This window comes from Anomaloglossus baeobatrachus, chromosome 2, assembly GCF_048569485.1.
Source record: "Anomaloglossus baeobatrachus isolate aAnoBae1 chromosome 2, aAnoBae1.hap1, whole genome shotgun sequence".
NCBI lineage: Eukaryota > Metazoa > Chordata > Amphibia > Anura > Aromobatidae > Anomaloglossus > Anomaloglossus baeobatrachus.
The window spans coordinates 355,360,072-355,421,019 of record NC_134354.1 but is presented as its reverse complement, the minus strand read 5'-3'; the positions used below and the strand labels follow the sequence as shown (position 1 = coordinate 355,421,019).

General features: G+C 43.6%; 8 non-coding genes across 8 annotated transcripts; all 8 read left to right on the top strand.

The window, feature by feature from the left end:
• The first annotated feature begins 2,046 nt into the window (after nt 1-2,046).
• TRNAV-UAC (transfer RNA valine (anticodon UAC)) lies at nt 2,047-2,119 on the top strand. Its single transcript has one exon. It is a non-coding gene; the product is annotated as a tRNA-Val (tRNA).
• A 9,301-nt stretch (nt 2,120-11,420) lies between these two features.
• On the top strand, nt 11,421-11,493 carry TRNAV-AAC (transfer RNA valine (anticodon AAC)). Its single transcript has one exon. It is a non-coding gene; the product is annotated as a tRNA-Val (tRNA).
• Nucleotides 11,494-12,411: 918 nt separating this feature from the next.
• Nucleotides 12,412-12,484, top strand: TRNAV-UAC (transfer RNA valine (anticodon UAC)). The gene has a single exon. It is a non-coding gene; the product is annotated as a tRNA-Val (tRNA).
• A 1,657-nt stretch (nt 12,485-14,141) lies between these two features.
• On the top strand, nt 14,142-14,214 carry TRNAV-UAC (transfer RNA valine (anticodon UAC)). The gene has a single exon. It is a non-coding gene; the product is annotated as a tRNA-Val (tRNA).
• A 175-nt stretch (nt 14,215-14,389) lies between these two features.
• Nucleotides 14,390-14,462, top strand: TRNAV-CAC (transfer RNA valine (anticodon CAC)). Its single transcript has one exon. It is a non-coding gene; the product is annotated as a tRNA-Val (tRNA).
• A 2,885-nt stretch (nt 14,463-17,347) lies between these two features.
• Nucleotides 17,348-17,420, top strand: TRNAV-UAC (transfer RNA valine (anticodon UAC)). Its single transcript has one exon. It is a non-coding gene; the product is annotated as a tRNA-Val (tRNA).
• Nucleotides 17,421-22,192: 4,772 nt separating this feature from the next.
• On the top strand, nt 22,193-22,265 carry TRNAV-CAC (transfer RNA valine (anticodon CAC)). The gene has a single exon. It is a non-coding gene; the product is annotated as a tRNA-Val (tRNA).
• A 3,681-nt stretch (nt 22,266-25,946) lies between these two features.
• Nucleotides 25,947-26,019, top strand: TRNAV-CAC (transfer RNA valine (anticodon CAC)). The gene has a single exon. It is a non-coding gene; the product is annotated as a tRNA-Val (tRNA).
• The last annotated feature ends 34,929 nt before the right edge of the window (nt 26,020-60,948 follow it).

Here is a 60,948-nt window from a genome sequence, read left to right as displayed (position 1 = left end):
GAACGTTCGACGAACCGAACTCGAACGGGAGGTCCGTTCGGCGAACCAACCTCGAGCCGAACCGCGACCGGTTCGCTCATCTCTAGTCATCACGTCTGCTTAACACGCAGAAGGTCCTGCGTTCAATCCCTAGTAAAACCAATCTGTTCTTGGTGTTGAAATAATACTCAATTAAACTACAATATATGAAGTTCTTGGCTTTGTTGCCGAATGATGAGATGTTTTGGCTTCCATCCCCAACAGAGCTACGAATTTGTTTGTTTTTTCCCTGGTGGTCACAACTCGTCTCTAATTGCCATTACTTTGAAGCCTTTTAGAGGTTTCATAGTGTAGTGGAAATCACGTCTGCCTTTACACGCTGAAGGTCCTGGGTTCAATCCCCAGTGAAACCCATGTGTTCTTGGTGTTGAAATAATCCCCTATCAACCTGCAGTATATAAAGTTCTTGGCTTTGTTGACGAATAACGGGATGTTTTAGCTTCCATCACCAACAGAGCTACGAATTTGTTTTTTTTCCCCTGGCGGTCAAAACTCGTCTCTATTTGCCATTACTTTGCAGAATTTCAAAGGTTTCATAGTGTAGTGGTCATCACGTCTGCTTCACACGCAAAAGGTCCTGGGTTCAATCCCCAGTGAAACCAATCTGTTTTTGGTGTTGAAGTAATTTCCTATCGACTTATAATATGTGAAATTCTTGGTTTCGTTGCCAAATGACAATACATTTTGGCTTCCATCACAAAGAGAACTACGATTTTGGGTTTCTTTTTTATTGACCATTTTAGCAGAAAACATAATCCCATATTATAAAAATCCTATTTGTTTCAAAATATATAGTTCCCATAAATACAAAAGCAAAAGACCAAACTATGGAGAAAAAAGTAACACATTCAATATAAACTTCAATTTAAGCAAAATCCCTTTGTAGGAATAAAACTGGTAAAATATGTAATAATAATTGTAAATGTTTCATTAACCAAAAATACTTTCCTTCAGCAATAAAAAGGCCCCGTCAGGCACAATTCTGCTCTGCTAGCCAATACACAGTAACTTATTGTCAGGTTTCATAGTGTAGTGGTCATCCTTTCAGCTTAACGCGCAGAAGGTCCTGGGTTCAATCCCCAGTGAAACCAATCTGTTCTTAGTGTTGAAATAATACGCTATCCAACTCCAATATATGAAGTTCTCGGCTTTGTTGCCGAATGACGGGATGTTTTGGCTTCCATCACAAACAGAACTACAAATTATTTTTTTTTTCCCCTGGCGGTCAAAACTCGTCTCTAAATGCCATTACTTTGCAGGATTTCATAGGTTTCATAGTGGAGTCGTCATCACGTCTACTTCACACGCAGAAGGTCCTGGGTTCAATCCCCAGTAAAATCAAGCCGTTTTCACTGTTGAAGTAATTTGCTATCAACCTGTAACATATGAAATTCTTTGTTTTGTTGCCAACTGATAATATATTTTGGCTTCCATCAGCAAGAGAACTACGATTTTGGGTTTCTTTTTTATTGACCATTTTAGCAGAAAACATAATCCCATATTATAAAAATCCTGTTTGTTTCAAAATATATAGTTCCTTTAAATGCAAAAGCAAACGACTAAACTATGTGGAAAAAAGTAACACATTCAATGTAAACTTCCTTTTAAGCAAAATCCCTTTGTAGGAATAAAACTGGTAAAATATGTAATAAAAATTGTAAATGTTTCATTAACCAAAAATACTTTCCTTCAGCAATAAAAAGGCCCCATCAGTCACAATTCTGCTCTGCTAGCCAATACACAGTAACTTTCCATCAGGTTTCATAGAGTAGTGGTTAACACGTCTGCTTAACACGCAGAAGGTCCTGCGTTCAATCCCGAGTAAAACCAATCTGTTCTTGGTGTTGAAATAATGCTCAATTAAACTACAATATATGAAGTTCTTGGCTTTGTTGCTGAATGATGGGATGTTTTGGCTTCCATCCCCAACAGAGCTACGAATTTGGTTTTTTTTTCCCTGGCGGTCAAAACTCGTCTCTAATTGCCATTACTTTGCAGGCTTTCAAAGGTTTCATAGTGTAGTGGAAATCACGTCTGCTTTACACGCAGAAGGTCCTGGGTTCAATCCCCAGTGAAACCCATGTGTTCTTGGTGTTGAAAAAATACGCTATACAACTCCAATATATGAAGTTCTCGGCTTTGTTGCCGAATGACAGGATGTTTTGGCTTCCATCACAAAAAGAACTACAAATTATTTTTTTTTTCCCCTGGCGGTCAAAACTCGTCTCTAAATGCCATTACTTTGCAGGATTTCACAGGTTTCATAGTGGAGTCGTCATCACGTCTACTTCACAAGCAGAAGGTCCTGGGTAGAGTTGAGCGCGGTTCGTGGTTCGTGGTTATCCAGTTCGCGGCTCGAGTGATTTTTGGGCTGTTCGAGATCGAACTAGAACTCGAGCTTTTTGCTAAAAGCTCGATAGTTCTAGATACGTTCGAGAACGGTTCTAGCAGCAAAAAGCAGGGCTTTTTACAGCTACAGTGAGCAGGAGCCATCGCTGGCAGCCTGCCACAAGCTGGTAACCAAGATAAACATCGGGTATCCAAGCAAAGCGCTTTGGTTAGTAACCCGATGTTTATCTTAGTTACGTGCAGGAAGCCCACACTTTCCCGCTCAGCTCGCTCCACCCCCTCCTGCCCGCGGCATGTACACATACATACACACACACACACACACATCCACATCCCCCCCCCCCCCCGCCCGCCCGCCCGCTCGCTCGCTCGCTCGCTCGGCTTACCTGCGGTGATGAAGTCCCGCCATCCCGACCTCAGCGCTGTCACTGTCCTCCATGGCCGCCGCTTGTCACATCACCTATCGCTTCCGACCCGAGACTGACTAGCGGTGACGTCACGGACCTCTCGCGATACTTGGTGTGAAGGCGCCGGGCGGTCATTGAGCTCAGTGACAGGGGCTGTCAGTGTGCTGGAGATCAGCGCAGGTAATGTACCTCACTGACAGCAGCACTTGTCACCCCCCTGCAGTGACCTGGGCTGACCCATTGATGTTAGCTCAGGTCACTGCACTGCTCTCCCAGCCAATGGGGAACATCCTGCTCTTCATTGACTGGGACAGTGTGCATCGTCATGGCAACCCCTTGGATTACACCAGACCTGGATTTGTTTTTCAATCTAATAAATTGGTTAAAGAGGGAATGTTTTGGGGAGTGTTTTTTCAAATAAAAATGTGTTTGTCGTGTATTTTTTTTTTATTACTGACTGGGTTGGTGATGTCGGGTATCTGATAGACGCCTGACCTCACCAACCCCAGGGCTTGATGCCAGGTGACATTACACATCTGGTATTAACCCCAAATATTACCCCGTTTGCCACCGCACCAGGGCGCGGGATGAGCTGGGGCGAAGCACCAGGATTGGCGCATCTAATGGATGCGCCACTTCTGGGGCGGCTGCGGCCTGCTATTTTTAGGCTGGGGAGATTCCAATAACCATGGACCTCCCTAGTCTGAGAATATCAGAACCCAGCTGTCTGCTTTACCTTGGCTGGTGATCCAATTTTGGGGGACCCCTACGTGTTTTTTTTTTCAATTATTTATTTAATTTAAAATAACAGCGTGGGGTGCCCTCAGTTTTGGATTACCAGCCAAGGTGAGGTTGCCAGCTGTGGTCTGCAGGCTGCAGCCGTCTGCTTTACCCTAGCTGGCTACAAAACTAGGGGGAACCCTATGTCATTTTTTTTTTCATTTTTTTGGTTAAATACAAAGCTAAGCACCCCTTAGTGCCACATGAAAGGTACCAAAGGGTGTTCCACTTTTTCTCCATTTTTTTCTCCACTTTCTCTCCACTTTTTCTCCACTTTTTCTCCATTTTTTCTCCTCTTATGCTCCACTTTTTCTCCACTTTTTCTCCACTTTTTCTCCACTTTTTCTCCACTTTTTCTCCACTTTTTTCTCCACTTTTTCTCCTCCTATGCTCCACTTTTTCTCCACTTTCTCTCCACTTTTTCTCCACTTTTTCTCCATTTTTTTCTCCACTTTCTCCACTTTTTATCCACTTTTTTCTCCACTTTTTCTCCTCTTATGCTCCACTTTTTCTCCTCTTAATCTCCACTTTTTCTCCACTTTTTCTCCACTTTTTCTCCACTTTTTTCTCCACTTTTTCTCCTCTTATGCTCCACTTTTTCTCCACTTTTTCTCCACTTTTTCTCCACTTTTTCTCCACTTTTTCTCTACTTTTTCTGTTCTTAATCTCCACTTTTTCTCCTCTTATGCTCCACTTTTTCTCCACTTTTTCTCCACTTTTTCTCCACGTTTTCTCCACTTTTTTCTCCACTTTTTCTCCTCCTATGCTCCACTTTTTCTCCACTTTTTCTCCACTTTTTCTCCACTTTTTCTCCACTTTTTTCTCCACTTTTTCTCCACTTTTTCTCCTCTTATGCTCCACTTTTTCTCCACTTTTTCTCCACTTTTTCTCCACTTTTTCTCCTATTATGCTCCACTTTTTCTCCACTTTTTCTCCACTTTTTCTCCACTTTTTCTCCACTTTTTTCTCCACTTTTTCTCCACTTTTTCTCCTCTTATGCTCCACTTTTTCTCCACTTTTTCTCCACTTTTTCTCCACGTTTTCTCCACGTTTTCTCCACTTTTTTCTCCACTTTTTCTCCTCTTATGCTCCACTTTTTCTCCACTTTTTCTCCACTTTTTCTCCTCTTAATCTCCACTTTTTCTCCACTTTTTCTCCACTTTTTCTCCACTTTTTCTCCACTTTTTTCTCCACTTTTTCTCCACTTTTTCTCCTCTTATGCTCCACTTTTTCTCCACTTTTTCTCCACTTTTTCTCCTCTTATGCTCCACTTTTTCTCCACTTTTTCTCCACTTTTTCTCCTCTTATGCTCCACTTTTTCTCCACTTTTTCTCCACTTTTTTCTCCACTTTTTCTCCTCTTATGCTCCACTTTTTCTCCACTTTTTCTCCACTTTTTCTCCACTTTTTCTCCTCTTATGCTCCACTTTTTCTCCACTTTTTCTCCATTTTTTTCTCCACTTATTCTCCACTTTTTCTCCTCTTATTCTCCACTTTTTCTCCACTTTTTCTCCACTTTTTCTCCTCTTATTCTCCACTTTTTCTCCACTTTTTCTCCACTTTTTCTCCATTTTTTTCTCCACTTTCTCCACTTTTTCTCCACTTTTTTCTCCACTTTTTCTCCTCTTATGCTCCACTTTTTCTCCTCTTAATCTCCACTTTTTCTCCACTTTTTCTCCACTTTTTCTCCACTTTTTTCTCCCCTTTTTCTCCTCTTATGCTCCACTTTTTCTCCACTTTTTCTCCACTTTTTCTCCACTTTTTCTCCTCTTAATCTCCACTTTTTCTCCTCTTATGCTCCACTTTTTCTCCACTTTTTCTCCACTTTTTCTCCACTTTTTCTCCACTTTTTCTCCTCTTATGCTCCACTTTTTCTCCACTTTTTCTCCTCTTAATCTCCACTTTTTCTCCTCTTATGCTCCACTTTTTCTCCACTTTTTCTCCACTTTTTCTCTACTTTTTCTATGGTCGGTCTACCCATTAGCTCTGCCATGCATAGTGTAGCTCTACACCTACTGCACATGTTACTTTATGATTGACATCTCTTTCGTACCAGAGCTGTCTAAGTCTACTCTGACCCCATATTTGTCATTACTATATTGTCCTTGTACTGTATTATGACATTTGTATCATGTGTTTCATTTCTTGCTGTGTTGCAATTTTTTTGCTGCATCCCAATTGTACCTCTACATTGTTCGAGTTTATGTTATTGTTCTCTCACTCTTATGTGATACTGATTATTGTCATTTTTCATGATTACATGCAGATAAGTCCAATCTGACGAAGGCTCAGGCCGAAACGTCATTTGTAACTTGTTTTGGACAAAAACATATATGCTTATGAAAAAAAAAATTTCTTAATACGGACCAATAAAGAGTGATTTTGCATTACTATCCGTTGTGACTTACTGACTTAGTCTGGGAGATATAGAGTGCCGAGGTTACTCACTAATTTTATCTATTATTACCTCTGAGCACCTATATACCAGTGAGCAGAGCTTCCTCTACAGTAGTTCTCCTGATTAGGCATGCCCTTACCTCATGAGCAGGGCATTGCAGCTTTGGTAGCAACCATTACGACATGGACTCTGCTGCTGTGGACCCGGGGAGAGTGAGTGCAGATTCATTGCACCCACACTCCTCACATGAAGGGTCCGCACTCCTAGAAAATGGGGGATACGTTCCCTGAGTGTCTCCCCCCCATATTCTAGACGGTCCAGAGTCGTCGTGGGACCCCTTTATTTTTTTTCTTACAATAAATTGGTGAAAGAGGAAATGTTTTGGGGACTGTTTTTTCAAATAAATTTCTTTTGTCGATTTTTTGTTTTTGTTAGTACTGACAGTTTATGATGTTGGGTATCTAATAGACGCCATGACATCACAAACTGCTGGGCTTGATCTCAGGTGACTTTACAGCTAGTATCAACCCGATTTATTACCCCGTTTGCCACTGCACCAGGGCACGGGATGAGCTGGGGTGAAGCGCCAGGATTGGCGCATCTAGTGGATGCGCCACGTCTGGGGTGCCTGCGGCCTGCTATTTTTAGGCTGTGAAGGCCCAATAACTATGGACCTTCCCACCCTGAGAATACCAGACCACAGCTGTCCGCTTTACCTTGGCTGGTGATCCAATTTGGGGGGTCCCCTACTTTTATTGTGTAATTATTAATATTTATAAAATAATTATAAAAAAGAGCCTGAGGGGACCTCCACATTGGATCCCCAACCACGGTAAAGCTGCCAGCTGTGGTTTTCAGGCTACAGCCGTCTGCTTTACCCTAGCTGGCTATCAAAAATGGGGGGACCCAACGTAATTTTTTTTTTTAACTATTTTTTAAATAGAAAAAATTAATGGGCTTCCCTGTATTTTGATTGCCAACCAAGGTAACGGCAGGCAGATGGGGGTGGCAACCCATAGCTGTCTGCTTTATCTGCGCTGAGAATCAAAAATACCGCGGAGCGCTACGTCATTTTTTTAAAGATTTATTTTTACAGCACTGTGATGTCCAGCAATCAAAATACAGGGAAGCCCATTTTATTTTTAGTTATTTAAATAAATAATTAAAAAAAATATATGTTAGCTCCCACTGCATTTTTTGTATTGCTAGCTAAGGGTAATCCAAGCAGCTACTGGCTGCTAACCCCCACTGCTTGGTGTTACCTTCACTGGCAATGGAAAATCCAGGGAAGCATTTTTTTTTTTTTGCCAAAAAGCTACAAAAAAAGGACGTGAGCTTCGCCATATTTTTGTATGCTAGCCAGGTATAGCAGGCAGGTGCTGGAAGAGTTGGATACAGCGCCAGAAGATGGCGCTTCTATGAAAATGCCATTTTCTGAGGTGGCTGCAGACTGCAATTCGCAGCAGTGGGGCCCAGAAAGCTCAGGCCAACCGGTGGTGCGGATTCCAATCCCAGCTGCCTAGTTGTACCTGGCTGGACACAAAAATGGGGCAAAGCCTACGTCATTTGTTTTCTAATTATTTCATGAAATTCATGAAATAATAAAAAAAGGGCTTCCCTTTATTTTTGGTTCCCAGCCGGGTACAAATAGGCAACTGGGGGTTGGGGGCAGCCGTACCTGCCTGCTGTACCTGGCTAGCATACAAAAATATGGCGAAGCCACATAATTTTTTCAGGGGGCAAAAAACTTCTGCATACAGTCCTGGATGGAGTATGCTGAGCCTTGTAGTTCTGCAGCTGCTGTCTGTCTGTATGGAGAAGAGCAGACAGCAGCTGCAGAACTACAAGGCTCAGCATACTCCATCCAGGACTGCATGCAGAAGTTTTTTGCCCACCAAAAAAATGACGTGGGCTTCGCCATATTTTTGTATGCTAGCCAGGTACAGCTGGCAGCCACGGGCTGCCTCCAACCCCCAGTTGCCTATTTGTACCCGGCTGGGAACCAAAAATATAGGGAAGCCCGTTTTTTTTAATTATTTCACTTATTTCATGAAATAATTAAAAAACAAATGACGTGGGCTTCGCCCTATTTTTGTGTCCAGCCGGGTACAACTAGGCAGCTGGGGATTGGAATCCGCAGCACAGGTTAGCCCGAGGTTTGTGGGCGCCTCTGCTGCGGATTTCAGTCCGCAGCCGTCCCAGAAAATGGCGCTCTCATAGAAGCGCCATCATCTGGCGCTGTATCCAACTCTTCCAACAGCCCTGGAGCCGGGTGGCTTGTTGGGTAATCATGAGTTAATACTGGCTTTGTTTTACCAGCCAGTATTAAGCCAGAGATTCTTAATGTCAGGCACGTTTGACCCGGCCATTAAGAATCTCCAATAAAGGGTTAAAAAAAGACACCACACAGAGAAAAAATACTTTAATAGAAATAAATACACAGACACATTAGAGACTCCATCTTTATTACCCCCTGTCAGCCCTCCACGATCCTGCTCTTCTGTCTTCTTTCTTTCTAGTGTAGTAGTAGTGACGATTGTAGTGAGGGGCATCACTTGGGTCTGGGGAACCTCCATCCTAACTACAATGCTCACTACAATCGGGAAGCAGCGTGCAGCCTTCACTCCGTGAGTGATCACTGCTGGCTGCTAGCGGTAACAGCGATAACGCTGACAGACGCGTTACCATAGCAACGGTGCTCCCGGAGCCGCGGTTAGCGGTGACGTCACCGCTAACTGCGTTGCTATGGCAACGGTGATCTCCGTTAATGACCGGCTGTGTCAGCCGGTCCCTAACGGAACGGGGAGTCGACCGTGTGCTAGAGCATGTCGCCGGTACACGGCGATACACATATGTGCACCGTGTACCGGAGAGATGCACTCGCAGGTCCTACATGACGTGTCATAGTCATGTGACCAGTCTGTAGCCAATGAGATAATAGCCACGTGACTGGTCACATGGCTATTTTGACGTCACGATAGGTCCTGCTTCTCTGCTGGCAGTGCAGGTCACCGGGAGGATTCAGCGATCATCGGATGGAATAGCGGCAGGAGACAGAGTGCAGAAGGGATCGCGAGGACCGGTAAGTGTTATGGCAATGTTTATTAACTGTTTGTGTACATTTATAATGCATTTTTATGTGTTTGTGATTGCCTCCCATTATAGCCTATTGGTTCTAGTTCGGTTCGTCGAACGTTCGACGAACCGAACTTGAACGGGACCCCCGTTCGGCGAACCGGCCTCGAGCCGAACCGGGACCGGTTCGCTCATCTCTAGTCCTGGGTTCAATCACCAGTAAAAACAAGCCGTTTTCGCTGTTGAAGTAATTTGCTATCAACCTGTAACATATGAAGTTCTTTGTTTTGTTGCCAACTGAAAATATATTTTGGCTTTTATCACCAAGAGAAATACGATTTTGGGTTTCTTTTTTATTGACCATATTAGCAGAAAACATAATCCCATATTATAAAAATCTTGTTTGTTTCAAAATATATAGTTCCTTTAAATACAAAAGCAAACAACTAAACTATGTGGAAAAAAGTAACACATTCAATGTAAACTTCCTTTTAAGCAAAATCCCTTTGTAGGAATAAAACTGGTAAAATATGTAATAATAATTGTAAATGTTTCATTAACCAAAAATACTTTCATTCAGCAATAAAAAGGCCCCGTCAGTCACAATTCTGCTTTGCTAGCCAATACACAGTAACTTATCGTCAGGTTTCATAATGTAGTGGTCATCACATCTGCTTTACACGCAGAAGGTCCTGAGTTCAATCCCTAGTGAAACAAATCTGTTCTTAGTGTTGAAATAATACGCTATCCAACTACAATATATGAAGTTCTCGGCTTTGTTGCCGAATGACGGGATGTTTTGGCTTCCATCACAAACAGAACTACAAATTATTTTTTTTTTTCCCCTGGCGGTCAAAACTCGTCTCTAAATGCCATTACTTTGCAGGATTTCACAGGTTTCATAGTGGAGTCGTCATCACATCTACTTCACACGCAGAAGGTCCTTGGTTCAATCCCCAGTAAAAACTAGCCGTTTTCGCTGTTGAAGTAATTTGCTATCAACCTGTAACATATGAAATTCTTTGCTTTGTTGCCAACTGATAATATATTTTGGCTTCCATCACCAAGAGAACTACGATTTTGGGTTTCTTTTTTATTGACCATTTTAGCAGAAAACATAATCCCATATTATAAAAATCCTGTTTGTTTCAAAATTTATAGTTCCTTTAAATACAAAAGCAAACAACTAAACTATGTGGAAAAAAGTAACACATTCAATGTAAACTTCCTTTTAAGCAAAATCCCTTTGTAGGAATAAAACTGGTAAAATATGTAATAAAAATTGTAAATGTTTCATTAACCAAAAATACTTTCCTTCAGCAATAAAAAGGCCCCGTCAGTCACAATTCTGCTCTGCTAGCCAATACACAGTAACTTTCCATCAGGTTTCATAGAGTAGTGGTCATCACGTCTGCTTAACATGCAGAAGGTCCTGCGTTCAATCCCCAGTAAAACCAATCTGTTCTTGGTGTTGAAATAATACTCAATTAAACTACAATATACGTAGTTCTCGGCTTTGTTGCTGAATGATGGGATGTTTTGGCTTCCATCCCCAACAGAGCTACGAATTTGTTTTTTTTTCCCTGGCGGTCAAAACTCGTCTCTAATTGCCATTACTTTGCAGACTTTCAAAGGTTTCATATTGTAGAGGAAATCACGTCTGCTTTACACGCAGAAGGTCCTGGGTTCAATCCCCAGTGAAACCCATGTGTTCTTGGTGTTGAAATAATACGCTATCCAACTCCAATATATGAAGTTCTCGGCTTTGTTGCCGAATGACGGGATGTTTTGGCTTCCATCACAAACAGAACTACAAATTATTTTTTTTTTTCCCCTGGCGGTCAAAACTCGTCTCTAAATGCCATTACTTTGCAGGATTTCACAAGTTTCATAGTGGAGTCGTCATCACGTCTACTTCACACGCAGAAGGTCCTTGGTTCAATCCCCAGTAAAAACAAGCCGTTTTCGCTGTTGAAGTAATTTGCTATCAACCTGTAACATATGAAATTCTTTGTTTTGTTGCCAACTGATAATATATTTTGGCTTCCATCACCAAGAGAACTACGATTTTGGGTTTCTTTGTTATTGACCATTTTAGCAGAAAACATAATCCCATATTATAAAAATCCTATTTGTTTCAAAATATATAGTTCCCATAAATACAAAAGCAAAAGACCAAACTATGGAGAAAAAAGTAACACATTCAATATAAACTTCAATTTAAGCAAAATCCCTTTGTAGGAATAAAACTGGTAAAATATGTAATAATAATTGTAAATGTTTCATTAACCAAAAATACTTTCCTTCAGCAATAAAAAGGCCCCGTCAGTCACAATTATGCTCTGCTAGCCAATACACAGTAACTTTTCATCAGGTTTCATAGTGTAGTGGTCATCACGTCTGCTTAACACGCAGAAGGTCCTGGGTTCAATCCCCAGTGAAACCAATCTGTTCTTAGTGTTGAAATAATACGCTATCCAACTACAATATATGAAGTTCCCGGCTATGTTGCCGAATGACGGGATGTTTTGGCTTCCATCACAAACAGAACTACAAATTATTTTTTTTTTTTTCCTGGCGGTCAAAACTCATCTCTAAATGCCATTACTTTGCAGGATTTCACAGGTTTCATAGTGGAGTCGTCATCACGTCTACTTCACACGCAGAAGGTCCTGGGTTCAATCCCCAGTAAAATCAAGCCGTTTTCGCTGTTGAAGTAATTTGCTATCAACATGTAACGTATGAAATTCTTTGTTTTGTTGCCAACTGATAATATATTTTGGCTTCCATCACCAAGAGAACTACGATTTTGGGGGTTTTTTTTATTGACCATTTTAGCAGAAAACCTAATCCCATATTTTAAAAATCCTGTTTGTTTCAAAATATATAGTTCCTTTAAATACAAAAGCAAACAACTAAACTATGTGGAAAAAAGTAACACATTCAATGTAAACTTCCTTTTAAGCAAAATCCCTTTGTAGGAATAAAACTGGTAAAATATGTAATAAAAATTGAAAATGTTTCATTAACCAAAAATACTTTCCTTCAGCAATAAAAAGGCCCCGTCAGTCACAATTCTGCTCTGCTAGCCAAAACACAGTAACTTTCCATCAGGTTTCATAGAGTAGTGGTCATCACGTCTGCTTAACACGCAGAAGGTCCTGCGTTTAATCCCCAGTAAAACCAATCTGTTCTTGGTGTTGAAAAAATACTCAATTAAACTACAATATATGAAGTTCTTGGCTTTGTTGCCGAATGATGGGTTGTTTTGGCTTCCATCCCCAACAGAGCTACGAATTTGTTTTTTTTTTTCCCTGGCGGTCAAAACTCGTCTCTAATTGCCATTACTTTGCAGGCTTTTAAAGGTTTCATAGTGTAGTGGAAATCACGTCTGCTTTACAAGCAGAAGGTCCTGGGTTCAATCCCCAGTGAAACCCATGTGTTCTTGGTGTTGAAATAATCCCGTATCAACCTGCAGTATATAAAGTTCTTGGCTTTGTTGCCGAATAACGGGATGTTTTAGCTTCCATCACCAACAGAGCTACGAATTTGTTTTTTTTCCCCTGGCGGTCAAAACTCGTCTCTAATTGCCATTACTTTGCAGGATTTCAAAGGTTTCATAGTGTAGTGGTCATCACGTCTGCTTCACACGCAGAAGGTCCTGGGTTCAATCCCCAGTGAATCCAATCTGTTTTTGGTGTTGAAGTAATTTTCTATCGACTTGTAATATGTGAAATTCTTGGTTTCGTTGCCAAATGACAATACATTTTGGCTTCCATCACAAAGAGAACTACGATTTTGGGTTTCTTTTTTATTGACCATTTTAGCAGAAAACATAATCCCATATTATAAAAATCCTATTTGTTTCAAAAAATATAGTTCCCATAAATACAAAAGCAAAAGACCAAACTATGGAGAAAAAAGTAACACATTCAATATAAACTTCAATTTAAGCAAAATCCCTTTGTAGTAATAAAACTGGTAAAATACGTAATAATAATTGTAAATGTTTCATTAACCAAAAATACTTTCCTTCAGCAATAAAAAGGCCCCGTCAGTCACAATTCTGCTCTGCTAGCCAATACACAGTAACTTTTCGTCAGGTGTCATAGTGTAGTGGTCATCACGTCTGCATAACACGCAGAAGGTCCTGGGTTCAATTCCCAGTGAAACCAATCTGTTCTTAGTGTTGAAATAATACGCTATCCAACTACAATATATGAAGTTCTCGGCTTTGTTGCCGTATGACGGGATGTTTTGGCTTCCATCACAAACAGAACTACAAATTATTATTTTTTTTTTCCCCTGGCGGTCAAAACTCGTCTCTAAATGCCATTACTGTGCAGGGTTTCACAGGTTTCATAGTGGAGTGGTCATCACGTCTACTTCACACGCAGAAGGACCTGGGTTCAATCCCCAATAAAAACAAGCTGTTTTCGCTGTTGAAGTAATTTGCTATCAACCTGTAATATATGAAATTCTTGGTTTTGTTGCCAACTGATAATATATTTTGGCTTCCCTCACCAAGAGAACTACGATTTTGGGTTTCTTTTTTATTGACCATTTTAGCAGAAAACATAATCCCATATTATAAAAATCCTGTTTGTTTCCAAATATATAGTTCCTTTAAATACAAAAGCAAACAACTAAACTATGTGGAAAAAAGTAACACATTCAATGTAAACTTCCTTTTAAGCAAAATCCCTTTGTAGGAATAAAACTGGTAAAATATGTAATAAAAATTGTAAATGTTTCATTAACCAAAAATACTTTCCTTCAGCAATAAAAAGGCCCCGTCAGTCACAATTCTGCTCTGCTAGCCAATACAAAGTAACTTTCCATCAGGTTTCATAGAGTAGTGGTCATCACGTCTGCTTAACACGCAGAAGGTCCTGCGTTTAATCCCCAGTAAAACCAATCTGTTCTTGGTGTTGAAATAATACTCAATTAAACTACAATATATGAAGTTCTTGGCTTTGTTGCCGAATGATGGGTTGTTTTGGCTTCCATCCCCAACAGAGCTACGAATTTGTTTTTTTTTTCCCTGGCGGTCAAAACTCGTCTCTAATTGCCATTACTTTGCAGGCTTTCAAAGGTTTCATAGTGTAGTGGAAATCACGTCTGTTTTACACGCAGAAGGTCCTGGGTTCAATCCCCAGTGAAACCCATGTGTTCTTGGTGTTGAAATAATCCCCTATCAACCTGCAGTATATAAAGTTCTTGGCTTTGTTGCTGAATAACGGGATGTTTTAGCTTCCATCACCAACAGAGCTACGAATTTGTTTTTTTCCCCTGGCGGTCAAAACTCGTCTCTAATTGCCATTACTTTCCAGGATTTCAAAGGTTTCATAGTGTAGTGGTCATCACATCTGCTTCACACGCAGAAGGTCCTGGGTTCAATCCCCAGTGAAACCAATCTGTCTTTGGTGTTGAAGTAATTTCCTATCGACTTGTAATATGTGAAATTCTTGGTTTCGTTGCCTAATGACAATATATTTTGGCTTCCATCACAAAGAGAACTACGATTTTTGGTTTCTTTTTTTATTGACCATTTTAGCAGAAAACATAATCCCATATTATAAAAATCCTATTTGTTTCAAAATATATAGTTCCCATAAATACAAAAGCAAAAGACCAATCTATGGAGAAAAAAGTAACACATTCAGTATAAACTTCAATTTAAGCAAAATCCCTTTGTAGGAATAAAACTGGTAAAATATGTAATAATAATTGTAAATGTTTCATTAACCAAAAACACTTTCCTTCAGCAATAAAAAGGCCCCGTCAGTCACAATTCTGCTCTGCTAGCCAATACACAGTAACTTTCCATCAGGTTTCATAGAGTAGTGGTCATCACGTCTGCTTAACACGCAGAAGGTCTTGCGTTCAATCCCCAGTAAAACCAATCTGTTCTTGGTGTTGAAATAATACTCAATTAAACTACAATATATGAAGTTCATGGCTTTGTTGCCGAATGATGGGATGTTTTGGCTTCCATCCCCAACAGAGCTACGAATTTGTTTTTTTTTTCCCTGGCGGTCAAAACTCGTCTCTAATTGCCATTACTTTGCAGGCTTTCAAAGGTTTCATAGTGTAGTGGAAATCACGTCTGCTTTACACACAAAAGGTCCTGGGTTCAATCCCCAGTGAAACCCATGTGTTCTTGGTGTTGAAATAATCCCCTATCAACCTGCAGTATATAAAGTTCTTGGTTTTGTTGCAGAATAATGGGATGTTTTAGCTTCCATCACCAACAGAGCTACGAATTTGTATTTTTTCCCCTGGCGGTCAAAACTCGTCTCTAATTGCCATTACTTTGCAGAATTTCAAAGGTTTCATAGTATAGTGGTCATCACGTCTGCTTCACACGCAGAAGGTCCTGGGTTCAATCCCCAGTGAAACGAATCGGTTTTTGGTGTTGAAGTAATTTCCTATCGACTTGTAATATGTAAAATTCTTGGTTTCGTTGCCAAATGACAATACATTTTGGCTTCCATCACAAAGAGAACTACGAATTTGGGTTTCTTTTTTATTCACCAGTTTAGCAGAAAACATAATCCCATATTATAAAAATCCTATTTGTTTCAAAATATATAGTTCCCATAAATACATAAGCAAAAGACCAAACTATGGAGAAAAAAGTAACACATTCAATATAAACTTCAATTTAAGCAAAATCCCTTTGTAGGAAAAAAACTGGTAAAATATGTAATAATAATTGTAAATGTTTCATTAACCAAAAATACTTTCCTTCAGCAATAAAAAGACCCCGTCAGTCACAATTCTGCTCTGCTAGCCAATACACAGTAACTTTTCGTCAGGTTTCATAATGTAGTGGTCATCACGTCTGCTTAACACGCTGAAGGTCCTGGGTTCAATCCCCAGTGAAACCAATCTGTTCTTGGTGTTGAAATAATACGCTATCCAACACCAATATATGAAGTTTTAGGCTTTGTTACCGAATGACGGGATGTTTTGGCTTCCATCACAAACAGAACTACAAATTTTTTTTTTTTTTTCCCCTGGCGGTCAAAACTCGTCTCTAAATGCCATTACTTTGCAGGATTTCACAGGTTTCATAGTGGAGTCGTCATCACGTCTACTTCACACGCAGAAGGTCCTTGGTTCAATCCCCAGTAAAAACAAGCCATTTTCGCTGTTGAAGTAATTTGCTATCAACCTGTAACATATGAAATTCTTTGTTTTGTTGCCAACTGATAATATATTTTGGCTTCCATCACCAAGAGAACTATGATTTTGGGTTTCTTTTTTATTGACCATTTTAGCAGAAAACATAATCCCATATTATAAAAATCCTGTTTGTTTCAAAATATATGGTTCCTTTAAATACAAAAGCAAACAACTAAGCTATGTGAAAAAAAGTAACACATTCAATGTAAACTTCCTTTTAAGCAAAATCCCTTTGTAGGAATAAAACTGGTTAAATATGTAATAAAAATTGTAAATGTTTCATTAACCAAAAATACTTTCCTTCAGCAATAAAAAGGCCCCGTCAGTCACAATTCTGCTCTGCTAGCCAATACACAGTAACTTTCCATCAGGTTTCATAGAGTAGTGGTCATCACGTCTGCTTAACACGCAGAAGGTCTTGCGTTCAATCCCCAGTAAAACCAATCTGTACTTGGTGTTGAAATAATACTCAAATAAACTACAATATATGAAGTTCTTGGCTTTGTTGCCGAATGATGGGATGTTTTGGCTTCCATCCCCAACAGAGCTACGAATTTGTTTTTTTTTTCCCTGGCGGTCAAGACTCGTCTCTAATTGCCATTACTTTGCAGGCTTTCAAAGGTTTCATAGTGTAGTGGTCAAGACGTGTGCTTCACATGCAGAAGGTCCTGGGTTCAATCCCCAGTGAAACCAATGTGTTTTTGGTGTTTAAGTAATTTCCTATCGACTTGTAATATGTGAAATTCTTGGTTTCGTTGCCAAATGACAATACATTTTGGCTTCCATCACAAAGAGAACTACGATTTTGGGGTTCTTTTTTATTGACCATTTTAGCAGAAAACATAATCCCATATTATAAAAATCCTATTTGTTTCAAAATATATAGTTCCCATAAATACAAAAGCAAAAGACCAAACTATGGAGAAAAAATTAACACATTCAATATAAACTTCAATTTAAGCAAAATCCCTTTGTAGGAATAAAACTGGTAAAATATGTAATAATAATTGTAAATGTTTCATTAACCAAAAATACTTTTCTTCAGCAATAAAAAGGCCCCTTCGTTCACAATTCTGCTCTGCTAGCCAATACACAGTAACTTTTCGTCAGGTTTCATAGTGTAGTGGTCATCACGTCTGCTTTACACGCATAAGGTCCTGGGTTCAATCCCCAGTGAAACCAATCTGTTCTTAGTGTTGTAATCATACGCTATCCAACTACAATATATGAAGTTCTTGGCTTTGTTGCCGAATGACGGGATGTTTTGGCTTCCATCACAAACAGAACTACAAATTATTTTTTTTTTTCCCCTGGCGGTCAAAACTCGTCTCTAAATTCCATTACTTTGCAGGATTTCACAGGTTTCATAGTGGAGTCATCATCACATCTACTTCACACGCAGAAGGTCCTGGGTTCAATCCCCAGTAAAATCAAGCCGTTTTTGCTGTTGAAGAAATTTGATATCAACCTGTAACATATGAAATTCTTTGTTTTGTTGCCAACTGATAATATATTTTGGCTTCCATCACCAAGAGAACTACGATTTTGGGTTTCTTTTTTATTGACCATTTTAGCAGAAAATATAATACCATATTATAAAAATCCTGTTTGTTTCAAAATATATAGTTCCTTTAAATACAAAAGAAAACAACTAAACTATGTGGAAAAAGTAACACATTCAATGTAAACTTCCTTTTAAGCAAAATCCCTTTGTAGGAATAAAAATGGTAAAATATGTAATAAAAATTGTAAATGTTTCATTAACAAAAAATACTTTCCTTCAGCAATAAAAAGGCCCCGTCAGTGACAATTCTGCTCTGCTAGCCAATACACAGTAACTTTCCATCAGGTTTCACAGAGTAGTGGTCATCACGTCTGCTTAACACGCAGAAGGTCCTGCGCTCAATCCCCAGTAAAACCAATCTGTTCTTGGTGTTGAAATAATACTCAATTAAACTACAATATATGAAGTTCTTGGCTTTGTTGCCGAATGATGGGAAGTAATTTGCTATCAACCTGTAACATATGAAATTCTTTCTTTTGTTGCCAACTGATAATATATTTTGGCTTCCATCACCAAGATAACTACGATTTTGGGTTTCTTTTTTATTGACCATTTTAGCAGAAAACATAATCCCATATTATAAAAATCCTGTTTGCTTCAAAATATATAGTTCCTTTAAATACAAAATCAAACAACTAAACTATGTGGAAAAAAGTAACACATTCAATGTAAACTTCCTTTTAAGAAAAATCCCTTTGTAGGAATAAAACTGGTAAAATATGTAATAAAAATTGTAAATGTTTCATTAACCAAAAATACTTTCCTTCAGCAATAAAAAGGCCCCGTTAGTCACAATTCTGCTCTGCTAGCCAATACTCAGTAACTTTCCTTAAGGTTTCATAGAGTAGTGGTCATCACGTCTGCTTAACACGCAGAAGGTCCTGCGTTCAATCCCCAGTAAAACCAATCTGTTCTTGGTGGTGAAATAATACTCAATTAAACTACAATATATGAAGTTCTTGGCTTTGTTGCCGAATGATGGGATGTTTTGGCTTCCATCCCCAACAGAGCTACGAATTTGGTTTTTTTTTCCCCTGGCGGTCAAAACTCGTCTCTAATTGCCATTACTTTGCAGGCTTTCAAAGGTTTCATAGTGTAGTGGAAATCACGTCTGCTTCACACGCAGAAGGTCCTTGGTTCAATACCCAGTGAAACCAATCTGTTTTTGGTGTTGAAGTAATTTCCTATCGACTTGTAATATGTAAAATTCTTGGTTTCGTTGCCAAATGACAATACATTTTGGCTTCCATCACAAAGAGAACTACGATTTTGGGTTTCTTTTTTATTGACCATTTTACCAGAAAACATAATCCCATATTATAAAAATCCTATTTGTTTCAAAATATATAGTTCCCATAAATACAAAAGCAAAAGACCAAACTATGGAGAAAAAAGTAACACATTCAATATAAACTTCAATTTAAGCAAAATCCCTTTGTAGGAATAAAACTGGTAAAATATGTAATAATAATTGTAAATGTTTCATTAACCAAAAATACTTTCCTTCAGCAATAAAAAGGCCCCGTCAGTCACAATTCTGCTCTGTAGCCAATACACAGTAACTTTTCATCAGGTTTCATAATGTAGTGGTCATCACGTCTGCTTAACACGCAGAAGGTCCTGGGTTCAATCCCCAGTGAAACCAATCTGTTCTTAGTGTTGAAATCATACGCTATCCAACTACAATATATGAAGTTCTCGGCTTTGTTGCCGAATGACGGGAAGTTTTGGCTTCCATCACAAACAGAACTACAAACTATTTTTTTTTTCCCCTGGCGGTCAAAACTCGTCTCTAAATGCCATTATTTTGCAGGACTTCACAGGTTTCATAGTGGAGTCGTCATCACGTCTACTTCACACGCTGAAGGTCCTGGGTTCAATCCCCAGTAAAAACAAGCCGTTTTCGCTGTTCTAGTAATTTGCTATCAACCTGTAACATATGAAATCCTTTGTTTTGTTGCCAACTGATAATATATTTTGGCTTCCATCACCAAGAGAACTACGATTTTGGGTTTCTTTTTTATTGACCATTTTAGCAGAAAACATAATCCCATATTATAAAAATCCTATTTGTTTCAAAATATATAGTTCCCATAAATACAAAAGCAAAAGACCAAACTATGGAGAAAAAAGTAACACATTCAATATAAACTTCAATTTAAGCAAAATCACTTTGTAGGAATAAAACTGGTAAAATATGTAATAATAATTGTAAATGTTTCATTAACCAAAAATATGTTCTTGGTGTTCAAATAATACTCAATTAAACTACAATATAGGAAGTTCTTGGCTTTGTTGCTGAATGATGGGATGTTTTGGCTTCCATCCCCAACAGAGCTATGAATTTGGTTTTTTTTTTCCCTGGCGGTCAAAACTCGTCTCTAATTGCCATTACTTTGCAGGCTTTCAAAGGTTTCATAGTGTAGTGGAAATCATGTCTGCTTTACACGCAGAAGGTTCTGGGTTCAATCCCCAGTGAAACCCATGTGTTCTTGGTGTTGAAATAATCCCCTATCAACCTGCAGTATATAAAGTTCCTGGCGTTGTTGCCGAATAACGGGATGTTTTAGCTTCCATCACCAACAGAGCTACGAATTTGTTTTTTTTCCCCTGGCGGTCAAAACTCGTCTCTAACTGCCATTATTTTGCAGGATTTTAATGGCTTTATAGTGTAGTGGTCATCACGTCTGCTTCACACTCAGAAAATCCTGGGTTCAATCCCCAGTGAAACCAATCTGTTTTTGGTGTTGAAGTAATTTCCTATCGACTTGTAATATGTGAAATTCTTGGTTTCGTTGCCAAATGACAATACATTTTGGCTTCCATCACAAAGAGAACTACGATTTTGGGTTTCTTTTTTATTGACCATTTTAGCAGAAAACATAATCCCATATTATAAAAATCCTATTTGTTTCAAAATATATAGTTCCCATAAATACAAAAGCAAAAGACCAAACTATGGAGAAAAAAGTAACACATTCAATATAAACTTAAATTTAAGGAAAATCCCTTTCTAGGAATAAAACTGGTAAAATATGTAATATTAATTGTAAATGTTTCATTAACCAAAAATACTTTCCTTCAGCAATAAAAAGGCCCCGTCAGTCACAATTCTGCTCTGCTAGCCAATACACAGTAACTTTTTGTCAGGTTTGATAGTGTAGTGGTCATCATGTCTGCTTAACACGCAGAAGGTCCTGGGTTCAATCCACAGTGAAATCAATCAGTTCTTAGTGTTGGAATCATACGCTATCCAACTCCAATATATGAAGTTCTCGGCTTTGTTGCCGAATGACGGGATGTTTTGGCTTCCATCACAAACAGAACTACAAATTATTTTTTTTTTTTTCCCCTGGCGGTCAAAACTCGTCTCTAAATGCCATTACTTTGCAGGATTTCACAGGTTTCATAGTGGAGTCGTCATCACGTCTACTTCACACGCAGAAGGTCCTGGGTTCAATACCCAGTAAAAACAAGCCGTTTTCGCTGTTGAAGTAATTTGCTATCAACCTGTAACATATGAAATTCTTTGTTTTGTTGCCAACTGATAATATATTTTGGCTTCCATCACCAAGAGAACTACGATTTTGGGTTTCTTTTTTATTGACCATTTTAGCAGAAAACATAATCCCATCTTATAAAAATCCTGTTTGTTTCAAAATATATAGTTCCTTTAAATACAAAAGCAAACAACTAAACTATGTGGAAAAAAGTAACACATTCAATGTAAACTTCCTTTTAAGCAAAATCCCTTTGTAGGAATAAAACTGGTTCAAAATGTAATAACAATTGTAAATGTTTCATTAACCAAAAATACTTTCCTTCAGCAATAAAAAGGCCCCGTCAGTCACAATTCTGCTCTGCTAGCCAATACACAGTAACTTTCCATCAGGTTACATAGAGTAGTGGTCATCACGTCTGCTTAACACGCAGAAGGTCCTGCGTTCAATCCCCAGTAAAACCAATCTGTTCTTGGTGTTGAAATAATACTCAATTAAACTACAATATATGAAGTTCTTGGCTTTGTTGGCGAATGATGGGATGTTTTGGCTTCCATCCCAAACAGAGCTACGAATTTGTTTTTTTTTTTCCCTGGTGGTCAACACTCGTCTCTAATTGCCATTACTTTGCAGGCTTTCAAAGGTTTCATAGTGTAGTGGAAATCACGGCTGCTTTACACGCAGAAGGTCCTGGGTTCAATCCCCAGTGAAACCCATGTGATCTTGTGTTTAAATAATCCCCTATCAACCTGCAGTATATAAAGTTCTTGGCTTTGTTGCCGAATAACTGGATGTTTTAGCTTCCATCACCAACAGAGCTACGAATTTGTTTTTTTTCCCCTGGCGGTCAAAACTCGTCTCTAATTGCCATTACTTTGCAGGATTTCAAAGGTTTCATAGTGTAGTGGTCATCACGTCTGCTTCACACGCAGAAGGTCCTGGGTTCAATCCCCAGTGAAACCAATCTGTTTTTGGTGTTGAAGTAATTTCCTATCGACTTGTAATATGTGAAATTCTTGGTTTCGTTGCCAAATGACAATACATTTTGGCTTCCATCACAAAGAGAACTACGATTTTGGGTTTCTTTTTTATTGACCATTTTAGCAGAAAACATAATCCCATATTATAAAAATCCTATTTGTTTCAAAATATATAGTTCCCATAAATACAAAAGCAAAAGACCAAACTATGGAGAAAAAAGTAACACATTGAATATAAACTTCAATTAAAGCAAAATCCCTTTGTGGGAATAAAACTGGTAAAATATGTAATAATAATTGTAAATGTTTCATTAACAAAAAATACTTTCCTTCAGCAATAAAAAGGCCCCGTCAGTGACAATTCTGCTCTGCTAGCCAATACACAGTAACTTTCCATCAGGTTTCACAGAGTAGTGGTCATCACGTCTGCTTAACACGCAGAAGGTCCTGCGCTCAATCCCCAGTAAAACCAATCTGTTCTTGGTGTTGAAATAATACTCAATTAAACTACAATATATGAAGTTCTTGGCTTTGTTGCCGAATGATGGGAAGTAATTTGCTATCAACCTGTAACATATGAAATTCTTTCTTTTGTTGCCAACTGATATATTTTGGCTTCCATCACCAAGATAACTACGATTTTGGGTTTCTTTTTTATTGACCATTTTAGCAGAAAACATAATCCCATATTATAAAAATCCTGTTTGCTTCAAAATATATAGTTCCTTTAAATACAAAATCAAACAACTAAACTATGTGGAAAAAAGTAACACATTCAATGTAAACTTCCTTTTAAGCAAAATCCCTTTGTAGGAATAAAACTGGTAAAATATGTAATAAAAATTGTAAATGTTTCATTAACCAAAAATACTTTCCTTCAGCAATAAAAAGGCCCCGTTAGTCACAATTCTGCTCTGCTAGCCAATACTCAGTAACTTTCCTTAAGGTTTCATAGAGTAGTGGTCATCACGTCTGCTTAACACGCAGAAGGTCCTGCGTTCAATCCCCAGTAAAACCAATCTGTTCTTGGTGGTGAAATAATACTCAATTAAACTACAATATATGAAGTTCTTGGCTTTGTTGCCGAATGATGGGATGTTTTGGCTTCCATCCCCAACAGAGCTACGAATTTGGTTTTTTTTTCCCCTGGCGGTCAAAACTCGTCTCTAATTGCCATTACTTTGCAGGCTTTCAAAGGTTTCATAGTGTAGTGGAAATCACGTCTGCTTCACACGCAGAAGGTCCTTGGTTCAATACCCAGTGAAACCAATCTGTTTTTGGTGTTGAAGTAATTTCCTATCGACTTGTAATATGTAAAATTCTTGGTTTCGTTGCCAAATGACAATACATTTTGGCTTCCATCACAAAGAGAACTACGATTTTGGGTTTCTTTTTTATTGACCATTTTACCAGAAAACATAATCCCATATTATAAAAATCCTATTTGTTTCAAAATATATAGTTCCCATAAATACAAAAGCAAAAGACCAAACTATGGAGAAAAAAGTAACACATTCAATATAAACTTCAATTTAAGCAAAATCCCTTTGTAGGAATAAAACTGGTAAAATATGTAATAATAATTGTAAATGTTTCATTAACCAAAAATACTTTCCTTCAGCAATAAAAAGGCCCCGTCAGTCACAATTCTGCTCTGTAGCCAATACACAGTAACTTTTCATCAGGTTTCATAATGTAGTGGTCATCACGTCTGCTTAACACGCAGAAGGTCCTGGGTTCAATCCCCAGTGAAACCAATCTGTTCTTAGTGTTGAAATCATACGCTATCCAACTACAATATATGAAGTTCTCGGCTTTGTTGCCGAATGACGGGAAGTTTTGGCTTCCATCACAAACAGAACTACAAACTATTTTTTTTTTCCCCTGGCGGTCAAAACTCGTCTCTAAATGCCATTATTTTGCAGGACTTCACAGGTTTCATAGTGGAGTCGTCATCACGTCTACTTCACACGCTGAAGGTCCTGGGTTCAATCCCCAGTAAAAACAAGCCGTTTTCGCTGTTCTAGTAATTTGCTATCAACCTGTAACATATGAAATCCTTTGTTTTGTTGCCAACTGATAATATATTTTGGCTTCCATCACCAAGAGAACTACGATTTTGGGTTTCTTTTTTATTGACCATTTTAGCAGAAAACATAATCCCATATTATAAAAATCCTATTTGTTTCAAAATATATAGTTCCCATAAATACAAAAGCAAAAGACCAAACTATGGAGAAAAAAGTAACACATTCAATATAAACTTAAATTTAAGGAAAATCCCTTTCTAGGAATAAAACTGGTAAAATATGTAATATTAATTGTAAATGTTTCATTAACCAAAAATACTTTCCTTCAGCAATAAAAAGGCCCCGTCAGTCACAATTCTGCTCTGCTAGCCAATACACAGTAACTTTTTGTCAGGTTTGATAGTGTAGTGGTCATCATGTCTGCTTAACACGCAGAAGGTCCTGGGTTCAATCCCCAGTGAAACCAATCAGTTCTTAGTGTTGGAATCATACGCTATCCAACTCCAATATATGAAGTTCTTGGCTTTGTTGCCGAATGACGGGATGTTTTGGCTTCCATCACAAACAGAACTACAAATTATTTTTTTTTTTTTCCCCTGGCGGTCAAAACTCGTCTCTAAATGCCATTACTTTGCAGGATTTCACAGGTTTCATAGTGGAGTCGTCATCACGTCTACTTCACACGCAGAAGGTCCTGGGTTCAATACCCAGTAAAAACAAGCCGTTTTCGCTGTTGAAGTAATTTGCTATCAACCTGTAACATATGAAATTCTTTGTTTTGTTGCCAACTGATAATATATTTTGGCTTCCATCACCAAGAGAACTACGATTTTGGGTTTCTTTTTTATTGACCATTTTAGCAGAAAACATAATCCCATCTTATAAAAATCCTGTTTGTTTCAAAATATATAGTTCCTTTAAATACAAAAGCAAACAACTAAACTATGTGGAAAAAAGTAACACATTCAATGTAAACTTCCTTTAAAACAAAATCCCTTTGTAGGAATAAAACTGGTTCAAAATGTAATAACAATTGTAAATGTTTCATTAACCAAAAATACTTTCCTTCAGCAATAAAAAGGCCCCGTCAGTCACAATTCTGCTCTGCTAGCCAATACACAGTAACTTTCCATCAGGTTACATAGAGTAGTGGTCATCACGTCTGCTTAACACGCAGAAGGTCCTGCGTTCAATCCCCAGTAAAACCAATCTGTTCTTGGTGTTGAAATAATACTCAATTAAACCTCAATATATGAAGTTCTTGGCTTTGTTGGCGAATGATGGGATGTTTTGGCTTCCATCCCAAACAGAGCTACGAATTTGTTTGTTTTTTTCCCTGGTGGTCAACACTCGTCTCTAATTGCCATTACTTTGCAGGCTTTCAAAGGTTTCATAGTGTAGTGGAAATCACGTCTGCTTTACACGCAGAAGGTCCTGGGTTCAATCCCCTGTGAAACCCATGTGATCTTGTGTTTAAATAATCCCCTATCAACCTGCAGTATATAAAGTTCTTGGCTTTGTTGCCGAATAACTGGATGTTTTAGCTTCCATCACCAACAGAGCTACGAATTTGTTTTTTTTCCCCTGGCGGTCAAAACTCGTCTCTAATTGCCATTACTTTGCAGGATTTCAAAGGTTTCATAGTGTAGTGGTCATCACGTCTGCTTCACACGCAGAAGGTCCTGGGTTCAATCCCCAGTGAAACCAATCTGTTTTTGGTGTTGAAGTAATTTCCTATCGACTTGTAATATGTGAAATTCTTGGTTTCGTTGCCAAATGACAATACATTTTGGCTTCCATCACAAAGAGAACTACGATTTTGGGTTTCTTTTTTATTGACCATTTTAGCAGAAAACATAATCCCATATTATAAAAATCCTATTTGTTTCAAAATATATAGTTCCCATAAATACAAAAGCAAAAGACCAAACTATGGAGAAAAAAGTAACACATTGAATATAAACTTCAATTAAAGCAAAATCCCTTTGTGGGAATAAAACTGGTAAAATATGTAATAATAATTGTAAATGTTTCATTAACCAAAAATACTTTCCTTCAGCAATAAAAAGGCCCCGTCAGTCACAATTCTGCTCTGCTAGCCAATACACAGTAACTTTTCGTCAGGTTTCATAGTGTAGTGGTCATCACGTCTGCTTAACATGCAGAAGGTACTGGGTTCAATCCCCAGTGAAACCAATCTGTTCTTAATGTTGAAATAATACGCTATCCAACTACAATATATGAAGTTCTCGACATTGTTGCCGAATGACGGTATGTTTTGGCTTCCATCACAAACAGAACTACAAATTATTTTTTTTTTTCCCCTGGCGGTCAAAACTTGTCTCTAAATGCCATTACTTTGCAGGATTTCATAGGTTTCATAGTGGAGTGGTCATCATGTCTACTTCAAACGCCGAAGGTCCTGGGTTCAATCCCCAGTAAAATCAAGCCATTTTCGCTGTTGAAGTAATTTGCTATCAACCTGCAATATATGAAATTCTTGACTTTGTTGCCGAATGAAGGGATGTTTTGGCTTCCATCACCAACAGAGCTATGAATTTGGGTTTTTTTTCCCTGGCGGTCAAAACTCGTCTCTAATTGCCATTACTTTGCAAGATTTTAAAGGTTTCATAGTGTAGTGGTCATCACATCTGCTTCACATGCAGAACGTCTTTGGTTCAATCCCCAGTGAAACCAATCTGTTTTCGGTGTTGAATAGAGTTGAGCGCGGTTCGAGGTTCTTCAGTTCGCGGCTCCAGTGATATTGGGGGCTGTTCTAGATCGAACTAGAACTCGAGCTTTTTGCTAAAGGCTCGATAGTTCTAAATACGTTCGAGAACGGTTCTAGCAGCAAAAAGCAGGGCTTTTTACAGCTACAGTGTGCAGGAGCCATCGCTGGCAGCCTGCCACAAGCTGGTAACCAAGATAAACATCGGGTATCCAACCAAAGCACTTTGGTTACTAACCCGATGTTTATCCTAGTTACATGCAGGAAGCCCACACTTCCCCGCTCAGCTCGCTCCGCCCCTCCTGCCCGCGGCATGTACACACGTACACACACACACACACACTCTGCACACATGGCCCCGCTCGGCTTACCTGCGGTGATGAAGTCCCGCCATCCCGACCTCAGCGCTGTCACTGTCCTCCATGGCCGCCGCTTGTCACATTACCTTCTCTTCTTCCGACCCGAGACTGACTAGCGGTGACGTCACAGGCTTCTCGCGATACTGGGCTGTGAAGGCGGCGGTCATTGAACTCAGTGACAGGTGCTGTCAGTGTGCTGGAGATCAGTGCAGGTAATGTACCTCGCTGACAGCAGCACTTGTCATGCCCTGCAGTGACCTGGGCTGACCTATTGATGTTAGCTCAGGTCATTGCACTGCTCTCCCAGCCAATGGGGAACATTCTGCTCTTCATTGACTGGGACAGTGTGGATCGTCATGGCAACCCCTTGGATTACACCAGACCTGGATTTGTTTTTCTTTCTAATAAATTGGTTAAAGAGGGAATGTTTTGGGGAGTGTTTTTTTAAATAAAAATGTGTTTGTCGTCTATTTTTTTTTTTATTACTGACTGGGTTTGTGATGTCGGGTATCTGTTAGACGCCTGACATCACGAACCCCAGGGCTTGATGCCAGGTGACATTACACATCTGGTATTAACCCCATATATTACCCCGTTTGCCACCGCACCAGGGCGCGGGATGAGCTAAGGCGAAGTACCAGGATTGGCGCATCTAATGGATGCGCCACTTCTGGGGCGGCTGCGGCCTGCTATTTTTAGGCTGGGGAGAGTCCAATAACCATGGACCTCCCTAGTCTGAGAATATCAGACCCCAGCTGTCTGTTTTACCTTGGCTGGTGATCCAATTTTGCGGGGACCCCTACATGTTTTTTTTTTAAATTATTTATTTAATTTAAAATAACAGCGTGGGGTGCCCTCAGTTTTGGATTACCAGCCAAGGTGAGGTTGCCAGCTGTGGTCTGCAGGCTGCAGCCGTCTGCTTTACCCTAGCTGGCTACAAAACTAGGGGGAACCCTACGTCATTTTTTTTTTTCATTTTTTTGGCTAAATGCAAAGCTAAGCACCCCTTAGTGCCACATGAAAGGCACCAAAGGGTGCAAAATTACAAAATGCAGGAGAGTGGGACATTATGTGTCTTTCTGCCATTATAATGACAGAAAAGACTGATATGAAGTGCACAAGCACAAGAAAATGACCAGAGTGCTCTACGCTTTGAAAAGCAGTAGAAAATGGCACTGGAGTGAACATGTGACCGCCTCATGTAGGATGAAGCTATGGATCCTGGGTAAATTTATGCATTTACCCTCCTTCAGTTTTTTTGCAGTACACAAAAAAAACGGAAGGCACACGGAAGACAAACAGATGACATACGGACCGTCTACGGAACGGAAACAAATGCCACACAGATGCACCCGTGAAAAAAAACGGACTGTTTTTTGCAGACCGCAAAAATGTATCGGTCGTGTTAATGTAGCCTTATTCTGATCTGCCGTTTATAAACAGCAGGCAGAAATAAGTGAATAACGCCCCCCAGCGTCAGAAAATCTCAGGGGTTTCAGGGCTAGCTGAGACCCTGGAGATCATGATTCAGGACGGTTTTTCCGGTCCCCGCTCACGTGATCACAGGTATACACCGTACACCGATGATCACGTTACAGTAAATGACAGCGCCGGTAAAAAATTATTTATCTCCCATCTGGCATGAACAAACACTTCTTCTCCACTTTTTCTCCACTTTTTCTACACTTTTTCTCCATTTTTTCTCCACTTTTTCTCCATTTTTTTCTCCATTTTTTCTCCACTTTTTCTCCATTTTTTCTCCACTTTTTCTCCATTTTTTCTCCACTTTTTCTCCACTTTTTCTCCACTTTTTCTCCATTTTTTCTCCACTTTTTCTCTACTTTTTCTCCACTTTTTCTCCACTTTTTCTCCATTTTTTCTCCACTTTTTCTCTACTTTTTCTCCACTTTTTCTCCACTTTTTCTCCACTTTTTCTCCATTTTTTTCTCCACTTTTTCTCCATTTTTTCTCCACTTTTTCTCCACTTTTTCTCCACTTTTTCTCCATTTTTTCTCCACTTTTTCTCTACTTTTTCTCCATTTTTTCTCCACTTTTTCTCCATTTTTTCTCCACTTTTTCTCCACTTTTTCTCCATTTTTTCTCCACTTTTTCTCTACTTTTTCTCCACTTTTTCTCCACTTTTTCTCCATTTTTTCTCCACTTTTTCTCTACTTTTTCTCCACTTTTTCTCCACTTTTTCTCCACTTTTTCTCCATTTTTTTCTCCACTTTTTCTCCATTTTTTTCTCCACTTTTTCTCCATTTTTTCTCCACTTTTTCTCCACTTTTTCTCCACTTTTTCTCCATTTTTTCTCCACTTTTTCTCTACTTTTTCTCCACTTTTTCTCCACTTTTTCTCCATTTTTTCTCCACTTTTTCTCTACTTTTTCTCCACTTTTTCTCCACTTTTTCTCCACTTTTTCTCCATTTTTTTTCCATTTTTTCTCCACTTTTTCTCCACTTTTTCTCCATTTTTTCTCCACTTTTTCTCCATTTTTTTCTCCACTTTTTCTCCACTTTTTCTCCACTTTTTCTCCATTTTTTCTCCACTTTTTCTCCACTTTTTCTCCACTTTTTCTCCATTTTTTCTCCACTTTTTCTCTACTTTTTCTCTACTTTTTCTCCACTTTTTCTCCACTTTTTCTTCACTTTTTCTCCATTTTTTCTCCACTTTTTCTCCACTTTTTCTCCACTTTTTCTCCATTTTTTCTCCACTTTTTCTCCACTTTTTCTTCGTTCTTTTTCTATGGTCGGTCTACCCATTAGCTCTGCCATGCATAGTGTAGCTCTACACCTACTGCACATGTTACTTTATGATTGACATCTCTTTCGTACCAGAGCTGTCTAAGCCTACTCTGACCCCATATTTGTTATTACTATATTGTCCTTGTACTGTATTATGACATTTGTATCATGTGTTTCATTTCTTGCTGTGTTGCAATTTTTTTGCTGCATCCCAATTGTACCTCTACATTGTTCGAGTTTATGTTATTGTTCTCTCACTCTTATGTGATACTGATTATTGTCATTTTTCATGATTACATGCAGATAAGTCCAATCTGACGAAGGCTCAGGCCAAAACGTCATTTGTAACTTGTTTTGGACAAAAACATATATGCTTATGAAAAAATTTTTTTTCTTAATACGGACCAATAAAGAGTGATTTTGCATTACTATCCGTTGTTACTTACTGACTTAGTCTGGGAGATTTAGAGTGCCGAGGTTACTCACTAATTTTATCTATTATTACCTCTCAGCACCTATATACCAGTGAGCAGAGCTTCCTCTACAGTAGTTCTCCTGATTAGGCATGCCCTTACCTCATGAGCAGGGCATTGCAGCTTTGGTAGCAACCATTACGACATGGACTCTGCTGCTGTGGACCAGGGGAGAGTGAGTGCAGATTCATTGCACCCACACTCCTCACATGAAGGGTCCGCTCTCCTAGAAAATGGGGGATACGTTCCCTGAGTGTCTCCCCCCATATTCTAGACGGTCCAGATTCGTCGTGGGACCCCTTTATTTTTTTACTTACAATAAATTGGTGAAAGAGGAAATGTTTTGGGGACTGTTTTTTCAAATAAATTTCTTTTGTCGAATTTTTTTTTTGTTAGTACTGACAGTTTATGATGTTGGGTGTCACGCTTCCCGGTTCCCGGTCCCATCTCTCCGGTCCCCGTGGTCCGCCCCCCGGTTCCCGGCGGCGTTCCTTGCTCACCTCCCCGGTCCCGGTTCCATCCTCCTCGCCTGCACCCTCCATGTGTCCTGCTTCCCGCTCCCGGCGCTCCTCTGTGACGGTGGACACACAGCCGGGCACTTCTGCTTCCTCCTAACCGCTCCCTGGACTGGCTTCTGGCACACGGGCCTCACGCATGCGCATTAGGGCGCGCGCGCGGTCACTGACCCTCTCTTAAAGGGCCAGCACCCAGAAACAGGATATTGCTTAGACAGGTACAGGGTATATAAGGTTTCTCTTTCCTGGTGGGCGGGGCCTGTTCTACGTGTTTAGTAAGCTAGTATTCAGGTCCCCTATTGCTTTGCCTTGTGCTTTGCCTGCATTAACCCTGTCCTGTCTCGTAGAGCCTGTCCTGCCACGCCAGCCGCTCCGAACCACGCACATTCCCGTACCCAGACGGTGACTTCGGCGGATGTTCCACCATCTCTGCAGCTCCGCCAGTCTCCAGTCCCTGGCTCTGTTTGGTGACCCGTTCCATCGCTCAGCAGGTTCCAGATCCCGCCTGACCTTACCACCTGGCCTCGGATTCTGAGCCTCGTCACCCGGACTACCGTCCAGAACTCCATCCACCTTTCCTGCTCCCCTACGGACTGTCTGACTACCACCAGTGCTTCGGCTGCCGTACATCCAGTCCCTCTGGCGGGGTGACCTGCCTGGCTGCCACCTCAAGGGAAACCAGAGGTTCCACCACCCCGACGTTACATTGGGTATCTAATAGACGCCATGACATCACAAACTGCTGGGCTTGATCTCAGGTGACTTTACAGCTAGTATCAACCCGATTTATTACCCCGTTTACCACTGCACCAGGGCACGGGATGAGCTGGGGTGAAGCGCCAGGATTGGCGCATCTAGTGGATGCGCCACTTCTGGGGTGCTTGCGGCCTGCTATTTTTAGGCTGTGAAGGTCCAATAACTATGGACCTTCCCACCCTGAGAATACCAGACCACAGCTGTCCGCTTTACCTTCGCTGGTGATCCCATTTGGGGGGGACCCTACTTTTATTGTGTAATTATTAATATTTATAAAATAATTATAAAAAAGAGCCTGAGGGGACCTCCACATTGGATCCCCAACCACGGTAAAGCTGCCAACTGTGGTTTTCAGGCTACAGCCGTCTGCTTTACCCTAGCTGGCTATCAAAAATGGGGGGACCCAACGTCATTTTTTTTTTAACTATTTTTTAAATAGAAAAAATTAATGGGCTTCCCTGTATTTTGATTGCCAACCAAGGTAACGGCAGGCAGATGGGGGTGGCAACTCATAGCTGTCTGCTTTATCTGCGCTGAGAATCAAAAATACCGCGGAGCGCTACGTCATTTTTTTAAAGATTTATTTTTACAGCACTGTGATGTCCAGCAATCAAAATACAGGGAAGCCCATTTTGTTTTTAGTTATTTAAATAAATAATTAAAAAAAATATATATGGGCTCCCGCTGAATTTTTTGTATTGCTAGCTAATGGTAATCCAAGCAGCTACTGGCTGCTAACCCCCACTGCTTGGTGTTACCTTCACTGGCAATGGAAAATCCAGGGAAGCATTTTTTATTTTTTTTGCCAAAAAACTTCAAAAAAAGGACGTGAGCTTCGCAATATTTTTGTATGCTAGCCAGGTATAGCAGGCAGGTGCTGGAAGAGTTGGATACAGCGCCAGAAGATGGCGCTTCTATGAAAATGCCATTTTCTGAGGCGGCTGCAGACTGCAATTCGCAGCAGTGGGGCCCAGAAAGCTCAGGCCAACCTGTGCTGTGGATTCCAATCCCCAGCTGCCTAGTTGTACTAGTTGTAAAATATAGTTCCCATAAATACAAAAGCAAAAGACAAAACTATGTAGAAAAAAGTAACACATTCAATATAAACTTTAATTTAAGCAAAATCCCTTTGTAGGAATAAAACTAGTAAAATATGTAATAAAAATTGTAAATGTTTCATTAACCAAAAATACTTTCCTTCAGCAATAAAAAGGCCCCGTCAGTCACAATTCTGCTCTGCTAGCCAATACACAGTAATTTTCTGTTAGGTTTCATAATGTAGTGGTCATCACGTCTGCTTGACATGCAAAAGGTCCAGGTTTCAGTCCCCTGTAAAACCAATCTGTTTTTTGTGTTGAAATAATACCGTATTAAGCTACAATGTATAAAGTTCTTGGCTTGGTTGCCGAATGATGGGATGTTTTGGCTTCCATCACCAACAGAACTACGAATTGTTTTTTTTTCCCCTAGCGGTCAAAACTCGTCTCCAATTGCCACTGCTTTGCAGGATTTCACAGGTTTCATAGTGTAGTGGTCATCACGTCTGCTTTAGAAGGTTCTGGGTTCAATCCGTAGTGAAACCAATCCTGTTTTGGTGTTGAAGTAATTTCCTATCGACTTGTAATATATGAAATTATTGGTTTCGTTGCCAAATGACAATTCATTTTGGCTTCCATCACCAAGAGAACTACGATTTTGGATTTCTTTTTTATTTACCATTTAAGCAGAAAACATAATCCCATATTACAAAAATCCTGTTTGTTTCAAAAAATATAGTTCCCATAAATACAAAAGCAAAAGACAAAACTATGTAGAAAAAAGTAACACATTTAATATAAACTTTAATTTAAGCAAAATCCCTTTGTAGGAATAAAACTGGTAAAATATGTAATAAAAATTGTAAATGTTTAATTAACCAAAAATACTTTCCTTCAGCAATTAAAAGGCCCCGTCAGTCACAATTCTGCTCTGCTAGCCAATACACAGTATCTTTTCACCAGGATTCATAGTGTAGTGGTCATCACTTCTGCTTAACATGCAGAAGGTCCTAGGTTCCAGTAAAAACAATCTGTTCATGGTGTTCAAATAAAACATTATCAACCTGCAATATATGAAATTCTTGGCTTTGTAGCCGAATGAAGGGATGTTTTGGCTTCCATCACCAACAGCTACGAATTTGTTTTTTTTTCCCCATGCGGTCAAAACTCGTCTCTAATTGCCATTACTTTGCAAGATTTTAAAGGTTTCATAGTGTAGTGGTCATCACATCTGCTTCACATGCAAAACGTCTTGGGTTCAATCCCCAGTAAAATCAATCTGTTCATGGTGTTGAAAAAAAACCCCTATCAACCTGCAATATATGAAGTTTTTGGCTTTGTTGCCGAATGATGGGATGTTTTGGCTTCCATCTCTAACAGAGCTACGAATTTGGTTTTTTTTTTCCCTGGCGGTCAAAACTCGTCTCTAATTGCCATTACTTTGCAGGATTTTAAAGGTTTCATAGTGTACTGGTCATCACATCTGCTTCACATGCAGAACATCTTGGGTAAAACCCCTATCAACCTGCAATATATGAAGTTTTTGGCTTTGTTGCCGAATGATGGGATGTTTTGGCTTCCATCACCAACAGAACTACGAATTTGTTTTTTCTCCCTGGCGGTCAAAACTCATGTCTAATTGCCATTACTTTGCATGATTTCACAGGTTGCATAGTGTAGTGGTCATCACATCTGCTTCACATGCAGAACGTCCTGGGTTTAATCTCGAGTGAAAACAATCTGTTTTTATTCCTACAAAGGGATTTTGCTTAAATTGAAGTTTATATTGAATGTGTTACTTTTTTCTACATAGTTTGGTCTTTTGCTTTTGTATTTATGGTAACTATATATTTTGAAACAAACAATATTTTTATAATATGGGATTATGTTTTCTGCTAAAATGATCAATAAAAAAGAAACCCAAAATCGTAGATCTCTTGGTGATGGAAGCCAAAATGTATGTTCATTTGGCAACAAAACTAAGAATTTCATATATTACAGGTTGATAGGAAATTTTTTCATTAACCAAAAGTACTTTCCTTCAGCAATAAAAAGGCCCCGTCAGTCACAATTCTGCTACGATAGCCAATACTCTATAATTTTTTGTCAGGTTTCATAGTGTAGTGGTAGTCCTGTCTGCTTTTCACGCAGCAGGTCTTGGGCTCAATCCCCAGTGAAACCAATCTGTTCTTGGTGTTGAAATTATACCCTGTCAACCTGCAATATATGAAGTTCTTGGCTTTGTTGCCGAATGACGGGATGTTTTGGCTTCCATCTTTAACAAAACTACGAATTTGGGTTTTTTTTCCCTGGCGGTCAAAACTCGTCTCTAAATGCCATTACTTTGCAGAATTTCCCATGTTTCCTAGTGTAGTGGTCATCACATCTGCTTCATATGCAGAAAGTCTAGTTTAATCCCAAGTGAAACCAATCCGTTTTTGGTGTTGAAGTAATTTCCTATCAACCTGTAAGATATGAAATTCTTGGTTTTGTTGCCAAATGACAATACATTTTGGCTTCCATCACCAAGAGAACTACAATTTTGGGTTTCTTTTTTATTGACCATTTTAGCAGAAAACATAATTCCATATTATAAAAATCCTGTTTGTTTCAAAATATATAGTTCCCATAAATACAAAAGCAAAAGACCAAACTATGTAGAAAAAAGTAACACATTCAATATAAACTTCAATTTATGTAAAGTCCCTTTGTAGGAATAAAACTGGTAAAATATATAATAAAAATTGTAAACTTTTTATTAACAAAACATACTTTCCTTCAGCAGTAAATAGGCCCCATCAGTCATAATTCTGCTCTGCTAGCCAATACACTATAACTTTCCATAAGGTTTTATAGTGTAGTGGTCATCACGTCTGCTTAACACGCAAAAAGTCCTGGGTTCAATCCCCAGTGAAACCAATCTTTTCTTGGTGTTGAAATAATACCCTATCAACCTCCAATATATGAAGTTCTTGTCTTTGTTGCCGAATGACGGGATGTTTTGGCTTCCATCACCAACAGAACTACGAATTACAAATACTTTCGTTCAGCAATAAAAAGGCCCCGTCAGTCACATTTCTGCTCCGATAACCAATACTTTATAACTTTTTGTCAGGTTTTATAGTTTAGTGGTAATCTTGTCTCCTTTACACGCATAACATCCAGGGTTCAATCCTCAGTGAAACCAATCTGATTTCATTGTTGAAATAATACCCTATCAACCAGCAATATATGGAAGTTCTTAGCTTCATAGCCGGATAACAGTACGTTTTGGCTTCCATCACCAAGAAAACTACAAATTTTGGTTTAGTTCTCTGGCAGTCAAAACTCGTCTCTAATTGCCATTACTTCCCTGAATGTCAAAGATTTCTTAGTGTAGTGGTCATCACATCTGCTTCATATGCAAAAGGTCCTGGGTTCAATCCCCAATGAAACCAACCTGTTTTCGGTGTTGAGATAATTTCCTATCAACCTGCAATAAATAAAATTCTTGGCTTCATTGCTAAATGACGATACATTTTGGCTTCCATCACCAAGAGAACTATGATTTTGGCTTTCTTTTTTATTGACCATTTTAGCAGAAAACATAATCCCATATTATAAAAATCCTGTTTGTTTCAAAATATATAGTTACCATAAATACAAAAGCAAAAGACCAAACTATGTAGAAAAAAGTAACACATTCAATATAAACTTCAATTTAAGCAAAATCCCTTTGTGGGAATTGTGGAGACACGGGGCTCAGTGGGTGCTCTCGTCCACTAAAACCCGCCGCCTTTAGAAAGACAGCGTGGCTCAGGGCTCATCCCAACTGAACGCCGGCCTCCTTAACCGTGGGCGTAACACTACTCAGACAGCACAGGGTGAGGGAACCACAATAATTAGACTTTATTGGATCCCCAAACAATTAACAGCACTAGTGATGAGCGAGTACTAAAAAGCTCAGGTGCTCGAGGCTCGGGCCGAGCATCCCAAGATACTCGTGTACTCGGCCCGAGCACCAAGCCCAATGTTATCCTATGGGAGACCCGAGTATTTTTATGAAATGACCCCCGGCAGCATGTAGAAACCCTAAAAATGTCACAAAAGTCTCAGAAGAGTGCTCAAATGACATGGCAACAGCATGGGGAAGACCCCTTGAAGCATTTATCACTCAAAAGTCACAGCTGTGAACAATTTTGTCCACGTTTTACGCCATTTTTACGGACTCACCAGAAAACCTTCAAAATGACACCAAAATGAATTTTCATGGCGGAAATGTTAAGGGCACATACCCAATAGTGAGATAGAGCTGGTGTATGTTACTTTTTGAGATTAATACATGAAAGATTTTACGTAAAACATTGTGTGGCACTCCGATGTCCCTGAGAAGAGACGTACATGAAGGCCTCTTGAGTCTAATGTGCCCATTTTGAGGAAGTGAGTCTTTGTAGTATTTTCCTTTGCCAGGGCAGTCCAAAATTGTGAGGTTCACTAATGCCCCTGCATACAGACGTGAATGAGGGCCTGTAAACCTGAAGTGCCCATTGTAAGGAAGTGGGTCTATTGTAGTATAGCCCTTTGGCAGGGCAGCCAAAAATTGGGAGGCTCCACATTGTCCCTGGATAGAGACGTGCATGAGGGCCTGTAAACCTGAAGTGCCCATTGTAAGGAAGTGGGTCTATTGTAGTATAGCCCTTTGGCAGGGCAGCCAAAAATTGGGAGGCTCCACGTTGTCCCTGGATAGAGACGTGCATGAGGGCCTGTAAACCTGAAGTGCCCATTGTAAGGAAGTGGGTCTATTGTAGTATAGCCCTTTGGCAGGGCAGCCAAAAATTGGGAGGCTCCACGTTGTCCCTGGATAGAGACGTGCATGAGGGCCTGTAAACCTGAAGTGCCCATTGTAAGGAACTGGGTCTATTGTAGTATAGCCCTTTGGCAGGGCAGCCAAAAATTGGGAGGCTCCACATTGTCCCTGGATAGAGACCTGTTAGGTTCTTAGTGCGTCCGTGCTTACATTTAAAAACCGCACGTGTGTGCCTGTTGGTGGCAGCATTCAGGTGCACTCGTGTGCGTTTTGCAAAAACATGGATATAACGCACAAGTCTAGTGAATACACATCAGCACAGCATTGCAAAATGCGCAAGGGCGTTGGCAACGAACAAGGAAGTGGACGTGATGGTGGTGCAGGCAGAGACCGAGGTCGTGTGCAAGCTCTAATTTCGCCACAACAAAGGGCCACATCTACTCGCTCGCATGTCCTGTCCCAAATTCTTGGGGACCGCAGCAGTACACCACTCTTGAACCAAGACCAGTGTCAACAGGTTGTTAGTTGGATAGCGGATAATGCTTCCAGTCAGATTGGCACCACCACAAACACTCTGTCTTCCACACGGTCAAGTGTCAGTAGCCGTGATACTGCACCACACATTTCAGAACCTGATCCTCCTTCCTACCACCAGGCCGAGTACACGTCCACGGACATTACTGATCCCACACTTGGACACTCGGAAGAGCTGTTCACGTTTCCATTCACACATTCTGGCCTCTCGCCAGCTCCTGTTGAAGTGGGCCATGACGAGATTGTATGTACAGATGCCCAAATATTTGAGCAGCCATTTTCTCACGAAGTTGGCAACGTGTCTCAACAAGGGGTGGACGATGATGAGACACAATTGTCAGGAAGTCAGGAGGAGGAGCAGGGTGCGGAAGAGGAAGACTACGTGGTGGATGATCCAGTAACTGACCCAACCTGGCAGGAGGATATGCAGAGCAAGGACAGCAGTGCACAGGGGGAGGGAGGTGTAGCATCCCAACAGGCAGTAAGAAGCTGGGTGGTGGCCCCAGGCAGACGTCAGGCAACCGTTCCCCGGAACAACAACACGACACAAGGTGCCTGTACAAATGTTAGGTCTTCCCGAGTCTGGCAGTTTTTTAAGTTGGCTCCAGATGATTCTAAAAAGTCCATTTGCAACACGTGCCATGCCAGCATCAGCAGGGGTACCAAAACTAGCAGCCTGACCACCACCAGCATGATCAGGCACATGTCAGCCAAGCACCCGACTTTGTGGGATGTACAACAGAGTCGAGGAGCAGTGCTTGCTGATGTCACTGCTACGTCTTCGCTTGTTGTGCATGCGAGCCAATCCCCTGTCCATGCTGCCCGCGAACAAGCCTCCTCCGGCCCTGCACCTGCAGTTGCCCACGCAGAAATAACACCATCATCAAGCATGTCCTTGTCCCAGCGCAGCGTTCAGTTATCCATTCATCAAACCTTTGAACGCAGGCGCAAATACACTGCCAACGCCCCACATGCCACACTTCTAAATGCTAACATTTCGCGACTGCTTGCGCTGGAAATGTTGCCTTTTAGGCTGGTGGAGACAGAAGCATTCCGCGACCTGATGGTGGCAGCTGTCCCACGTTACTCGGTCCCCAGCCGCCACTATTTCTCCCGGTGTGCCGTCCCCGCATTGCATAACCACGTGTCACAAAACATCACACGTGCCCTGAACAACGCTGTTTCAGCCAAAGTCCACCTAACCACAGACACGTGGACAAGTGCTTGTGGGCAAGGCCGCTACATCTCGTTGACGGCACACTGGGTTAATATTGTGGAAGCTGGGTCCCAGTCTGAGCGAGGGACGGAACACGTCCTTCCCACACCAAGTTTTGCAGGCCCTACCTCAGTCAGGGTTTCACCCACACTCTACAGCTCCGGAATGTCATGCTCCTCAGCCTCCTCCTCCTCCTGCGCATCCTCATCCACTTTACCCTCCACACCAGTCCCAAGCTGGAAGTGTCTCGGGCGGAGGAGGGGACGCTGCGCTCTCCCACTGCTCGGGCTCGGCTGCCGCTGCTCTACGGCTGCTGCTACTCGGTGGCTCGAGCGATGGCCGGATCCCGGGGACTCGAGCGGCACTCCTCGCCCGTGAGTGAAAAGGGGTGGTTTGGGTTTTGGGGATATTGTCCGTGACGCTACCCACGGTTGTGGTGATTGTGTGGACACCACCGCTGCTCTGGACGGGGATCTCGGGAGCCTGTGACAGGGAGCAGCTTTGTTGTTATTTCTCCCCTCCGTGGGTAGGGGGGTTGGTTGTCCCGGGGCCCGATGATGGGGTAGAGATGGATGACAGGCGGGTTGCGGGGCCTGATGAGGTGCAGGGTCGCAGGGGCAGCGCTGTGCCGTACGGCACGGAGGTACTCACTCAGCCCAATGATGATGACACAGTTCATGGTAAAACAAGCGGCTGGATGGACGGGTCCCTCGGACGGCTGCGGTTGTTCCTCCCTGCAGGTTAGTGATGACTGTCTCTCCCTGCACCTAAGTTCAGTGTTGGTAGTGATGGTTTCCCACCGGTAACCCGCTCCCCGACCTGGATATGGGCCGGAGGAGCCCCTTTTGCCCACAGGCGCTGGCCCTGGGAGACGGTTGCCCTTGGCGGTGGCGGTGTCTCCCCTTCACGGTTGGACGGTTGCCTTCTATCGGGACTTGGCTGTTTGGAAACGCGGAGGTCCCCTTCACTAACGGATTTGGCAAATTCATGGCGACACCAAGCCTTGCCGGGATCCGAAAGGCCCCTGCCAATGGTGCTGGCTTCTCTTTGTATACTGGTCCGGTACCGCCGGGTCACCACCCGTCCACGGTCCTTACGGCAGACTCCAATCGGCCTCCACTGCAGACGGTTACCACATCCTGCCAACCTTGCTGTCCTGTCCGGGCCACACACCCGGACCAACTTCAGGCTCTTTGCTGTCACTTTTCTCCTCTCTACTACTTTCCTCCTTCCACTTCCTTAGCTTAACTCTCACTGCCTGTGTTTTCCCTCCTCCAGGACTGTGAACTCCTTGGTGGGTGGAGACCAACCACCTGGCTCCACCCCCTGGTGTGGACAACAGCCCCTGGGGAAGGCAACAAGGATTTTGTGTTTTGACTATGATGTGCCTGCAGGGAGTGTGTGGTGTGTAAGTGTTGTGCTCTGTGGCCCCTGGCTTGCCCAGGGCGACACAGAAGCACTGCAGCACTGCCTCGGCGAAGCGGCAACAGGCTGTGCTGAAGCTAATCTGCATAGGTGACAAACCCCACAATGCAGAAGAGGTGTGGACAGCTCTGAAACAGCATGCAGATCACTGGCTCACACCTCTGAACCTAAAGCCAGGAAAGGTTGTGTGTGACAATGGCTGGAACCTGGTGGCGTCTTTGAGGCGAGGCCAGCTGACACATGGTCCATGCGTGGCCCATGTGCTCAACCTCGTGGTTCAGCGGTTTCTAAAGTCATACCCAGAGCTGTCTGATCTGCTGGTAAAAGTTCGCCGCCTGTCTGCACATTTTCGAAAGTCACCTACTGCTTCAGCCGGCCTTGCCGGCTTTCAGCGCCATTTGCATCTTCCGGCTCACAGACTGGTGTGTGATGTCCCCACGCGTTGGAATTCAACTTTGCACATGTTGGTCAGGATATGTGAGCAGAAGAGGGCAGTTGTTGAGTACCTGCATCACCTAAGCCGTAGGGAAATGGGTCAAACTCCAAACATAACACCTGAGGAGTTGAGATGGATGTCCGACTTATGTACCATCCGACAAAACTTTGAGGACTCCACCAAGATGGTGAGCGGCGATGACGACATTATTAGCATCACCATACCGCTTCTCTGCCTTCTAAAATGGTCTCTGCTCAAAAACAAACATGATGCATTGCAGGCAGAGCGCGATGAGTTGGAGCAAGAAACAGTAGTGGGTGTGGGTGATAACACACAGCCCAGCCTCGTCTCATCACAACGTGCAGTGGAGGACTATGACGAGGAGGAGGATGAAGACATGGAGCAACTCTCCGGCCAAATTGAGGATATGACATGGAGTCATATCCTCGGTTCAGCGTGGCTGGCCAGAGGACAGGGTAGATGAGGAGGAGGAGGAGGAGGAGGAGGACAGCATGTTCAGTCATCGTGTTGGTCAGGATACTGAAGTACTGGCTGTTAAGAGTCTGGCGCACAACAGCTAATTCCTAGCTGGCTTTCCGCTGTAATAGTGTAAGTCACTCTGTGACTCACACTATTATGAAATTTCAGTGTATAGTGTGCGTGAACAGCGCCTTCAGATCACTCCTGTTTGTATAATGGCGATCGCCATTTTTTTTTTTTCCTTGTCTTCCTTCCCTAAGCGCGCGCGTGTAGTGGGGAGGGCCATTATGTCAGCCAATCCCAGACACACACACAGCTAAGTGGACTATTAGCCAGAGAAGCAACGGCATGTGTGATAGGATGTCCATGTCACATGTCCCTGCATTATAAAAACGAGTATCTGCCCGTCCGGACGCCATTATCTCTTCTGCGTCCTTGGTGTCAGACATCACTGGCGCAGCTCCGTCCTTTGTCCTATCGCCGATACTGCTGTATGCGCTCCATACACAGCGCTGGACAGCATAGGGATAGCACTTTCTATCAGTCCTTTTAAGGGCTCGTACCGTCAGGGTCAGAGCCATAGGTGACAGGTCCTGAAAACAGAGACAGCGTCTGTGTAGCTAAGGTCAGGGATTTTGTCGCTGCATTTCCCCATTAGGAGGGAATAGAAAGGCAGGCTTCCATTCCTCTACCCAGAGCCCCACAATCCTGGCACTGTACCCTCCTGTCCTCTGCGCACTCCAACTCATTATAACTAAGCCATTATACTAGAAAACACTCAGTGTACCTAGTGGCATCCTAAACGTGGCTATTGGACTTTTGTCTAGTCCCACTAGTGCAAAGATATTTGCAGCACCTCTGCCTGCATTGCACACTCCAACTCATTATAACTAAGCCATTATATTAGCAAAAACTCAGTGTACCTAGTGGCATCCTAAACGTGGCTATTGGACTTTGCTATAGTCCCACTAGTGCAAAGATATTTGCAGCACCTCTGCCTGCATTGCACACTCCAACTCATTATAACTAAGCCATTATACTAGCAAACACTCAGTGTACCTAGTGAAACCCTAAACGTGGCTATTGGACTTTTGTCTAGTCCCACTAGTGCAAAGATATTTGCAGCACCTCTGCCTGCATTGCACACTCCAACTCATTATAACTAAGCCATTATACTAGCAAACACTCAGTGTTCCTAGTGGCATCCTAAACGTGGCTATTGGACTTTGCTATAGTCCCACTAGTGCAAAGATATTTGCAGCACCTCTGCCTGCTGTGAGACTGTGACCGGGCTGGTCCATGACGGCCGGTACGTCTCGCCCCGGTTGTGCTCCCTCCATGTATAGAAAGCAACTCCACCCCAGGGTTAATCCTGTTTTCCCTACAGGCTGAAAGGAGGGTTAAAAGGAAACAGGAAGATGTGCGTGGTGTTTTAGTGTGTGAGGGAGTGAGCACAACTCCCTGAGTCTCTGCCGGAGACTCTACTGTGTGCTGTAATGGACTTTTTGTGTGCAATAAACCGTGTGCTGTGACCTTTGGTGCCTGGATCCCGTGTCTTCTGCCGCGCAGCCGACCACACTACCTCACATATGGTGGAGAATCGGCGGGCATGCCAGCCCGGTGAGGTGTAGCTTCCATTCCTGGTGACCCTGTAGCACATGTCCTGGATTCAAGCGGCTATACTACAGCCCAAACCCGGCGACGCCATGGAGGACATACTAAGGCAGCTGACTCAGGCCAATGCACACCTGCTCCGGTCGGCGGATCGTCAGCAGCAAGCCTTGCAATTGCAGGAACAAAGGCACCAAGAACAGATGGTTCTCCTGGCCAAGTCGATCCGTGCCGGACCGGCAGCAACAACCCCGGGACCGGGTGACGACGGCAGCGTCCGGAAAACGGTGAGACAAGCGTTGCAAAAGATGACCCCGGGGGATGATGTGGAAGCGTTCCTGGCGGTGTTTGAGCGGGTGGACGAGCGGGAAAAGCTGCCGACCCCCCAGTGGGCTGAGGTATTGTCGCCCTATCTGACGGGGGAGCCCCAAAAAGCGTACCTGGACCTCTGTACCGAGGACGCCATAGACTATGCGACCCTGAAAGCCGAAATACTTGCTCGGTTGGGGGTGAATACCTATGTACGGGCTCAGCGGGTAAATCAGTGGTTCTATGAGGAAGCCAAACCCGTACGCTCCCAGGCCTATGACTTGTTGCATCTGGTAAAGAAGTGGTTGCAGCCTGACACTCTGAGCCCTGTGCAAATGGTGGAAAGGGTAGTGGTTGATCGCTTTGTGCGTACTTTACCCGTCACCATTCAACGGTGGGTAGGACAGGGCGACCCAAGTACCCTGGACCAATTAGTGTGCCTGGTGGAGCGGCATGTGGCTACGCAGGACTTGATACGGGACATTGAGACTTTGCGTGCCGCCCGTCGGTCCGGCCCCTCCAAGCCTCGGGCCAAGGACCCACCGCTGACACCGGTGCGGGAGTCCGCTACCGTCCCGTCTGAGACCGCGCCCGCCGTCCCTGAGGTCCGGAAGGCTATGTACCCTAAACGACAACTCGTCAAGGGGGTATCCTTCCTATTAGATGTTGGCGGTGCCAGCGGGTGGGACATATGGAAGCTCAGTGTCCACTCACCACGGAGCTCATGGATTGTGGGGTGACCCGGCGGGGTTCAATGTATGCTCAGGCGGTGTATACCGCGGACCTTGTCTCTCCGGAGACTGAGCCCCACTTGTGCCAAATACAGGTGAATGGATGTCCGGTTACAGGCTTGTTGGATTCCGGAAGCTTGGTGACCCTTGTGCGATCAACCCTAAGGGCTAAAATAAAGGCCACAGGACGTACCGTGGGGGTGGTTTGCATACATGGGGACCGCCAAGACTATCCCACGGGGGTTGTCACCATCACAGCACCCTGTGGGCAGGTGCAACATGAGGTGGGACTTATGAACTCTCTTCCCTATGACGTGATCCTAGGAAGGGATCTGCCGTATTTTTGGACTCTATGGAAGGGGCCTCTTAAGTCCCTTCAGGTATTGGACAGTCCGGGACCTGAGCCCGACAATCCCGAATCCGGGACGCCTGCCGTAGGGGTCCCCATGATAGGGACAGAATGTGAACCCGATAGGTCGCCCCTAGAGGTATTGGCAGGAGAGGCTGAGATAGTCGAGCCCATCCCGGAGTTGGAGGCATCCCCGGATACGTTTGGGACAGCCCAACTCCAGGACCCTACATTAATACATGCCCGAAGTTGGGTGACAGTGGTTGACGGGGTGTCACAGCTGCCCGGTGCCCAGGTAAGGTACCCCCATTTCGCTCTTAAGCAGGATTTACTCTACCGGGTAGATGAAATACGGGGCGTGGGGGTAGAGCAGTTGGTGGTGCCCCAGCCGTATCGCCGGCGGGTCCTCGACTTGGCTCATAAACACCTGATGAGTGGCCACCTAGGGGTCAAGAAAACGCAGCAGCGAGTACTGCAAAGATTCTATTGGCCTGGGGTCTTTGGGGAGGTAAAACGCTTCTGTGAAACATGCCCGGAGTGTCAGCTTACCGCACCCCTGGCCCACTTTCGCAGTCCGTTGGTACCGTTACCCATTATAGAAGTCCCTTTTGAACGGATAGGGATGGATCTGGTGGGGCCCCTCGTCAAGTCTGCTCGAGGGTACCAACACATCCTAGTGATCGTTGACTATGCCACCCGTTATCCAGAGGCGATACCTCTCAGACATACTGCAGCAAAGCTTATAGCTCGGGAGTTGTTTGCTGTGTTCTGCCGGGTCGGGTTGCCCAAGGAGATCCTTACCGATCAGGGGACCCCATTCATGTCTAAAGTGACCAAAGAGCTATGCCGGCTACTCCAGATCAAGCAGTTGTGTACGTCTGTGTATCATCCGCAAACGGACGGTTTAGTGGAGCGTTTCAATAAAACCCTGAAAACCATGCTCAAAAGGGTGATTTCCAAAGACGGGAAAGACTGGGATATGATGCTTCCCTATTTGATGTTTGCCATCCGAGAGGTGCCACAGGCATCCACGGGGTTTTCGCCTTTTGAGTTGTTATACGGGCGACATCCCCGGGGATTGTTGGACCTGGCAAAGGAAACATGGGAGCAGGAGCCCACCCCCCATAAAAGTGTGATTGAACACATTTTAGGAATGCAGAACCGCATAAGCGCGGTCATGCCAATCGTGAAGGAGCATTTACAGGAGGCTCAGGCCGCGCAAAGCGGCCGCTACAATAGACAAGCCACAGTGCGGACCTTTAAACCCGGGGATCGGGTGTTGGTTTTAATCCCCACGGCGGAGAGTAAATTCCTGGCTCAGTGGCAAGGCCCCTACGAGATAAAGGAAAGAAGCGGGGTGGTCAACTATAAAGTATTGCAGCCCGGTAGGCGGAAACCTGAACAAATATACCATGTCAACCTATTAAAACCTTGGCAGGAACGGGAAAGCCTGATGGTTGATTTTTCCCCATCTCCCTCCTCTTCGGGTCGTTCAACCACGGCTCCAGCGACCTCCGGAGAGGACGAACCGGAAGTGAGGATTGGAGAAGCCCTCACCAAGCAACAGAGGCGAGAGGCCAGACGGCTGGTTCAGCAGAACCCCGATGTCTTCTCCGAGCTGCCTGGTAGGACAACTCTGATACATGACATTGTCACCGAGCCTCGCCTGAAGTCATACCGGGTACCGGAGGCTCGAAGACAAGCCATATCAGAGGAAGTGAAGACAATGCTATGACTAGGGGTCATCGAAAAATCCCAGAGTGAATGGGCTAGTCCCATTGTCCTAATACCAAAACCCGATGGCTCCTTAAGGTTCGGCAATGACTTTAGGAGATTGAACGAAATATCTAAGTTCGATCTCTACCCCATGCCCCGGGTGGATGAGCTGATTGATAGGCTGGGACAGGCGCGATATTTCACCACGCTCGACCTGACCAAGGGGTATTGGCAGGTGCCACTGACGGAGTCCGCCAAGGAGAAAACCGCTTTTGTTACGCCAGAGGGTCTCTTCCACTATGTTGTCTTGCCTTTTGGGTTACACGGCGCGCCGGCCACGTTCCAGAGGTTGATGGACTTGGTGCTGGAACCCCACCAGGCGTATGCATCGGCGTACCTTGATGACATCATTATTTACAGCTCCGAGTGGCAGACCCACTTGGAACAGGTACAAGCGGTGGTGAACGCGCTCCGAACAGCCGGATTGACAGCCAATCCCAAGAAATGTGCGTTGGGGCTCACGGAAGCCCGCTACTTGGGCTACGTAATAGGCCAAGGAGTGATTAAGCCCCAAATTAACAAGGTTGAGGCGATCCAGAAGTGGCCTAGACCCCTGACCACGAAGCAGGTTAGGGCTTTCCTGGGTATTGTGGGGTACTACAGGAGATTTGTAAAGGATTTTGCGGGACTATCGGCCCCCTTGACGGACCTTCTCAAAGGCAAGAAGTCCGTCATGGTGCGCTGGACTCCGCAGACCGAGGACTCCTTCCGGGCCCTGAAGGGGGTCCTGTGTGGACAGCCCGTTCTTGTCAACCCTGATTTCCGGAAGGAGTTCATAGTACAGACTGACGCCTCTGAGGTCGGCCTGGGGGCAGTGCTGTCTCAGGTGGTTCAGGGGGAGGAACACCCCGTCACCTTCTTGAGTAGGAAGCTCACCCCTCCTGAGCGCAATTATAGCGTAGTGGAGAAGGAGTGCCTGGCGATTAAGTCGGCCTTGGAGTCCCTACGCTATTACCTGCTGGGACGGCGGTTTCGCTTGGTGACTGATCACTCTCCGCTGGTCTGGATGAGGTCTGCCAAGGAACGGAATGCCCGGGTTACCCGGTGGTTCCTTTCTCTGCAGAACTTCTGTTTTACGGTTGAGCACCGGGCCGGTAGGTTGCAGGGCAATGCCGATGCCTTGTCCCGCAGCCCGTGTTTGATGGCGGGAGTTCAGCCCCGCACGCTTGAACATAGGGGGGGGGTTAGTGAGACTGTGACCGGGCTGGTCTATGACGGCCGGTACATCTCACCCCGGTTGTGCTCCCTCCATGTATAGAAAGCAACTCCACCCCAGGGTTAATCCTGTTTTCCCTACAGGCTGAAAGGAGGGTTAAAAGGAAACAGGAAGATGGGCGTGGTGTTCTAGTGTGTGAGGGAGTGAGCACAACTCCCTGAGTCTCTGCCGGAGACTCTACTGTGTGCTGTAATGGACTTTTTGTGTGCAATAAACCGTGTGCTGTGACCTTTGGTGCCTGGATCCCGTGTCTTCTGCCGCGCTGCCGACCACGCTACCTCACACTGCATTGCACACTCCAACTCATTATAACTAAGCCATTATATTAGCAAACACTCAGTGTACCTAGTGGCATCCTAAACGTGGCTATTGGACTTTGCTATAGTCCCACTAGTGCAAAGATATTTGCAGCACCTCTGCCTGCATTGCACACTCCAACTCATTATAACTAAGCCATTATACTAGCAAACACTCAGTGTACCTAGTGGCATCCTAAACGTGGCTATTGGACTTTTGTCTAGTCCCACTAGTGCAAAGATATTTGCAGCACCTCTGCCTGCATTGCACACTCCAACTCATTATAACTAAGCCATTATACTAGCAAACACTCAGTGTACCTAGTGGCATCCTAAACGTGGCTATTGGACTTTGCTATAGTCCCACTAGTGCAAAGATATTTGCAGCACCTCTGCCTGCATTGCACACTCCAACTCATTATAACTAAGCCATTATACTAGCAAACACTCAGTGTACCTAGTGGCATCCTATACGTGGCTATTGGACTTTGCTATAGTCCCACTAGTGCAAAGATATTTGCAGCACCTCTGCCTGCATTGCACACTCAAACTCATTATAACTAAGCCATTATACTAGCAATTTTTGCTGCCAGTTTAAGGGCCATAGTTGCAATGTCAGGGATATTTATTCTTTATTATTCTGCTGTTAATAAAGCTAGACCACCGCTGCAATCTACACTACCTCTCAATTTTTACTATAACATTTTCAGTGCACAATCTTGTCGCAATCAACATGAGTGGCAAAATGACAGATGCTGGTGGAAAGGGGAAGAGGCGTGGTGGAAAAGGTAAAAAAGGTTTTGTCCGTGGGGAAGGTGGCAAAGCTCCATTATCATCTGCTGAAGATAGACCATCTACCAGCAAAAGTAAGATGTCTACTACTTACCGTGGACAATCCGATGTGCTCCCTTTTTTACGGACACGAACAACAGGAACAAAGGTAGATGATGGCCAAAAAAGGAAAATGCTTGAATGGATCTCAAGTGGTCCAACAAGTGCCCTCTCAGCCACTTCAAGTACCGCATCCAAAAAACACCAGTCCTCTGAGTTGTCATCCCAATCAAACTTGCTTTCTCCCAGCTCTGAAGTCTCCATCAGCCCTGCACAGTATGGTGGAACTGAGATGGCTGAGTCTGCAGAGCTGTTCAGTCACACTATAGCCTGGGAATCAGAGGTCTGCTCCCAAGCTACAGTGAGTACAGAACAGGAAATGGTCTGCAGTGATGCCCAGAACCTTTGTGACTCTGATTCAGGCCGTGAGGACCAAGTTTCTGAGCATAATGTTGACCCTTTGTCACAAACTGTAACACCTGTGGTTATAGACAATGAGGAACATACTGATGACGATGAGACGCAGATACCCGATTGGGATGACAACTTAAATATTCGGTCAGGGCAAGAAGAGGTTCGGTCTGAGGGGGGGGGGGAGTGCAAACACAACAATTGATGATGAAGTTCTAGATCCCACCTACTGTCAACCCACAGTCAGGCCCTTGAGGAGGTCAACAGAGGTGGTGGAGGAGGATGCAACCGATGACGAAGTTACCTTGCGCCTTCCTGGACAGAGTCGGAGTACTGGTAGCATGTCTACAACTGCATCCTCAGCCACCACTCTGCCTCTGAGCACTAGTCGGGTTGGATCAACAGGTCGCATGCCCTCTAAGCCTTGCCTAGCCTGGTCCTTTTTTTGACATAGAAAAAGATCGCACAAATTATGTGATCTGTAAAATTTGTCATGGTTCTCTTAGTAGAGGTCAAAACCTCAGCAGTTTGACAACTTCTTCCATGAATCGTCACATAAATAAATATCATATGTCCCGGTGGGAAGCTCACCGTGCTGCAATGCGGCCTAGCGGAGTGAACCATCCACCGCCTGCCCCTTCCAGTGCATCCGCGCGCTCTTCATCTTCTAGGACTTTGGGGACAGCTGTCACACCTGTTTTTCCACGCACAACTTCCACCACTGTAACCGCAACAGGCAGTTTGCTTGGTAGGTCATCAGTTGGTTTGGAAGGGGAAACAAGTGAGTGTGTACAGCTCTCTCAGACATCGATAGCACCAATGTTGGATGAAGGCAACATCATGTCTCTGCCTGCACTTTCCTCACAAACCTGCATTTTTCCAGGGACACCCTACTCAACACCGTCTACACACAGCAGCCAGATCTCTGTCCCTCAGATGTGGTCAAATAAAAGGCCACTTCCTGCAACCCATGACAAAGCTAAGAGGTTGACTCTATCCCTCTGTAAGCTCTTGGCTACCGAAATGCTGCCTTTCTGCCTAGTGGACACACAGGATTTTAGAGACCTTATGTCTGTCGCTGTGCCCCAGTACCAGATGCCTAGTCGCCACTACTTCTCTAAGAAAGGTGTGCCCGCGCTACACCAGCATGTCGCACACAACATCACCGCTTCCTTGAGAAACTCTGTGTGTTAACGTGTGCATTTCACCACCGATACTTGGACCAGTAAGCATGGACAGGGACGTTACATGTCGCTTACTGGGCACTGGGTAACTATGGTGATAGATGGTGAAGGGTCTGCTGCACAAGTCTTGCCGTCCCCACGACTTGTGTGTCAATCCTCTGTCTGTCCAAGTTCCGCCACTGCTTCTTCCTCCTCCACCTCATCTGGGTCCTCCACCTCTGCCCCAAGCCTGCCTGGTCAGGCCCCCAGCGTTCTCACTGTGCAGAAGGAATCACGCACCCCTCAATACTATGCTGGCAGCAGAGCGCAACGGCATCAGGCGGTCTTTAGCTTGACATGTCTTGGGAATAAGAGTCACACAGCTGAGGAGTTGTGGTCAGCTCTGCGGTCCGAGTTTAATAAATGGTTGTCTCCACTCAACCTGCAGCCTGGTAAGGCCGTGTGCGACAATGCTGCAAACCTGGGTGCGGCCCTTCGCCTGGGCAAGGTGACACACGTACCTTGTATGGCTCACGTGTTGAACCTTGTCGTGCAGCAATTTTTAACACACTATCCCGGCCTAGATGGCCTTCTGAACAGGGCACGAAAACTGTCTGCTCACTTCCGCCGTTCAAACGCCGCAGCTGAGCGACTTGCATCGCTCCAGAAGTCTTTCGGCCTGCCGGTTCATCGCCTGAAATGCGATGTGGCGACACGCTGGAATTCAACTCTCCACATGTTACAGCGACTGTGGCAGCACCGCCGAGCCCTGGTGCAATACGTCATGACGTATAGCCTGGGCCAACGAGATGCAGAGGTGGGGCAGATCACCCTGATGGAGTGGTCTCAGATCAAGGACCTATGCACCCTTCTGCACAGTTTCGACATGGCGACGAATATGTTTAGCGCTGACAATGCCATTATCAGCATGACAATTCCAGTCATTTACATGCAGGAGCACACGCTAAACACTATTCGGAGTCAGGGGGTGGGACAACAGGAAGGGGATGAACTACAGGAGGATTCATATGCGCAAGACACAACAACATCACCAAGGTCCAGACTTTCATCATCACCAATGCGGCAGGCATGGGACCATGGGGGACAGGGATCAACAAGGGCGCATGGTAGCAGGCGAGATGTTGAGGAAGGTGCAGGAGAACATGAAGAACTGGAGGACGAACTGTCCATGGACATGGAAGACTCAGCAGATGAGGGAGACCTTGGTCAAATTTCAGTTGAAAGAGGTTGGGGGGAGATGTCAGAGGAAGAAAGAACGGTTAGCACCTCTATGCCACAAACACAGCGTGGACTTGGTCTGCATGGCTGCGCAAGACACATGAGTGCCTTCTTGTTGCACTACCTCCAACATGACCCTCGTATTGTCAAAATTAGAAGTGATGATGACTACTGGATTGCCACACTATTAGATCCCCGGTACAAGTCCAAATTTTGTGACATATTTCCAGCCATAGAAAGGGACGCACGTATGCAGGAGTATCAGCAGAAGCTGATACTCGATCTTAGCTCGGCTTTTCCACCAAACAACCGTGCAGGTGCAGGGAGTGAATCTCCCAGTTGTAACTTGACAAACATGGGACGGTCTCGTCATCTTCAACAGTCTACCCGTACCAGTAGGACCGTATCTGGTGCTGGTAACAGCAATTTTATGGAATCTTTTCATAATTTTTTTAGACCCTCTTTTGCAAGGCCACCAGAGACAACAAGTCTGACACATAGTCAACGGCTGGAGAGGATCATACAGGAGTATCTCCAAATGAACATCGATACCATGACTTTGCAAATGGAGCCTTGCTCCTTTTGGGCTTCAAATCTAGAAAAATGGCCAGAGCTCTCCAGTTACGCCTTGGAGATTTTGTCGTGTCCAGCTGCCAGCGTTGTCTCTGAACGTGTCTTCAGTGCTGCTGGGTGTGTGCTGACAGATAAGCGCACGCGTCTGTCCAGTGACAATGTGGACAGACTGACGTTCATCAAAATGAACAAGTCATGGATCCAGAAAGAATTTACTACCCCTGTGTCATCTTGGGGAGAGTAAATGCTTGTTGATTTGGAATGTGCTTGATACAAATCAAAACATCCTGTTTGCAACTAGGGCACAAGTGCTGCCACTGATAAGGTGTCTGTGTGGCCCAATTTTTTGAAAAAAGGGAGACTCCGCTTGGAGTAACCCTTACTTACATTGTTTTTAAAAGGAGCCAAGATGAAGAAGTCATGGTTCAGCAAAGACTTTGCTACCTACCCCGGTGTCATCCTGGGAACGGTTAAGAATAGCCTATTTTTGAATGTGCTTGATGCAAACCTAGCTGTGAATTGTACAACTGGGGCACAACTGCTGCCACTGAATGGGTGGGTGTGTGTGGGGCCCAATTTTTGGAAAAAAGGAAGACTCCGCTTGGAGTAACCCTTACTTACATTGTTTTTAAAAGGAGCCAAGATGAAGAAGTCATGGTTCAGCAAAGACTTTGCTACCTACCCCGGTGTCATCCTGGGGACGGTTAAGAATAGCATATTTTTGAATGTGCTTGATGCAAATGTAGCTGTGAATTGTACAACTGGGGCACAACTGCTGCCACTGAAGGGGTGGGTGTGTGTGGGGCCCAATTTTTGAAAAAAAGGGAGACTCCGCTTGGAGTAACCCTTGCTTACATTGTTTTTAAAAGAAGCCAAGATGAACAGAGCTGGGGTCAGGAAAGACTTTGCTACCTACCCCGCAGTCATCCTGGGGACGGTTAATTATGGTGTATTTTTGAATGTGCTTGATGCAAATCAAAACATCCTGTTTACAACTAGGGCACAAGTGCTGCCACTGATAAGGTGTCTGTGTGGCCCAATTTTTTGAAAAAAGGGAGACTCCGCTTGGAGTAACCCTTACTTACATTGTTTTTAAAAGAAGCCAAGATGAAGAGAGCTGGGATCAGCAAAGACTTTGCTACCTACCCCGGTGTCATCCTGGGGACGGTTAAGAATAGCATATTTTTGAATGTGCTTGATGCAAACCTAGCTGTGAATTGTACAACTGGGGCACAACTGCTGCCACTGAATGGGTGGGTGTGTGTGGGGCCCAATTTTTGGAAAAAAGGAAGACTCCGCTTGGAGTAACCCTTACTTACATTGTTTTTAAAAGGAGCCAAGATGAAGAAGTCATGGTTCAGCAAAGACTTTGCTACCTACCCCGGTGTCATCCTGGGGACGGTTAAGAATAGCATATTTTTGAATGTGCTTGATGCAAATGTAGCTGTGAATTGTACAACTGGGGCACAACTGCTGCCACTGAAGGGGTGGGTGTGTGTGTGGCCCAATTTTTGGAAAAAAGGAAGACTCCACTTGGAGTAACCCTTACTTACATTGTTTTTAAAAGAAGCCAAGATGAACAGAGCTGGGATCAGCAAAGACTTTGCTACCTACCCCGGTGTCATCCTGGGGACGGTTAAGTATGGCATATTTTAGAATGTGCTTGATGCAAATCTAGCTGTGAAGTGTACAACTGGGGCACAAGTGCTGCCACTGAAGGGGTGGGTGTGTGTGGGGCCCAATTTTTGGAAAAAAAGGGAGACTCCGCTTGGAGTCACCTTGCGGTGTTTTACATGATTTTAGAAGGGCGTGCCATGCCTATATCTGTGTCTCCTCCTCTTTTTCCTTGTTCTGCTCTTTTGTTTTCACATGAGTATATGTCCTTGTCACTTTCTCATGTGTTTGTGTTGTGTTGTGAGTTGTTTGTCACCTTTTGGACACCTTTGAGGGTGTTTTCTAGGTGTTTTTATGTGTTTGTGAATGCCTGCCATTGTTTCCTATGCAGTTCGAGTTCGGTTCGTCGAACGTTCGACGAACCGAACTCGAACGGGACCTCCGTTCGGCTAACCGACCTCGAGCTGAACCGGGACCGGTTCGCTCATCTCTAGTCAGGATACTGAAGTGATGGCTGTTAAGAGTCTGGCACACATGGCTGACTTTATGGTAAGCTGCCTGTCTCGTGACCCTCGCGTTAAGAACATTTTGGCCGACAATCATTACTGGTTGGTAACACTGTTAGGCCCACGCTAAAAGGAGAACTTTATGTCTCTTATTCCCGAGGCGGAGAGGTCAGGCAAAATGCAGCAGTTCCAGAAGGCCATAGTCACGGAAGTAGGCAAAGCATTCCCCTCACAAAACGCTAGCGGCATAGGTCAGGAATCAGTGGACAACCAAGGCGTACAGCCGAGAGGGGCACAAGTCCAATCCGCCAGAGGTAGGGGAACAGTCTTTAAGATGTGGGACAGTTTTCTCAGCCCCTCACATACCACAGCCCCTGAGGTGCGGGGTAGTGCCACAAGAAATCCTAAGTTTGCCCAGATGCTCAAGGAGTACCTTGCAGATCAAATAACTGTACTCCGACATTCCTCTGTGCCTTACAATTAATGGGTATCCAAGCTGGACACGTGGCATTAATTGGCTCTCTACGCCTTGGAAGTCCTGGCCTGCCCTGCCGCTAGCGTTTTGTCAGAGCGTGTTTTTAGTGCCGCAGGTGGAATCATTACAGATAAACGCACCCGCCTGTCAACTGAAAATGCTGACAGGCTGACTCTGATCAAGATGAACAAGGGTTGGATTGGGCCAGACTTCACCACACCACCAGCAAATGACAGCGGAATTTAAAGTTTGTAACGGGAATTTGCCATGTACCTCCACTCACCCATGGTAACACACTTCTGGACTTCGGCTAATCGCTGGACTGCTCCTCCTTCTCCTCATGCGCCATCATGATGACCGTTACAATAGTTAGGCCGTTGTTTCAGGTATACCCCCAGTGGTAAATTTTTTCGCCCATTCTTTCAGAATGGGCATTACAACGACAGGAGACCCACTCCTTTGCAATGGGAACAATGTTTTGAGGCCCTCATGCACATCTCTATCCAGGGACAATGTGGAGCCTCCAAATTTTTGGCTGCCCTGCCTAAGGGCTATACTACAATAGACCCACTTCCTTACAATGGGCACTTCAGGTTTACAGGCCATCATGCACGTCTCTATCCAGGGACAATATGGAGCCTGACGCTGCCACCGACTGCCACACATGTGCATTTTTAAATGCAAGCACGGACGCACTAAGAACCTAACAGGTTTTTAGGAGCGACAATTACTGAGAAGTCTCACACTATCAGACACTGCTGACTGACGTGTATTATACACTAGACTTGTGCGTTATATAATAGTTTGTGCAAAACGTGCACCTGTACGCTGCCACCGACAGGCACACACGTGCGGTTTTTAAATGCAAGCACGGACGCACTAAGAACCTAACAGGTTTTTAGGAGCGACAATTACTGAGAAGTCTGACACTATCAGACACTGCTGACTGACGTGTATTATTCACTAGACTTGTGCGTTATATAATAGTTTGTGCAAAACGTGCACCTGTACGCTGCCACCGACAGGCACACACGTGCGGTTTTTAAATGCAAGCACGGACGCACTAAGAACCTAACAGGTTTTTAGGAGCGACAATTACTGAGAAGTCTGACACAATCAGACACTGCTGACTGACGTGTATTATACACTAGACTTGTGCGTTATATAATAGTTTGTGCAAAACGTGCACCTGTACGCTGCCACCGACAGGCACACACGTGCGGTTTTTAAATGCAAGCACGGACGCGCTAAGAACCTAACAGGTTTTTAGGAGCGACAATTACTGAGAAGTCTGACACTATCTGGACTGTTTTAGACTGTGTACACCAGCCCCAGATATGATGAAGGCTGGTATACGGTCACCACTAGGAATGGCTATATACCCTGCCTGCCTGCCTGTATACTGCTACAATAGTCCTGACAAGGACTCTTCTGGTCACTAGCCTGTATTCCGACCTGGCTATACCCTGCCTGTATACAGCAACAATAGTCCTGAGAAGGACTCTGCTACTGTACTCCGATCTGGCTATACCCTGCCTGCCTGTATACAACTATAATAGTCCTGAGAAGGACTTCTGGTCACACTGTTTGCAGCCCTGCTACGGAAATAGCTATAAAGGGCCGCAAACCTTTCCCTGAAGCAGCAACACTCTCCCTGCACTCACTGTCTGGATGGCTGTGTGCAGAGCACAGCGCGCCCGCCGGTATAAAGGCTCGGTCACGCTGTGCAGGCCGGCCAATCACTGCAATTCCACAACTAACAGGGCTGTGGCATTGCAGTGGTCTGCCAGCCAATCCCTGCATGAGGGCTGGCTCTCAAAAGAGCACCAACATGCAGGGATGAAGACCACGAGTACAGCACGAGTATCGCGAGATTACTCGGTCCCCGCCGAGTAGCCCGAGTACAGTGATACTCGTGCGAGTACCGAGTAGTAACAAGCATACTCGCTCATCACTAAACGGCACATAACACATAACCAGCAAAACACAAATGTAACAGGCAACAGAGTCTCACCCTTCCACTGGCTCACCGGGGATTTAGAATGTCCATGCCTCACAGGTTCCAAGCTGTCTGAGGTCTGCAAAGTCTGTAACAGGTGACTGAACTGTCCCAACCTGAGTGTCCTCGTTAGGTAGTCCTGGTTTGATGTTAGAATCCTGGCAGCCGGAGACAAAATCCCTAGGCTGTGGATATGGTCTCCAACCGGAACCGGAGCCCCTAGATTGAAGTTACAAGATTTCCTGATCCTCTAGTCAGCTCCAAAGAGCTTAGACTGGATCCATCTGGATCCATCAACCTTCATCAACCCTGGTGGCTTAAAGAAGTCCCTTTTATAGCCATAACCTTCCCTTAGGATACACTGCGTCCTCATCAATTGGTTGGACAAGATTGCTTCTCCCATTGGATGAATTTCAAGCTGCATGGATAATGTTCATTTAAATGATGTGCATAGAAAGACTCAGTATATCTACATGGAGTCGGCAAGTCACCGACTAGACAATGGCTACTAAGGTAATTACATTATCAATACACAACTACAATACAATGATTACTGAAAAAGTCTGGAGAACAATACGTATGGCTTTCAGTGGCCAACACAATTACATTGAGTCAACAAGAGTCTTGTAAAAACAATGAGGGACTTCTCCCCCGTCTATAGAAAATCTATCATGCTGTCTGGCTGGATTTTAAGAAACTTTAACCCATGAGAGTCCATATTGTTACAGGAATAAAACTGGTAAAATATGTAATAAAAATTGTAAATGTTTCATTAACCAAAAACTCTTTCCTTCAGCAATAAAAATGTCCCGTCAGTCACAACACTGCTCTGCTAGCCATTACACTATAACTTTCCATCAGGTTTCATAGTGTAATGGTCATTACGTCTGCTTAACATGGTCATAGGTTCAATCCCCAGTGAAACCAATCTGTTCTTGGAGGTGAAATAACATTCATCAACCTGAATTATTTGAAGTTCTTGGCTTTGTTGCCGAATAACGGGATTTTTTGGCTTCCATCACCAACAGAACTATGAATTTGTTTTTTTTTCCCTGTCAAAACTCGTCACTAATTGCCATTACTTTGCAGGACTCCACAGGTTTCATAGTGTAGTGGTCATCACTAGAGATGAGCGTACCGGTCGCGGTTCGGCTCAAGTTCGGTTCGCCGTACGGAGGTCTCGTTCGAGTTCGGTTTGGCGAACCACTCGAACCGCAAAGGAAACAATGGGATGTAATCACAAACACATAAAAACACCTAGAAAACACCCTCAAACGTGACCATAAGGTGACAAACAACTCACAACACAAACACATGGGAAAGTGACAAGGACATATACTCATGCGAAAACAAAAGAGCTGGACAAGGTAAAAGAGGAGGAGACACAGATATAGGCATGGCATGCCCTTCTAAAATCATGTAAAATACCGCAATGTTACTCCAAGCGGAGTCTCCCTTTTTTCCAAAAATTGGGCCGCACACACATGCACCCCTTCAGTGGCAGCACTTGTGCCCCAGTTGTACACTTCACAGATAGATTTGCATCAAGCACATTCAAAAATACGCCATCCTTAACCGTCCCCAGGATGACACCGGGTTGGTAGCTAACTCTTTCCTGATCCCAGCTCTGTTCATCTTGGATCATTTTTAAAAACAATGTATGCAAGGGTTACTCCAAGCGGAGTCTCCCTTTTTTCCAAAAATTGGGCCCCACACACACCCACCCCTTCAGTAGCAGCACTTGTGACCCAGTTGTACACTTAACAGGTAGATTTGCATCAAGCACATTCAAAAATACGCCATCCTTAACCGTCCCCAGGATGACACCGGGTAGGTAGCTAAGTCTTTCCTGATCCCAGCTCCTTTCATCTTGGATCATTTTTAAAAACAATGTAAGCAAGGGTTACTCCAAGCGGAGTCTCCCTTTTTTCCAAAAAATTGGGTCACACAAACACGCACCCCTTCAGTGGCAGCACTTGTGCCCCAGTTGTACACTTCACAGGTAGATTTGCATCAAGCACAATCAAAAATACGCCATCCTTAACCGTCCCCAGGATGACCCCGGGGTAGGTAGCTAAGTCTTTCCTGATCCCAGCTCTCTTCATCTTGGATCATTTTTAAAAACAATGTAAGCAAGGGTTACTCCAAGCAAAGTCTCCCTTTTTTCTAAAAATTGGGCCCCACACACACCCACCCCTTCAGTGGCAGCACTTGTGCCCCAGTTGTACACTTCACAGGTTGATTTGCATCAAGCATATTAAAAAATACGCCATCCTTAACTGTCTCCAGGATGACCCCGGGGTAGGTAGCAAAGTCTTTGCTGAACCATGACTTGTTCATCTTGGCTCCTTTTAAAAAACACAGCAAGCAAGGGTTACACACACACACCCACCCCTTCAGTGGCAGCACTTGTGCCCCAGTTGTATACTTCACAGGTAGATTTACCTCAAGCACATTCAAAAATACGTCATCCTTAACCGTCCCCAGGATGCCACAGGGGTAGGTAGCTAAGTCTTTCCTGATCCCAGCTCTGTTCATCTTGGATCATTTTTAAAAACAATGTAAGCAAGGGTTATTTCAAGCGGAGTCTCCCTTTTTTCCAAAAATTGGGCCCCACACACACCCACCCCTTCAGTGGCAGCACTTGTGCCCCAGTTGTACACTTCAAAGGTAGATTTGCATCAAGCACATTCAAAAATACGCCATCCTTAACCGTTCCAGGATGACCCCGGGGTAGGTAGCAAAGTTTTTGCTGAACCATGACTTGTTTATCTTGGTTCCTTTTAAAAAACACAGCAAGCAAGGGTTACTCCAAGCGGAGTCTCCCTTTTTTCCAAAAAATGGGCCACACACACACCCACCCCTTCAGTGGCAGCACTTGGCCCCAGTTGCACACTTCACAGGTAGATTTGCATCAAGCATATTCAAAAATACGCAATCCTTAAACGTCCCCAGGATGACACCGGGGTAGGTAGTGTGAGGTAGCGTGGTCGGCTGCGCGGCAGAAGACACGGGATCCAGGCACCAAAGGTCACAGCACATGGTTTATTGCACACAAAAAGTCCATTACAGCACACAGTAGAGTCTCCGGCAGAGACTCAGGGAGTTGTGCTCACTCCCTCACACTCTAGAACACCACGCCCATCTTCCTGTTTCCTTTTAACCCTCCTTTCAGCCTGTAGGGAAAACAGGATTAACCCTGGGGTGGAGTTGCTTTCTATACATGGAGGGAGCACAACCGGGGCGAGACGTACCGGCCGTCATGGACCAGCCCGGTCACAGTCTCACAGTAGCTAACTCTTTCCTGATCCCAGCTCTGTTCATCTTGGATCATTTTTAAAAACAATCTAAGCAAGGGTTCCTTCAAGCGGAGTCTCCCTTTTTTCCAAAAATTGGGCCACTCACACACCCACACCTTCAGTGGCAGCACTTGTGCCCCAGTTGTACACTTCACAGGTAGATTTGCATCAAGCACATTCAAAAATACGCCATCCTTAACCGTCCCCAGGATGACACCAGGGTAGGTAGCAAAGTCTTTGCTGAACCATGACTTGTTCATCTTGGCTCCTTTTAAAAAACACAGCAAGAATGGGTTACTCCAAGCAGAGCCTCCTTTTTTTCCAAAAATTGGGCCCCACACACACCCACCCCTTCAGTTGTAGCACTTGTGCCCCAGTTGTTAGTTAGTCTGTCTCTAAGGCGTAAGTGGAGAGCTCTGGCCATTTTTCAAGATTTGAAGCCCAAAATGAGCAAGGCTCCAGTTGCAAAGTCATGGCATCGATGTTCATTTGGAGATACTCCTGTATCATCCTCTCCAGCCGTTGACTATGTGTCAGACTTGTTCTCTCTGGTGGCCTTGCAAAGGATGGTCTAAAAAAATTTTGAAAAGATTCAATAAAATTGCTGTTACCAGCACCAGATACGGTGCTACTGGTATGAGTAGACTGTTGAAGATGACGAGACCGTCCCATATTTGTCAAGTTACAACTGGGAGATTCACTCCCTGCACCACGGTTGTTTGGTGGAAAAGCCGAGCTAAGATCGAGTA